The 69,581-nt window shown below is 52.5% G+C and overlaps 1 protein-coding gene across 1 annotated transcript; it reads left to right on the plus strand.

Annotated features, from left to right (window-relative positions):
- Window positions 1-28,481: 28,481 nt before the first annotated feature.
- On the plus strand, window positions 28,482-60,532 carry LOC100618306 (zinc finger protein GLIS1-like). Its single transcript, XM_056814598.1, has 8 exons — window positions 28,482-28,657; window positions 28,922-28,979; window positions 32,801-32,962; window positions 38,874-38,984; window positions 39,772-39,901; window positions 43,091-43,254; window positions 57,886-58,070; window positions 60,394-60,532. The coding sequence occupies exons 1-7, from the start codon at window positions 28,482-28,484 to the stop codon at window positions 58,006-58,008; spliced, it is 924 nt and encodes a 307-aa protein (XP_056670576.1). The 3' UTR covers window positions 58,009-58,070; window positions 60,394-60,532.
- The last annotated feature ends 9,049 nt before the right edge of the window (window positions 60,533-69,581 follow it).

The raw sequence follows: 69,581 nt of genomic DNA on the forward strand, positions 1-69,581 counted from the left end.
TCATTTTTGTTCTTGGATCAGAGGGTTTATCAAGTGCTGGCTTGCTGAGGTCACTCACCCCAAGTCTATTCCACGGATCCTCCTTTCTGTCTCTTAGTCAGCACCATATTGTTTTGATGACCGCTGCTTTATATAGTGTACAATCTGGTACTGCTGGGCTGCCTTCCTTCACACTTTTTTTCATTATTTCCTTTGATATTCTTGATCTTTTGTTCTTCCAAATGAACTTTTTTAAAATTTTTTAGCTTTTTTTAAATTATTTTATTTGATCATTTCCAAGCATTATTCATTAAAGACATAGATCATTTTCTTTTCCTCCCCCCCCCCCATAGCCGACGCATAAATCCACTGGGCATTACATGTTTTCTTGATTTGAACCCATTGCTATGTTGATAATATTTGCATTAGGGTTTCCTTTAGAGTCTCTCCTCTGTCGTGTCCCCTCAACCGCTGTATTCAGGCAGTTGCTTTTCCTCGGTGTTTCCACTCCCACAGTTTATCCTTTGCTTATGAATGGTGTTTTTTTCTCCTAGATCCCTGCAGATTGTTCAGGGACATTACACCGCCACTAATGGAGAAGTCCATTACGTTCAATTATACCACAGTGTATTAGTCTCTGTGTACAATGTTCTCCTGGTTCTGCTCCTCTCGCTCTGCATCACTTCCTGGAGGTCGTTCCAGTTCACATGGAACTCCTCCACTTTATTATTCCTTTGAGCACAATAGTATTCCATCACCAACATACACCACAGTTTGTTCAGCCATTCCCCAATTGATGGGCATCCCCTCGTTTTCCAGTTTTTGGCCATCACAAAGAGAGCAGTTATGAATATTCTTGTACAAGTCTTTTTCCTTATTATCTCTTTGGGGTACAGACCCAGCAGTGCTATGGCTGGATCAAAGGGTAGATATTCTTTTGTTGCCCTTTGGGCCAAATGAACTTTTTAATAATTTTTTATAATTCTATAAAAATTTTTTTGGTAGTTTGATAGGAATGACACTGAATAAGTAGATTAATTTGGGTAAGATTGTCATTTTTATTATGTTAGCTTGTCCTACCCATGAGCAATTCATGTTTTTCAAATTATTTAGATCTCATTTTAATTGTGTGGAAAGTGTTTTGTAGTTGTGTTCAGATAATTCCTGTATTTATCTTGGTAGATAAATTCCTAAATGTTTCATATTGTATTGTTATTTTAAATGAAGTTTCTCTTTCTATTTCCTGCTGCTGAGTTTTGTTGGAAATATGCAGAAATGCTGATGATTTATGTGGGTTTATCTTGCACCCTGCAACTTCACTAACGTTATTTTTTGTGCTCCAACATGCCCTAAGCACTCCACAGTGCTTTGCTGCATCGCCATCTCAGCCGTTGAACCTTCTTATTGGTTTCTTTCTCCTGTTCTGCTGAAACAGTCTTCACATGCTGGGTGAGCAAAGCCCTGGTTCACCAGGGGTGGACGACCTGATGGCTACCCTCACAAGGTTTGGCCAGCCAGTCAAAGCCGTTGCCCAGGGTGTGGCCGCTGCCACATGCTAGCAGCTACTGGGAGCCACAAGTGAGAGCTGGGTGTCAGGTGGGGGTCAGAGGCTGAAGAGCTGCCCTAGGAGGGCACGACAAGCCCTCCATACCAGAGATACTACCCCTCCCTGAACACCCCATACACCCCATCCAATGCAGCTGAGGAAGTCTCCAGGTGTAACGACTTTTCGTGCCACTGGACCCAGGCTTCCAACGCTGAGAGAGTGGGACTGTCTCTGTGCATCGGCTTTTCCACTTAAATCTCTTTCACACATCTATCCTAACCCCGTCCACCCTCTTCAAGACCTGCGGCAATGGGGGAGTGATGATGCAATAGGTGGAGGTGACCACTGGCAGTTGTAGTCACGATCCTGCACATAGGTGGCCCACGGACCAGTGATCGCTCAGCCCTGTGGGCAGCAGGGATGTTCGGCAGCATCCTGGGCAACTGAGCAGCCCTCTCTAGGACAGCAATGCTCACCCTAATCAAGGGAGGGGACTAGAAAAGGTGTCCCAAACATTGCCTGCCCTACAAACACCCGGTCAGCACACCGCGGCTGGTGGGTCATCCCTTTAAGTGGTCGAAGTCAAAGAAAACAAAATACAAAGAAACTCCTACTTGGAGCATGGAACATCAGGACATTACTTGCTAGAGAGAATACTCCAAGACCTGAGAGAAGAACAGCTCTAATTGGTAAAGAACTGGCGCAATATAACATCGACATCGCAGCATTAAGTGAAACACGCTTACCAGAAGAGGGATCACTCAGCGAACCCACCACTGGATACACCTTCTGGAAAGGTAAAGCCACAAATGAAGACAAAATCCATGGTGTTGGCCTGGCTATCAAGACCATTTGCTCAAACAGCTGCCAGACTTACCTGTGGGCATCAGCGAGAGGCTCATGAAGATCCATTTGCCTCTCAGCAAAGACCAGTATGCCACAATCATCAGCACGTATGCCCCTACACTGACCAGCACAGAGGAGACCATCGAGCAGTTCTACTCTGACCTGAGTGCCGTCCTGCACTCAGTGCCTACCAATGACAAACTGATACTACTGGGAGACTTCAACGCCCGTGATGGCCAGGACCATGAAAGATGGAAAGGAGTGCTCGGCAAACACGGTGTGGGCAAAATGAACAACAACGACCTACTGCTACTCAGCAAAAGCTCAGAGTTCGAACTCACCATCATGAACACTGTGTTCAGAATGGCAAACAAATATAAAACAACGTGGATGCACCCACGATCAAAACAGTGGCATCTCATCGACTACATCATTGTATGCCGGCGAGACATCCAGGATGTACAGATCACCAGAGCCATGAGAGGAGCTGAATGCTGGACAGACCACCGATTGGCTAGAGCGACTCTTCAAATGCGCATTGCGTCTCGCCATCCAAAACGCGCCCAGACAGTTTGCACATTTTACAACGCGAGTCATCTTAGAGATCCATCTTATTTGCAAACATTCCAGTCCTGCCTGGATGACAAGCTGTCTGTCAAGGGACCACTCACTGGAAGCCCAACCAAGAAATGGAACCAGTTCAGACACGCGGTGACAGAAACATCAAAGGCAGTCCTAGGCCCCAAACAACATAACCACCAGGACTGGTTCGAGAAGAACAACACTGCTATTGAAGACCTATTGAGCAAAAAGAACAAAGCCTTTATGGAGTGGCAAAATAACCCAAACTCTGCTCCTAAAAAGGACAGATTCAAGTCTCTCCAAACCACGGTGCAGTGTAAGATCCGGAAAATGCAAGACCGATGGTGGGAAAAAAAGGCAGAAGAAATCCAGTGCTTTGCTGATACAAAAAACTACAAACAATTTTTCAGTGCCCTCAAGACTGTCTATGGGCCATTAAAACCCACCACCACTCCCTTGCTATCCTCTGACAGTGACACTCTCATAAAAGATAAAAAAGGCATCAGCAACAGGTGGAAAGAACACTTCAGTCAGCTTCTCAACCGACCTTCAGTCGACCAAAGTGCCCTTGACCAGATCCCCCAAAACCGTACCATTGAATAACTTGACGTCCCTCCTTCAATAGAGGAAGTCCAAAAACCCATTAAACAAATGAGTACAGGCAAGGCACCCAGTAAAGATGGGATCTCAACCAAGGTGTACAAGGCCTTAAAGGGAAAGGCACTTCAGGCATTCCACATAGTGCTGACCAGCATATGGGAAGAGGAAGACATGCCCCCAGAACTCAGAGATGTCTCCATCGTAGCCCTATACAAGAACAAAGGTGCACGAGCAGCCTGTGACAACTACAGAGGCATCTCACTACTCTCCACTGCTGGAAAGATCCTCGCCCATGTTATACTCAACAGACTCCTGTTATCTGTTTCAGAGCAGAACCTGCCTGAATTACAATGTGGCTTCTGACCAGATCGTAGCACCATCAACAGGGTCTTCACGGTGAGGCAAATGCAGGAAAAATGCCTTGAGCAGAACCTGAGTCTCTACGTTGTCTTCATAGACCTGACGAAGGCGTTCGACACAGTGAACAGGGATGCATTGTGGGTTATCCTCAGCAAGCTCGGCTGCCCAGCAAAATTCGTCAAACTGATCCAGCTCTTTCATGTTGACATGACAGGGGAAGTCCTATCTGGTGGAGAGACTTCTGATCGCTTCAACATCTCCAATGGCGTGAAACAAGGCTGTGTCCTTGCTCCGGTGCTATTTAACCTATTTTTCACCCAAGTATTACGACATGCTGTGATGGATCTAAATCTGGGCGTTTACATCAAATACTAACTGGATGGCTCACTATTCGACCTTCGCCGCCTGACTGAAGAAACAAAGACAACAGAGAGACTCATCCTGGAAGCTCTCTTTGCAGATGACTATGCTCTCATGGCCCACCAAGAAAATCATCACCAAACCATTGTGGACAGGTTCTCTACCGCAACAAAACTGTTTGGCCTGACTATCAGCCTCAGCAAAACAGAGGTGCTGTTCCAACCTGCACCAGGGAGGCCAATGAACCAGCCGTGTATTACAATCAACGGCACGCAGCTTTCTAACATCAACACTTTCAAATACCTGGGCAGCACCATCGCCAAAGATGGGTCCCTAGACCACAAGATTAATGCCAGGATCCAAAAGGCCAGCCAGGCATTTGGGCGGCTGCGCTGCAAAGTCCTCCAACACAGTGGTGTAAGCACTGTGACAAAGCTCAAAGTGTACAACGCAGTGGTCCTCAGCTTGCTCCTGTATGGTTGCAAGACATGGACACTGTACCAAAAGCACATGAAACAGCTGGAGCAATTCTGCCAATGCTCTCTCCGGTCAATCATGAAGATCCAATGGCAGGACCGAATCACCAACCAGGAAGTCCTCGACAGAGCCAACTCCACCAGCATCGAAGTCATGGTCCTCAAAACCCAGCTACGATGGTCTGGACACATCATCAGCATGGACCCACAGTGAATACCAAGACAGGTATTCTATGGTGAACTGTCAGCTGAACTCAGGAAACAAGGTTGACCAAAGAAAAGATTCAAGGATCAGCTAAAGTCAAACTTGAAGTGGGCTGGCATGACACCAAAGCAACTAGAACTTGCTGCCTCTGACAGAAGCAGCTGGCGTACCCACATTAACCATGCCACCGCCACCTTTGAAGATGAGTGACATCGACGTCTTGCCACTGCACGTGAACGCCGACGCCAGTCCATAACCACACCTCCTGTAACAACTGGTGTCCCAGGCCCCATGTGCCACAAACTGTGCGCCTCAGCCTTTGGACTCCAAAGCCACATGAGGGTACACCATAGATGAAAACACACAAAGACAATTGTCATTCTCGGTCACCGAGAGACTACTAATAATAATTATTTCCACTAGACTTTTAGTTTATTCTCTGGGATTCTTTAAGTAGACCATCTTATCATCTGCAAAGAGTGACAGTTTAGTCTCCTCATTGCCTACTTAATCCCTTTAATTTCTTTTTCTTCTCTAATTGCTAGCACCAGCATTTCTAGATTAAATTAAACAAGATTAAATAATAGTGGTGATAATAGGCATCCTTGCTTCACTCCTGATCTTATTGGGAAGGCTTCTAACTTGTCTCCATTGCAGATGATACTTGCTGATGGTTTTTAATATATACTGTTTATTAATTTTATGAAAGACCCTTCTATTCCTATACTTTCTAGTGTTTTCAATAGGAATGGGTGTTATATTTTGTCAGGCTGCATCTATTGAGATAATCATGTGATTTCTGTTCCTTTGATTATTGATATGGTCAATTTTGTGGATGGTTTCCCTAATATTAAGCCATCCTTGCATTCCTGATATAAATCCCAACCGGTCATAGTGGTTAATCCTTGTGATAACTTGCTTTAGTCTTTTTACTGGTATTTTATTTAAGATTTTTGCATCTATGTTCATTAAGAAGATTGGTCTGTAGTTTTCTTTCTCTAGTTTTGGTGTGCCTGGCTTTGGAATCAGTACCATGTTTGTGTCATAAAAAGAATTTGGTAAAACTCTTTCTTTGCTTATTTTAATAAATGATTTGTATAATATTGGGATTAATTGTTCTTTAAATATTTGATAGAATTCACTTGTGAATCTATCTGGCCTCGGGGACTTTTTCTTTGGAAGGTACTTGATGGCTTGTTCAATTTCTTTTTCTGAGATGGGATTATTTAAGTATTCTGTTTCCTCTTTTGTTAATCTAGGCAATTCATATTTTCATAAATATCCACTCATTTCACCTAGATTTTCATATTTATTTCCATATAATTATGCAATTAGGCAAAATAGTTCTTAATAATTACCTTAATTTGCTCTTCATTAGAGGTGAGATCACCCTTTTCATCTCTGATACTGTTAATTTGCCTCTCTTCTTTCTTTTTTTCATTAGATTAACCAGTACTTTATTTTATTTGTTTTTTCAAAGTACCAGCTCCTAGTCTTATTTTTTTAGTTCAATAGTTCTTTTACTTTCAATTATATTAATTTCTCCTTTAATTTTTAGGATTTCCAATTTGTTTTTTATCTGGGAATTTCTAATTTGTTCTTTTTCTAATTTTTTAAGTTGCAAGCCCAATTCATTGATTTCCTCTCTCTTGATTTTGTTGCTATAGGCACTCAGAGATACAAATTTTCCCCTGAATACTGCTTTGGCTGTATCCCATAGGTTTTGATATGTTGTCTCCTCATTGTTATTCTCTTTAATGAAATCTGTAATTCTTTCTATGATTTCTTTTTTGACCCACCAGTTTTGAAGAATTAGATTATTGTGAAGATGAATTAAGAGTTGTGACTTAAATTTGGTCCCCAGGGGAAATCCCAAATAAAATACCCAAGTCAGTCTGGAAGTTTATGGTAATTTAATTAATATAGAGGGAAGGAACTAAGGTGAGGGAAGGAAGGGGATATAGGATTTCTCCTGTCTGGCCTGTGCCAGGGGGGGAATTTAAAATCCCTGCCTCTAGGTCTCTGAAGAAGATTAGGACCTTCTAAGAGGATAAAGTTGGAAAGTAAAGGAGGAAAACTCAGCCAGAAATTCACCACAAAACTGGACAATAGCTTGTAGCCACGCTAAGATGCCAAAAGGCTCAGCACGCTCCTCTAAGCTAACTCTCCATTGCCAATAAGGGAAAGAGAGTCCCTTCAATCAAGATCCTCCCGGAGACAGCAAGGGAGCCAAATGTATAGACCTTTCACTCTTGTGTCTCCTCTAAATGCCCATTCCTAGTTCTCATCTTCTTTTGATTAGATTATATCTTTAGAGTTACTTCACACTTCTTTGTTAAGTTCACCTTTTGTTAGTTACTTGACCTTTTTGTGATTAATTTAACCTTTATAGTTACTTAACACCTTTTTGTATAAGGATACTAAAAATAGACCTAGCTTAAAGTTCTAGCTTCACTATAAGGTGAGAACTAAGTACCTTCATTGTTCAATCAGGAGATTACAACTTTATCTTCCCCTAAAGTAAGGTTTAAGTAGGGTGGAGTAATTTAAAGTTTACATTATTTCATTTCCAATTAATTTTAAATTTACCTTTCCATTGACCCTTGTTAATTATAATTTTTATTACATTTTGATCTGGAAAAGTTGCATTTATTATTTCTTCTTTTAAAAGTTGCATTTATTATTTCTGCTTTTCTGCATTTGTTTGCAATATTTCTATACCCTAGTACATGGTTGATCTTTGTATATGTACCATGTACTTCTGAGATGAAGGTATATTTCTTTTTATCCTGGTTCAGTTTTCTCCAGATATCTATTAACTCTAATTTTTCTAGCATTTTATTCAGTTCTATTACTTCTTTCTTATTTACTTTTTGGTTTGATTTATCTAATTCTGAAAAGGGAAGGTTGAGATTCCCCCAATAGTATGGTCTTATTATCTATTTCCTCCCTGAACTCCTTTTAATTTTTCCTTTAGAAATCTAGATCCTATACCATTTGGTGCATAAATGTTTAGTAACTATATTACTTCATTGCTTATAGCATCCTTTAGAAAAATGTCATTTTCTTCCTTATCTCTGTTAATCAAATCTATTTTTACTTCAGCTTTGTCTGGTATCATGATTGCTACTCCTGTTTGTTTGTTTTTTACTTTAGATGATGTATAATAAATTCTGCTCCAGCCTTTTACCTTGAATCTATGTGTGTTACCCTGCCGCAGATGTGTTTCGTGTAAACAACATATAGTAGAATTCTGTTTTTTAATCCAATCTGCTATCTGCTTCCATTTTATGGGTGAGTTCATTCCATTCCCATTCAGCATTATTGATTACTGTGTATTTCCCTCCATCATATTATCCCCTTTAAATCCTGCTATATTCCCTTTCTCTTTATTCCCCGTCACCAGTATTTTGCTTTTTTTCCCACCCCCTCCATTCCCCCTCCCTCCAAATTAAAGACTTGCCTCAGGCTTGGGTGTAAGCTTTTGATCTCACTCTGATGTTGATCAGGAATTGATCCAGTCAGGCATACTCTTGATTGCCCTGTCTTGGAGCTCCACCCTGAGCTTTAGGCAAAAAGATCAGTACTTAGTACTATCAGCAACCCCAAAGTGTGAACTAAGCTTTTACCTCAAGCCCAGACTAGAATGCCTTGGGCTGGGGCTCCAATTTCTCCACAGGTTTGAAATTTCAAAGGGTATAGGTTGGTTTGTACTACTATTTGTCCAGGCAGGATCTTAGGGTCTGGATGTTGGCTTGGTTATAAGCTCCGGAACTTCTGTAAGCAGATGGGGGTGGGCTGACTTGCTCTTGGATTGCTCTTCCCTCCTTGCTACAGCTTCTTGCTGGCTCTGCTCTCCTCTCAACCCTCGACCCTCAGCCCCCCATGCCCCAAGTGTTCTTTGCCTACCTTTTGGGATTTTCTTTTCTTGAAAGTTGTTTTACTCTATCTCCTTATTGGTTCTTTCACTCCTGTATTCATTTTTTGGTGATATTTTAATCTTGTTTGGAGAGAATTCTCATGGTGGCACAGAGCTTCTTTAGTTTACTCCACCATCTTGGGACCCCCTTTTCTCACTTTTCTTCCCATTTTTCTTCTATCTTTCTTACTTGTTTTTTTAAACTCCTTTTTGAGTTTCTTGAGAGCTTGTGACCAATTTCCTTTTTGGGGGGGGGGGGGTTAAATGTGTTTGCTTGCTTTTCACTCTCTGCTGTTGCTTCTGTATTTTGCTCTTTTTCTCCATAGAAATGATCCAGGGTCAAGAGCTTTTTTTGCTGTTGCTTATTCCTGTGGCCACTAGAGGACTGGGATTCCTGCATGTTGGTGGTCATTGCTTTCTTAGCTTCTGTCTCACAGGGCTTTGCCTTGGTAGTATCTTCCCTTCCCAGTCAGAAGCCTGAGCGAGGGCAGGTAAATCTATGATGTTCTTTGGGTAGCGCCCTTTAAAGCATTTTGCCCTGAGACTGTCTTCCCAGCCCCTGCTGCCTGGGTTGTGCCAGCTGTGCTTCTGCCCAAGCTCCGTGCGCTGCTGCTCAGGCTCCTTGTCCTCCACCTCGAGTCTCACTGCCAAGGCCTTGCGCTGCCTCAGGGGTAAGTCTATGGTGCTTTCAGGCAGCTCCCAACAATTCAGAGACTGCCCAGCCCTTGCTCTGACTGGTGTGGAAGGTGCTGGTGTGGACGGGGGATCCACTTGCACTTTGATTCATGTAGTTTCACCTCTCACAGTGTGGGAATCCCCACTCATTGCCTACCTTTAAGGCTGCATCCAGCGGGAGAGCTCTTACATGTGAGGTTTTGATTTCTGTCCTTTTGACACGCTTCGTAATGGTTGGTTGGAAGGAGATTCGGAAGCCCCTACGCTGCCGTCCAGGCTTCACTTCTTCTCCTCCCTTCTTCACGTACTCCTGGATCCAGCGCCCGGGTCTCCTGGCTGGGCCCCCGACGAGGCCCTCGGCTCTGAGCTGGCTCCTGGCATTGGGCTGTCTCTCTGGCTGGTTCTCCCACCTCGTCTCTGCCCCTTGGCTTCCTTCCCGCCTCTGCCAGGCCCTGAAGCAGGCCCTGTGGAGTGCAGAGAGCCCGGTCAGACCAGAAGAAGCCAAGGCCATTCTGGGCCATCCCCTCGGAGCGTGGGTGACTCTGTGCATCTCCACCTCCCTTCAAGCCCATTTGTGCCGCAGCTCCCAGAGGGGAGACCCTGGGCGAGCCGCGTCCCCCGTGGCCGTCGTCACCACTCTTGTGCCATGGAGCCGACACAGTATGGATTCCAAGATGGAAGGTGAGGAATTAAAATAGATGAATAAATAAATCCATTTCGTGCGTACATCAAGCCCCTGGCCCACGGAGGCCCGAGAACAGAATCCCGTCCTCTCCAGGAGGCCTGCTGTGGGGGAGGGGGACGTGGTGCTCCAGGACACCCCCCTCCCCTGCGCATGCACTAACCACTGTACTTTCACGCCCCCTCTGAGGCCGCCCACCTGAGGATGTGGAGCTCCCATTGGTCCATCCAGATGCCTCTGGAAAGTGCCTGCAGGGACGGGTGATGGGAGAAAGCCCCCGCGTGTCCCGGCCTCGTTCACGGAGGATCTCGGGCCACGTCTGTGTGCACACATGACCGTCAGCGACATGCATCACCACCTGCCCCCCCCCCCCCCCCCCCCGCACACGGAGCCTTCTCGTCCACACTCACACATCAGTGATCCCCCGAGAGGCAGCAGGCCGCGATGCTCCTCCTGGAAGTGCCGGTCCGAGCCCAGGACGGGCCCCCACACAGATACGCCGAGGACCGTGGCCGGCGGCTAGATCAGCCTCGGCCTCCTCACGCACAAGCCGGCTCAGGGCCCTTCCGGCTCCCCACGGGGGGCTGCGGCTCTGGGAGTCCCTCTGCAGTCGCCTCACCCACAGCCCCGCGACGGCCGCCCCCTCCCTGCCACGTTCCGCGCTTCCTCTCCTACCACCGTGCTGCTGTTAGACGGCTGCTGAGGCCCCTCCGGCTCTCCGATGCTGCGATTTGTCATCTGTAAAAGGGGACGAAATGCCTTTTTTAAGGTCGCTTCCCATTTGGTAATCCTCTGCGCTAGGGCCGGAAGGAACTTTGGAGAGCCCGCTGGTCTGCGTCTTCATTCCACAGCCAAAGAAACGGAGGCTCACAGGAGTGAAATGACTTATCCAGGGTCACACATTTGTTACATGGCAGAGCCTGGATAGGGATGGAGGGATTCAACATGTCTGTAAATGGACATGCAAACACAGGGACATTCAAACACAAAGAACATTCTTATTCATGCATATACTTCCATGACTTGTTGACATGTACACACATGCATGTATGTGAATTTACACGCATAAAGAGGTTTAGAAAACTATATTATATGGAGAGAAGAAGAGGAAGGGAGGGAGGAAGGGAAGGAAGAAAGGAAGGAAATGGAGAGAAGGAAGGAAAGGATGGAAGGAAGGAAAGGAAAGAAGGAGGAAAGGAAAAAAGAAAAGGATGGAAGGAAAGAAGGAGGAAAGGAAAGAAGGAGGAAAGGAAAGAAGGAGGAAAGGAAGGAAGAAAGGAAAGAAAAGAAGGTTGGGAGGGAGCAAGAAAGGAAGGAAGAGGGGGAAAGTGAGAGAATGGCACAATTACTAAATACCTACACTTTACAAATATAATTTCACTTGATTCTTGTAGCTCCTCTGTGAGGTCGGTGCTCTTATCATTCCCATCTTACAGATGTAGGAAGGGAGACCAATAGAAGTCAGGTGATTTGCCCAGGGCACAGCGGCTAGTAAGTGTCAGAGGATGGATTTGAACTCGGGTCTCTGACTCCAGACGCAGTGCAGTCTTTGCCAGCCGGCTGAGAGGGATGAAGAAGGAAAGCGGGGGGTGGGGGCCTCTTTGGCTGGTGTCCATCTGTGGGTGCTTCCTCTGTCCCTGTTTCCCAGGGATTTAAGATGCTTCAGTGCGTAGTTGAGGAAACGTTACAATTGTGCCGTGGTGGCCACGTGCCCCTCTCCGCTCTGGAAGGGTTTCCCCCTCCTTTCATTGATGATTAAAATACTTTTGAGCCGACCACAAGATGGTTGCCTTTCTTCCCCTCCCCCTTTCTTTTGGGGAGAAAACCCTGTGAGGATGTTCGGAGCCTCCTCTGATTTTCCTTAATGGTAATGGACGGGGACGGCAGCGAGTTCTTGGAAAAGGCGAGCGGATGCTGGTGGGGACGAGCAGAGGGAGGCGCCCCCTCGCTCGCTCTGGGACCAGGACTCCGGGATGGATTTTCCCTGAGAGTCGCACAAGGAGCCGACTTGGGGCCCGGCTTGGAGAAACTCTTCCAAGTGCCCCTCTGGGCGAGGGGATGGGATGCCCTCGATGTCGTCTGGGCCCTCCTCCCCATTTGCTAATTGCCCAGAGTCCCACAGGAAGCAAATAAAAGAATTAGGATTCGAACCCAGATCTCCAGCCCTTCGGAAAGAGTCCATCGGTGGGGTGCCCCTCCCCCTCCAACCCGGCGATCTAGGATGGACATTTTGGGCCTAGTGACGTCTCTGCACCTTGTTGGCATGGGTTTGCACACGTGTATGTCCTGCGATCATGCGTGTCTATTTTGTATGGCTCGTGGGGCACTCTGCGTGCGTACACGGGGTCACGTGTCCGTATTTCTGTTGCTTTGCTTGCTTCGGAGCAGCCTGGCGTTTGTGCTCGTTTATGGGCCCTTGTAGGGCCTTCCGGGGCACGGAAGCCGCCCAGTCTCAGGAAGCCTCTTCTCTGCGTGGGGCATGCTGGGAAGGGGGGGGCGTTAGACGGAGGGCCTGAGTGCCGGGCGAGGGGGCTCCTGGGCCTGCCAGGCGACGGTGGGAAGACCCTGAAGGTTTGGGGGCAGGAATTGTGGGTGCGGAGGAATGAGACGTGGAGAGACTCTGAGAATCCAAAACTGGTGTCATAGCCAGAAGACGGACTACAATGGCAGAGCTGGAGGGACTCCACGTGGAACGTGGGAATAAGGAGCACCGAATGCCAGGACCGCGGTAATCAGGCAGAAGATCACTTCGCCAAACTCCCTGACTTATGATGCAACATTATTATTATTATTATTATTATTATTCATTATTGATACACAAACGCAGGGAGAGAAGCCACGTGTTGTCTTTGGCCTCACGTGGCATCTTCACTGGAGATGACAAAGGCCATCTTGGTTGTGGAGGACCAAAGACCTCCTTTGTGTGGCCTTCGCTGTTCACAGGCCATCCATCCTGTGGGCACACGTGGAATGAATGAGTGGGTGGATGGATGAACACCCTCCAGTGAGGAACACTCCATCTGAGAAGGCGAAATTGCTAATTTGTTAATGGGCTCCAGAGGTTCAGGCTTCTCGGGACTCCTTTGGTTCTTGGCTCGGGGTTTAGCTCCATTTAACATCCTATGCTTTATGGGTTTCAGTGTGTATATTCCTGAATCAGCTGTTAGCTTCTCTCTGTGGGCAGCTGTTTCCTCCTAAGGCCTTCCCAGTTCTGACATTCCCTATTCTAAGGCTCTCCCATGCCTTAGGATGTTGGAACTAGGAGAGGCTTTGCCATCCCAGCCCTGACATTCCCTGTTCTAGGCTCCCTCCCAGCCCTGACACTCCCTGTTCTAGGCCTTTCCCCTCTGACACTCCCTGTTCTAGGCCCCTCCCTCCTCTGACACTCCCTGTTCTAGGCCCCTCCCTCCTCTGACACTCCCTGTTCTAGACCCCTCCCCTCTCTGACATTCTCTGTTCTAGGCCTTTCCCCTCTGACACTCCCTGTTCTAGACCCCTCCCCTCTCTGACATTCTCTGTTCTAGGCCTTTCCCCTCTGACACTCCCTGTTCTAGGCCCCTCCCTCCTCTGACACTCCCTGTTCTAGACTCCTCCCCTCTCTGACATGCTCTGTTCTAGGCCCCTCCCTCCTCTGACACTCCCTGTTCTAGGCCCCTCCCCTCTCAGGCACTCCTGGTTCTATGGCACCTCCCCTCTCTGACACTCCCTGTTCTAGGCCCCTCCCTCCTCTGACACTCCCTGTTCTAGACCCCTCCCCTCTCTGACACTCCCTGTTCTAGGCCCCTCCCTCCTCTGACACTCCCTGTTCTAGACCCCTCCCCTCTCTGACACTCCCTGTTCTAGGCCCCTCCCTCCTCTGACACTCCCTGTTCTAGGCCCCTCCCTCCTCTGACACTCCCTGTTCTAGGCCCCTCCCAGCCCTGATATTCTCTCATTGAGGATAAGACCATCATCTCCGTTTACAAGGCAGGGGCCCAGTGTCCTGAGCTCGGCTCTGAAGCTTTCCTTGTTCTCGAACATGCCAAACACTTGTCACCCAACTGGGTCTTCCACGTGTCCCACGCTATGACATCGGTCTTCCTCCGCCTCTTTTCTGATCTCACGCCTTTGGAGGGGATTGAAACAATCTGCTCTCATTAGGTTAGACAGAGCAGCCTGATCTGCAGCCCACACGTTCCCATCTTCATTTTTTCCTTCTTCTGGATGTGAAATCCTAAGGGCTTGCTTGGCAAGGCTTAAATCAGGCCCAGGCAGCAAGGATTTTCTTCGTTTGTTCATGTGATAAGAGCCTCGGGGTCCTCCTCTGTCATAGGGGCATATTAGCAATATGGGGCAGTGAGGTAGCTCAGTGGATAGAGCACCAGGCCTGGAGATGGAAGGTCCCGGGTTCAGATCTAGCCTCAGCCACTTTCTAGCTGGATAAGTCACATGACCCCAATTGCCTAGCCCTTCCTACCTTAGAACCAATACTTAGTGTAGATCCCAAGACAGAAAGTAAAGATTTAAAAACAAAATCAAAAAGATTGATGAACTTGTAAGGTTTGTAAATTACTTTATTCCCAAAAGCCCTCAAAGCTTTCTCATTTCATTATTCAACTGGAATTGCTTTCCAAAGGCTCTAATCATCTCTTAAAAGCCAAGTCGATGGCCTTTTCTCCGTGCCACCCTGCTTGACTCTGCAGCTTTCGGTGCCCTCATTCTCCTTTCTCCCTTGACCCAGCGGCCTTCTGGTCTTCGTCTCATCTCTGGGATAGCTCCGTTTTCTGGTTCCTTAAGACCCACTAAACATTTCTTCTTACCATCTCTAGGAAGTAGATTGTACAAGACTATTACTATGCCCATTTCACAGTGAGAGAAACTGACTGAGGGCCACATTCCCGGCATTCGGACTGACTCCTGAACTCTGCCTGGGCATCTGCAGGAAGCCTCTTTGCTAGATTTTTGTCTCTGTGAGGCCTCGGAACCTATTGGCCCCTGTGCTGATGAAGGCGGCCCACTCCCACCATTGCCTGATGGATTCCCGGACCTGGAGCCCTTCACCCTACCCGACATTTGTGTTTCTGTTCTTCAAGGAATCGTTGCCCTCCGAGGACCTTGTGGGGCTTAGCTCTGCCCCAATCCCTTCTTTCTCCAGGAATGCTTTCTTCCATTTCACTCACACGTTCATTCCGCGAGCGTATTCTCTGAGCCGTCTGCATTGCAAGTGACCTCATCTGAGGGCCCAGGCCAAGCCCCCCCGGCGACTCTGTTTTCCCAAGGTGGCCCGGAGGCAAACAGGATCTTCCTTTCTTGGGTATTTTCATTTTCGATGCCTGCCCTGCTCCCCTCTCTCATCTTCGCCCCGGGAGCCATCCCTTGTAACAAAGCAGTCGTTTGGCCCATCTTACTGGGCCTCAACCCAGCTCAGCTCCAGTAATTCCCCAGAGGTGTTTCCGTTCTCCTTGGGGTTTTTTGGTGCGTGTTGTTGGGGGCATCATGGGACATGGTTTCCCCAGTTCTCTTCGCCTCACCCTGTGTCCATCCGTGCCCGGGTTGCCATGCTTCTCTGAATTCCTCACATTTGTTGTTCTTCGCCGATCACACTCGCTTTGTCGGGGAAAAATGTCCAGGGAGACACAGAGTCACAGAGAGGGGAGTTTGGCCTCTGCTCCGTCCACCAGCTAGCTGTGTGACCCTGAGGAAGCCGTATGGGCTCTCTTAGGCTCTGTTTTCTCGCCTATAAAGGAGGTGACGATGCCACCTATTTCACAGCTTTGGCGAGGGTTTCGCAAGCCTTCGAATGTCAACTACAACAATAATAAAGGATATACCAAATGATATACACGCTATATATGAAATTAATTCTACATGGACGATTGTTTCCGGTGCACCTGCCTTTCTACAGTCCCTCCAGCACTGACTTTCCTACTTCTGGCTCCTTTTCCAGTCTGCTGGGTCCAAGTTCTCTTGATTTTCATGTCTCTGATGAGTGATTTCAAGCCATCTTCTCTATGATTGTTAATAGCAGTGATTCCACTTTTGAGAACTGCCTGTTCCTCTCTTGTTCCCACTCTGGGGCATGACTTTTAGTTCCCCAAACATGTTGGGTATCTGGCCCTTGCCAGAGAGCTGGACCAACATGGGCATAACCCAAGGCTCCTCCTCTCCTCTCCTGGGAAGTGCAGAGGGGAGACCCTTCTCCCGAGCCTCCAGGGAAGCTACGCTACATCTGGGACATGGACATGAGATGGATTCCCGTCACGTGGAGGACCAGCTCAAGCTCTGTGAAGTGGGCACCATCTGGTGATGCCCTAAGAGGCTCCCCTGCCCTACTCCAAATATGCTCTATCTAAGAGCTTCAGGGCTCCGTGGGGAGCTTGTGGAGGATGGGGAGACTGCCTCAGTGCCACCTACTCTCTCTAGTTTTCCATGATCTACTTCAGTACTCTCAGAAGAAAGGCAGCAGAGGGAACGGAATGATCCCTGCTTGGGATTCTGGACCTGATTGCCAATAATTCACTGTGTATCCTTAGCTAAGTCTCTTTCCTTGGGGGCTCATTGTTTTCTCACCTATAAAATGGTTTGCTCAGACCAAGTGATCTCCAGAGCGGCAGATCGCAGAGTTTCAGAGTTGTAGCAGTCTTAGAGACCGTCCAGCTGTTAGACTGTCTCACCCAAGCCTTCTCCAGGCAGAGTTCCCCTCTATGAAATAATGATAAAAGGGAGGCAAACATTTGCAGAGCCTTTTAGGGGGTGTAAATGATTTTACAAATATTAGTTCGTTTGGTCTTCACAACAACCCTGGGAGGCAGGTATTATGATGATGGATGAGGAAACTGAGGCCAAGGGGGGTTAGGTGACTTGCCTAGAGTCACACACCTAATAAGGATGTACTCAAGGTAAGATCTGAACTCAGGACTTCTGACCCCCAAGTTCAACACTTAAAGAAACCAGTTTATTTATTCATCTAAATGATGAAAGGCTTGGATGAGAAGACCTTGAAGATTCAAATTCTGCCCTTCATCTTTTCCCAGCACCATCATTCTCAATTCTAAGGCCCCTCCCAGCCCTGACCTTCCCTGTTCTAAGGCTCCTCCCCCTCTGACACTCCCTGTCTAAGGCCCCTCCCCTTCTGACTCTCCCTCTCTAAGGCCCCTCCCAGCCCTGACCTCCATTCTAAGCTCCTCCCAGCTCTGACATGCCCTGTTCTAAGGCCCCGCCCCCTTTGAAGCTCCTTGTGCTAAGGCCCCTCCCCTTGACACTCCCTGTTCTAGGCCCCTCCCAGCCTGGACTTCTCCATTCTAAGCTCCTCCCAGCTCTGACACGCCCTGTTCTAAGGCCCCGCCCCCTTTGAAGCTCCTTGTGCTAAGGCCCCTCCCCTTGACACTCCCTATCCTAAGGCCCCTCCCCTTCTGACACTCCCTGTTCTAGGCCCCTCCCAGCCTGGACCTTCTCCATTCTAAGCTCCTCCCAGCTCTGACACGCCCTGTTCTAGGGCCCGCCCCCTCTGGCATCCTTCACCCTAAGCTCCCTCTGAATTTCTGTCCTGCTCCCCAGGGCCCCTCCACCTCAATGACAGGGATTGCCAGTGGCGGTTGCAGTTTGCTCTCTGCTCTGGGATGGTGAAGGGCCCCGAGGTCTCCTCTGCGCCCCTGATGTTCCCCCACCGTTCTCCAGCCCCAGGTGGCAGCTTCTTGCATCTTGCAGGTTTTGCGGGTGCCCCCATTCCACCTGCTGATCCCCCCCAGCTCCGCTGGCCCATGGAGCCCAGGCCAGGCCTCGGGCCCTCCCGGCCCGGCGCTATGGGCCGCCTCTCCTCTTCCCCCATTTCATTATAGAAGCCCCAGCTAAATGTTTTAATTTGACATTATTGGTGACATAATGCTAATCAGTTCCAGGTGGCCGCTCCGCTCTGAAGGCAGCGATTTTGCATCGAAAGCATCTGAGCTGCCCGTTTGACTGCGTTTCATTTTCCTCCCAACGAAGGACTCGCCAACGTGTTTCTCCTTAAGCGGCTCCTTGCTTAATCATGTGGAGATCCTTGTTTTCAATTTACATCCGCGTTCTTTAGTGTGGTGGCCGCGGCGGCCTCTCCTCTCGGCCCCCCAAGATTAAACTCACATGTGCGTGCGGGGCTGCCTGGAGCGCCCGCCGGTGCCAGGGCCCAGGTAGGCCACGGCTCCCCTGACGGTCAGGGACAGGTGAGAGCACGGAGCCCGTCCCCTGGGACCGGACATGGCCGTCCAGGCTGCTTCCTGGGCCCATGTTTGAAAAGGGAAACCCGGAGACACCCGGGATCTGTGCCTGTAGAGTCCTCCTCCAGGAACTCGGGAGGCCTGCAGTGGGCCCACGTGGAGATCTCGCCCGCCTCACCCCAGCCTCTATCCATGGGCCCTTTTCTTATGCACGAAGCCCTCCCCCCCCCCATGGGGTGCTCCTCCCCCAGAATGGGGTGCTCCTCCTCTGGGCTGGGGTGCTCCTCCCCCAGGATGGGGTGCTCCTCCCCCGGGCTGGGGTGCTCCTCCCCCAGGATGGGGTGCTCCTCCTCCAGGATGGGGTGCTCCTCCCCCAGGATGGGGTGCTCCTCCCCCAGGATGGGGTGCTCCTCCCCCAGGATTGGGTGCTCCTCCCCCGGGCTGGGGTGCTCCTCCCCCAGGATGGGGTGCTCCTCCCCCGGGCTGGGGTGCTCCTCCCCCGGGATGGGGTACGCCTCCCCTCCCAAGGTAGGCCTTCTCGCTCCAAGCTATCAGGATAGGCAGGGACTGTCCGGCACACTGGACGGCACGAGGCCCATCACGGCTCCTGGACCTGGCCCAGAGGCCTCCCTGGGAGATGTTCCGGCCGCTTTGCTAGAATCCAAATAAACCGTCCACGGCAGGGATCTCAGACTCTCAGGCTTGAGCCCCAGGAGCCCCCCAAACGAGAGCAGAAACGAGATGGAGATGTCGCTGGGAAGGGCAGCTCGGAGGCCCGGCGGTAGAGAGCCGGGCGGGCCTGGGTTCAAATGGGACCTCGGGTGCTTTGTAGCTGCGTGACCCTGGCCAAGTCACCTGACCCCAGCGGCCCAGGCCTTCCTGCTCTCTGCCGTAGAGGGGTTACTAAGGTAGAAGGGAGGGAAGGTTTTAGAATGTAACGGGGAATGTTTGATGAAATCCGTGAAGGTGCCCGCAGCGTGGATCCTGCTCGTTTGGGGCTTCCTGAGCCAGCCCAAGCAGAAGAGCAGAGGCAGCACCTAAGTGGGGGCTGGGCACCCCGGGGGAGGGCAGGGCCGTCGGTGGGTCAGTCGCTGCTTATTCAGCCCCTGCTGGGCAGGCACAGTTCTGGGCGCCGCCGGGGATGCAGGAAGGCCGAGAGAAGGCCAAGCTCGGTCTGTTCTGGAGGAAGCACGACCTGGGTTCAAGCAGAGTCCGGACGGACAGACAGACACAGCGGAGGCAGGGGCAGAAGCCAGGGGGTGGGAAAGGCTTCCTGGCCCCCTCCTGGGCCTGGCTGGGCAGCCATGACGGCCCAAACCATCTCCTGGAGGCACGACTGCTGGAGGGGAGGGAGGAGAGAGACAGCCGGAAGATGGAGGAGGAAGAGCAAAAGGAGACAGACAGACAGATGGACGCAGGGAGGGAGGATGCTTTGCCCAGAGCAAGCGAGAGGCAGAAAGGGGAGCCCCGGCAGAGAATGAGGGGGCACCTGGCCTTGGGCGCTCTGCAGCCATGCCCGTCTCCAGGCCTGACGCCATCTGGCCGGGGCGCCCCGGAATGTCAGTGGGGGCCCCCAAGCAAGGCCCAGCCCCTCTCTGAACAGCCGGGAAGCGGAGGTGGGGGGGACGGAGGCTCTGGCGCCTCCTGGCGGCGGGGGAGCAGGAGGGGAAGGGGCGCCTCCCTGGGAAAAGCTGACCTCAGGAGGGATGTAAACGTGTTTGCGGCAGGCCGCCCGCTGAGCCTTGTCCTGCCCTGTGGGCAGCCAGGTACCTCCTCCCTCACTGGATCTCTGCGGGGGGGGCTGCCTGGGGACTCGACTCTGCCCCCCCCCCCCGGAGCCCCTCCGAGGGAGGCCGTGTTGTGGATGAGTGGGGGGAGGCGGGCACGTGACTGCGGCGTCCGGGGACCCCCCAAACCACTCACGACCATGAAGCTATCCAGCAGCGTCTGGGAGGCCCCGGCGAGAGCTGGCTGGCACGCCACAGACACCCCGTCGCACACCCGTGAGTCGGGGGGCCCCTACCCAGGAATGGGGAGCCCTCCCTGGGCGGCCTGGGCGGATGGATGAGAGCAGGTTGTTTTGACAGCCGAGAAGGGGGCCAAAGCAGGCGCCACAGGGCGGGAAGCCCCGGCCGTCCCCGGCCGTCCCCGGGCTCCTGCCCTGGGCTTCGGGGCCCGGAAGAGAGACAGAGGCTGGGCTCGGTGCCTCTCGGCCTCTCCCAGATCCAGGCTGCTCTCGAGGCGAGACATCACCCTGGCGTTGTCATTAGTCCTCTTGGAAAGAACAGGTGGTCGGTGAATGGTTTGCCACACTGTGTGCTAAACGCCACGATACAAAGAAAAATAAAATGCAGAGCAAGTTGACGCCCTGCCTGGGGAGACCCTCCCCAACACTTCCTTTCTAGGGCGCCTACCCTGGGCTGGGCACCACGCTGAGCCCTTTACAGAGATCTCGTTTGAGCCTCACAACGACTCTGGGAGCGAGATGCTGTCACATCCCCATTTTACAGACAAAGAAACTGAGGCCAACGGAGGACAGGGGACATCCTCAGGAACACCCAGCTCCTAAGTGTCTCGCGCTGGATTTGAACTCTGTGCTTCCTGGCTGCATCTTAACGCACAGATTCTTCACTTTTTTGAGCCATGAAACTCTTTGTCCGCCTGGTGCAGCGGTGAGAGCTTTGCTGGACACCAGACGTTGTTCTTGTCATTTCTAGTCATGTCCAACTCTTCATGACCCCATTTGGAGTTTCCTTGGAGAAGAGACTGGAGCAGTTTGCCCTCTTCTTCTCCCGCTCATTGGACAGATGAGGAAACTGAGGCAAGCAGGGTGCAGTGACGTATCCAGGGTCACCCAGCTAGCATGTGCCCGAGTCTAAATTTGAACTCAGGACTTCCCATCCCCAGGCCTGACAGGCTCTCCACTGAGCCCCCGCGAGCCCTCTGAGCTGTGTCTTGAAGGGATGGGGCGGGGGAAGGGAACAAAGACTCGGGGTATCTCCTGAGGCCCCGAGACATCGTCGCTGGCTTCTGGAGGGAGACCGTCGGCCGCTTCTCAGAGGCCCGAGATGGATCTGAACGCCCCACACGGGAGCCGGCCTGCAGCAGGGATGGACGGAGCCGCCCCGAGCGCCTCGCGGTAAAGGATGACGGCAGGACCAAAGGGCCAGCTTTCTCCTGGCGGGGCCCATTCGGCTGGTTTTGAGAACATGGTGAAAAGCAGCTCGTTGGTGTCGGCGTCCCGCGATTCTTGTCAAACGAGAGGTTGGTCCCAGAATGGCCTGGCCAGCCTCGAGTGACCCCACGTGTCCTTTGCTAGAAACGTGTGTGTCTGGCGCTGGGCAGGGAAGCCGTCCCGCGGCCTCCTCCCCTTTTCCGGGTTCCTGAACCTTCCCCCGTGGAGCTTTGCCCGTCTCGGTGGGCAGGGATGGCCGCCGGCGCAGAAGGGGTTAATGCCCCCCCCCCCCCAGCCTGCTTCCAGCGAGTCTGAGCGGCCTCCCTCCGGGGAAGAGGGGGAGGGGGGGAGGAGGGGGAAGAGGGGGAGGAGGGGGAGGAGGGGGAGGAGGGGGAGGAGGGGGAGGAATGCTCCCCAGACGTCCGCTGCTCCTCTCCGGCTTTCATCTCCGTCCCTCCGCTCCGGTTAGGCTCCGGCGGACGGTAATGGATGGCAGGGCTTTGATTCTGCCCTGCTTGTTACCATAAAACGCCAGATGTTTTCAGACTTCACGGTTCTCCGCATCCCTTTTTCCCTTTATTCGAATCTTCTTTCGTAACGTGCCACACATGTGGGAATCGGCCCTTCCAAGAAGCGGCCTCGCTCGCTGCGGCAGCCACGACTCTTCCCAGCCCCCTCCCGACACGGACGTCGTCGCTCCAGTTTCTGTCCCGGGTCGGGCCCGGCTCGGCGCCTCGGACGCGCCTCGGTTTCCTCGGCCGCAGGAAGGGGTTGGCGTCGGTCCTTCTCGCCGCTACGACACACTCGCCCTCCATTCACAGAGCAGCTCAGCCGGAGGGCGATCCGAGCACAAAAACGCTTGAAATGTGGGCAGCAAACGACGATCCTCCTCCGAGGAGCCGCCTTGACTTCGTAGGTGTCCCCGAGACGGGTGGGATGAGCCGTGTCTCTAGGGGGCTCCGAGGGACTGTGACCCTGGGCAAGTCACTTCCTCCCTTTTTGCCTCAGTTGCCTTGTCTATCAAATGGGGACAGCATAGCCACTTCTCCCTTGGAGTCTGTGCTAGAGGAAATGCAGGCACAGTCTGACATGCACCCTAGATTTGGGGAAAGCAGGCGTTGGGAGGAAAGGTAGAGAAAATGTGCCCTCAGACCGGGACCTGGAGGCAGCACTGAGCACCCATTGCCTGAGAGAAAACGCTTCCAGGGGGAGTAACCCAGGAACAGGAATACAATTCTGACGGTGAACAAAGCAACAATTACAATGAAGAGAGAAAATGGGATTTGTTTGACTAGACTAATGTGGATGCACAGGGAGCTCCCCAACCAACTTTGACTTAAAAAATGCATAAAGGACAGAAGGAAGAGTGAGTAATAGCAAATAAATGCAAGGATGCGCCCAGTGTCAGGCAGGATAAGGCACAAGAGGGAGCTGAGGTGGGTGGAAGAAACAACCACAAAATGTTTTGTTTTGGTTTTTTGGTCAGAAAAAGGAGGATCAAAGGGCGGGCGGGCCCCTTGCTTGGGGTAGATGAGACTGTGATGCCAAGATGAGAAACACAATAGAGCGGCTCAGATTCTTCCCTTCTGTTTTTCAGAGAAGAGTAGCTCTTCCCTTGGAAGCGGTAGGCAGAGATGGCCCACCAGAGGCTGCTCCCCAAGTGTAGGGTCCTGGAGGAATTCGGGCCTCGGGGCCTGGAAGGAACGGCCGATGTGGTTGCTGAGCTCCTGGTCAGGGGTGCTGGGAAGGCTCTGGAGACCTCCTTGTAGCAAAGCTTTGATAACGTGACTCACGCTGCCGTGCTGGCGATGACGGAGGGTGGTTTGGGCAAGAACACAGTCAGATGGATTTAGAGTTGGTTGGACGGCCAGATTGATGCGCAGAATAGCTGCTAGTGGTCCACCGTCAGCCCGTAGGAGGTCTCCAGGGGGGAGTCAGCATTTCCCCAGTGACTTGGATAAAGAGACACATGGAATGTGTGGCTTCCCTTGCTGGTGGCCTAAACTTTGCCAGTGCTTCAAGGCAAGGACTGTCTTTTGTCTCCTTTTGTATCTCTGGGGCTTAGCACAGCCCTTGGCACGTAGGTGACGTTTAATAAATGTTTAGTGGTTGGTAGAGGGGTGACTATCAACATTGTAAAAAAAAATAAGCTGCTGTGATTTTAGACTTTAGATTTTAGATATTGGACTTCCACAGGGGCATCCTTTCCAGAAAAAGAACATGAGTGATCCGACCAGTATCCTCCCCAGTCTGATTTTACCCAGAGTGTTGGGTTCCGTTCCTGGTTAAGGACACTGATCCGCTAGACTGCGTGCCGAAGAGGGCAGCAGAGGGCCTGGAGCTCAAGGATCCGTTGAAGGAACAGGACAAGTTAGCCTTGAGAAGTAACAACAATCATACAATAGATGCAGAAAAAACACGAAAAAATACAACAGTTGTTCCTATTAAAAGTTCCTGAAAGCCCTGGTGGGTTTTTCCTGAGAATGAGAAGAAGCATTTACCTAAAACCATCAGCAGACATTAGCAGGGATGTTAGAAGCTTTCCCTCCAAGATCAGGAATGCAACAAGGATTCCCATCATCACCAATATTACTTTATGGTGTATTAGAAATGCTAGCAAAACAATAAGAAAAAAAAAGTTGAAGAAATCAGAATGGGCAAAGAGACAATAAAACTATCTCTTTCACAGATGATATGATGGCATATGTGGAAAATTCTAGAGATTCATCTAAAAAGTTACTTGAAACTAGCAATGATTTTAGTAGAATAGCAGGAAATAAAGTAAACCCACATAAATGATCCGTGTTTCCATATATCATTAACAAAGTCCTTCACAAAGAAATAATAAGAGGCAGCAGCTACATGACTCAGTGGATAGAGAGCCAGCCTGAAGATGAGAGGTCCTGGGTTCAAATGTGGTCTCAGATACCTCCTAGCTGTGTGACCCTGGGCAAGTCACTTTGCCTGAGAATCAATTAAGATGGAAGGGATGGTATTTTTAAAAAGAGGGAGAAATAGTAAAAGATAGGCAAAATAATATACTTGAGAATATACCTGCCAAAACAAACCCAGGAACTACATGAACATAATTATAAAATACTTTTTATACGAATAAATTTAGATTTAAATAATTGGAGAAATAGTGTTCATGGGTAGGCAGAGCTAATATAATAAAAATAACAAACTTAACTAAACTAATGAAATTGCCAAAAATATTTTATTAGCCAGAAAAAAATTATAATAAAATTTATTTGGAGGATCAAAAGGTCAAGAATATCAAAGAAATGAAGGGGGTCGGGGGGGAGAGTAAAGGAAGGAGATCTAGCAGTATCACATTTCAAAGTGTATTCTAAAGCAGTCATTATTAAAACTATGTGGTGCTGGCTAAGAAATAGAAAAATAGATCAGTAGAACAGACAGGCACACAACAGATAGTTGGGAAAAAAAACTGGAAAGTAGTCTGCAGAAAGTAGGTATAGAACAATATCCTATAGCATTTACCAAAATTAAATAAAAATGGATACACAACCTAGACAAAGAGGGAGATATAAGCAAATTAGAAGAACAGGGAATATATTATCTATCAGATTTATGAATAGGAGAAGAATTTATGAATAAACAATAGAAAGAATGCATTGTGAGATATAAAGTGAATAATTTTGATTATATTAAATTTAAAAGGTCTAATACAAACAAAGGTAGCTAAGATGAGAAGAAAAGCAGAAAATTACAGGAAAAAAATTTTTGACAGTTTCTTGGATAAAGGTTTCCTATCTAAAATATATACATTTATCAGATTTATAAGAATATGAATCATTCCCCAATTGATAAATGGTCAAAAGATCTGAATAGACAGTTTTTGGAGAAAGAAATCAAATCGATATAGTCAGATGAAAAATACTCTAAATCCCTGATGAGAGAAATGCAAAGCAAAACAACTCTGAGATATCTCACACCTATCTGATTGGCTAAAATGATAGGAGGGCAAAATAACAACTGTCAAAGGGGATGTGGAAAAATGGGGACACTCATGAGAACTGACCCAGCCATTATAGAGAGTAATCTGGAATTGTAACCAAAGAGTAACAAAACTGTGTATCCCCTTTGAACCAGCAGCCTCACTATTAGATTTGTTTCCTAAGGTGTTCTGGGGGAAAAGGAAAAGAACTTAAATGTTCTCAGATATTCATAGCTGATCTCTGTGGTGGCAAAGACCCGGAACTTTGAGGGGTGCCCAAATGTTGGGGAAGGCTGAACAGATTGTGGTATAGGATGGTGAGGGATTGCCTCTGCCCTGTCAGAAATGGGAACTTAAAAAAAACCCTGGGAAGACCTCCATGAAATTATGGAGAGAGAAATGAGCAGGCCCAAGAGGACAGTTGATCCAGCTATAGAAATATCATTCGAAGAATGATTCATATGAGTCCACCTCCGGAGGAGGGACTGAGAAGCAGAAACAAACAGGATGCATTTTATATCCACAACGAGGAGGACTCTTGTCCAGTATTTGAGGGGTTTCATGTGGAATAAGGACGACGCTACTGCTTTTTGGATCTGAGGAGGCAGGACCAGAGGCAGTGGGGGAAGGTGCAAAGATTCTGATTTGGACCAGGGAGGGGCTCTCCTGAGAGGCTGGTAGATCCTTGTTGAGGGGGTTCTAGCAGGGACCCCTACGTGAATGGGTTGGATCAGGATCAGATGGCCACCGAGGCCCCTTCTGAGTTCTCTGAACTTGCCAGGAAGAAGGGATTCCTGGGGGGGGGGGACCTTGGATGTCCAGAGGTCTGGCTCTCCTTATTTTCTGTGGGAGCCTCCTGAGGACAAAGGAGAGAAGCTGAACTTTCTATGGACACAACTAGTTGCCCTCCTCCCACGGTGCCTTACCAAAGAGGTGGCAGGCCCGGCCATGGTCATGACACGCCACGTGGTATGTCAAATTTTCATCAATATTTTGGCTACTTTGAGAGAAAATTTTCCTTCCTTCCTCTTATTCTTTATTATAAGGAATGGTTATAGGGGAATGGGGGAACAGTAGGGATACCCTGGGAAAAGAGAGCAATATAAATTTTTTAAAGAACAGAACCCAATCCAGGCCTCGATTCTATGAGGCCCTCCTGCCGACGTTTCACACCTTCACGTAATTATGGAATTTCAGGACTGGGATGAACGAAGAACCGATAGATGGAGAGGGGCCAAGAGTTACAGGGATGATTCGTGGCCCAGTTGGGGCTCGAGGCCCGCGTCCGGCTTCCTAGGCAATCGATCACGGCATAACGCAGTGCCTGGAACATAGTAGCTGTTATTCTTGTTAATTATATTATTATGCTTGTTATTATATAAGTATACACTATATCGTTATAACATCATATATTATAGTGTTATATATGATACGTAATGTAATAGATTTATCGTAAACGTCTTCTTTGTTATTATACACCATGTTATAATGCTGTTCTATATCATAGGTATTATATACTGTTGTAGTCTATGATTACAGCCCGTCATACGATACTTATTCTCCCCCCCTCCCCTCCCCCCACAGACGCGCTTTCAGTGCCTGTTCCTTGCAGGCCCCGTGCCGGGCGCTCGGCCCAGAAGGACAAAGAATGAAGCGATTCCTCGTCCCGGGGAGGCCGGGAGGGTCTCTCACAGAGCGCCCGGATGCGGATGCTTCTCAGACTGGGCAACAGAGCCTGGGGGGAAGGGACAGGATTTGGCGGCTGATTGGGTACGGGGTGCGGCTCGTGCTGGGATCGGAAGCCTGGAGGCGGGAGGGGCGCCTTGGACAGAGCCGGGCGGGAGGTGGGGGAGGATAACGAGTTCCGTGGGGACGCGCAGAGTTGGAGATGTCTCGGATGCCTCCGGGATGGCATGTCCAATAGGCGGCAGGCAGGGCGAGGGCCGGCCGGGGAGGAACCTTGGCGAGCGAAGGAGTCATCATGGGAGAGGAGAGGGGAGAGTTCGGGGCTCAGGACGGGACGTGGCCGCCCCCCAAGCAGCAGCCTTCCTCTCTAGTCCTCCTTTGCTACCATAAAAAGGCTGCTGGACATCTCGGGGTGCCCGGACCCTTTCTTCCAGGCCGGACCTCCACGGGGTCTAGTTCTTCCTTCTGATTCTCGAAGACAGCCCCATGCCTTGTCGCAGACTTCTCCCCTCTGGGGTAAACACCCCTGGACAGGCAGCCTCATTCCGGGGCACTTACCCATGAGGAATGTAGTGAAAATATTGTCCCCATTTTCCAGGTGGGGAAACTGAGGCTCAAAGGTAGACTAGTCTGTCCAAGGGCGACAGCTCTCTTAGGCAGGAGACATCTCATTGGGGATGCACCGACCAACCCCACTTTGTATCTTTCTTTGTGGATAAGTTTGTACAGCTTAGGCTTTCTTTTTAGCCCTCACCTTCCGCCTTAGGATCCGTACTGGGTATTGGTTCCAAGGCAGAAGAGCAGTAAGGGCTAGACAATGGCGCTAAGTGACTTGCCTAGGGTCACACTGCTAGGAAGTGTCTAATCCAGATTTGAACCCAGGACCTCCCATCTCTAGGCTTCCTTTTCTAAGCTCACAGTGGTGTCCCATCACCCATTCATCCATTCGATGGCAGCTTCCCATGCAGATGACACTGGGAACTCACCTGGACAAGTCCTTTAACAGCTCTGAGACTCCCTTTCCTCATCTACAAAATGGCGGTGATAACAGGGGCTACTCGATGGTGCCGTGGATGGAGCGCAAGGCCTGGTGTCCAGAAGGCCTGAATTCCAGTCCTTACTAGCGATGTGGCTCTAGGCTGCCACGTAACCCTGTTTGCCTCAGTTTCCTTGTCCATAAAGTGGGCTGGAGAAGGCAATGACAAACCCCTCTATATCTGGGTCAAGAAAACCCTTCAAGGGGTCATGAGAGTCAGAAATGACCAAACGACTGAACAGCAGCAACCCGACAGGTCGTGTGTGCGGATCCAATGAGAGCCGTACGGTGCCTGGCAAGCCTCCAAGTGACGGAATGCTTTTGCTGCTCGGGTCCATCACCGGCTCCTCTCCTGCCCCAGGGCATCCCAGTGATAGCCGAGCCTTGGGAGAGCCCCGGTGGCTTTCCCAGGAGCAGAGGAATTCCTCCAGGATTCCAGGCTTGAGGGAGGGAAAAATATTCCCAGAGGAGAGAAAGCAGTGACCTGAGGAGACAGATTTGGGAGGGGCTGGCCCAGGCCGCGAGGGCGAGGGGCCCCACTGCTCCCCAAAGCCCGGGCCAGTGCTCAGGAGTCGCTGCCTTTTCTGGGTCCCCAAAGGGCAGCTGTAGCGCAGGGAGACCCCCAGACTGTCCGGTCCCTTGGGCCGATGGCCCTGCTCCAGCTGTCACCGTAATCACCTCGTATTTGTCATGGTGCGAGCTTATTTTGGGGGCCTTTTGGTAAAGAAGCCAAACCCAACAGACATCTCGTGAAATCTCGTTCCCCGGCCAGGCACCCGCTCACACTTGTCATCACCCATCTCAGAGCAAAGATTAGCACCCGGACGAGAACCTGATAATAGAAACCGTTCCGGAGCACTTAACCGTTCCAGGGCACGAGGCCGGGACGTGTCAGCTTAATCCTGAGCAAGCCTGTGGGTGCCTTTTACCAGGAGCCACGTGTGCCTGAGCGTGGAGAGACGGGCCGCCATGTGCGGGAAGGAGAGGCCGAAGAGGGGAGAAGCTACAGGACGCGGCTAAAGCCTTCTGTCAGAGTCAGGACATGCACAATGGGATTAAAGGGGCATAGATTAGGTCCACTTCCTTCCTCTGAGAGCCCATGTTCTAGATGGGAAAACTAAGGCTAAGAGGTTAAGTGACTTGTCCAACTAGTAAATATTTAACGCAGAATTTGGCCCCTGGACATAGTATCAGAGCAAAATAGACCTAGGCCTGAAAGGTACCTCAGGGACAACCCAGCCTAATCCCTGCATTTTACAGATGAGGAAACTGAGGGTCAGGAAAGTTAATATGTGTCAAAGATATATCTTAAGGTTCTATATGTGTGTGTGTGTGTGTTCAGTGGTGTCTGACTCTCCTCTTAATAACTCCATTTGGGGTTTTCTTGGCAAAGATCCTAAAAGAGTGGTTTGCCATTTCCTTCTCCAGCTCATTTTACAGATTAGGAAACTGAGGCAGACAGGGTGGAGTGACTTGACCAGGGTCACACAGCTAAGATACTGGAGTGATTTGCCATTTCCTTCTCCAGCTCATTGGACAGATGAGGAAACTGAGACTAGCAGGGTAAAGTGACTTGCCTAGAGTCACACAGCTGGTAATTGTCTGAAACCAAAGTTGAATTCAAGAGAGAAATCTTCCTATCTTCAGACCCAGGACTCTATCCACTGTGCCACCTAACTGCCCATCAGTTGTTAAAATTTTTGTAATAAAAATAAGTAACAGATGGTTTCATATATGTCAGTTATTATTTCTAAAATGAGAATAAAATCCCTCCTCCCCTTACCTCCCTGAGTTGTTTAGGAAAATCAGAAGGGACAGCAGAAAGGAAAGTGATGAGTAATCTGTGAAATACTCAACACCGCTCAGCCATTTGTTATCGGTGGTGCACAGAAACAGACACTTAATGGTCCATCCATCGCTCCGAAAAGCCTGGCCATGAACTCCCCCCGATAGAGGGTTGGGCTGCGTATAAGTGCTTAAATAGGGGATTCCCAGGCCATTTCCAAAGACAAGGGCCTAAAAGAGAGGAGTCCCACTGTTGGATTGGAGCCCTTTGCAATCCTGTGATGCCAGCATCGTGGATTCTAGAATGTCATTTCCAGAACTCTAGAACATGGAATTCTAGAATCATGGGATGTGTCAGTCCTTGGAGTCCCTAAATGTGAAGATGTTAGCTAGCCAGTCTTAGAATTCCAGGATGTTAGATCTGGAAGGGAGTCCCACTTGCCTTGTTTTACAGAAGAGGACAGTGGCAAGCAGAGATGTGAAGTGAATTGCCCAGGGTCAGTCAGTTGGCCCGTGATAGAAGGGCCATGAGTGGATCCTGGGTCTCTAAACTGTTGCTTTTCCCCCTTCCTGGATTGAAGGGGTTCAAGTTTCCTGGAGAAGGAGACAATCATTTATTAAGTTCCTCTCTGGGCTGGCCCACTAATAGAAATACATAATTTCAGAATTAGAAGGATGATTGCCAAACAAAGAGTCTCCCTCCATGCACATGTGGGCTCCACTCACTCACAGGTTGCTCTAGCACTGGCGAGGAAGGAAACACATCCAGAGATCGCTTATGGCCAAGAAGAATGGAAGATACCCATGTGGGATCCAGTGTCACCAGGACAAGTCATCCCCCTGGTTCTGGAGAACATCCGCCTGCTCCAATGTGTCCCAAGCATGCTCTTGCCTCTGCAGTGTCTGATCTCCTCTCAACCCTGGGCAGCTCCTTTTTGGGGGGGTGCTGCTCATCTTCTGGTCACTGCTCTCTGCCAACACCTGCTGAGCTTCAGCTCTCCAGAGACATCCACTGGACTCTCTTACTCCTTTCTTCCTGTCATCAGAGATTCAATGGATAAGAAAGATTCCCTAGCAAGGATAATCTGGGAGCAGGTGTGGCTTGGTGGATAGAGAGCTGGGTTCAAATTTGCCCTCAGTTGTGTGACCCTGGCTGAGTCACTGAAGCCCTACTGCTTAGCCCTTACTGCTCTTCTGCCTTGGAACTGAAATTTGGTATCATTTCCAAGCCAGAAGCTAAGGGTTAAAAAAAAAAAAAGGAAACCAGGCTGACATTTTTAATTCATTGCTGAGCCTGTGAGAGGAGTGCCCACCCAGCCAACAGAAGCCTAACCTAGGCTGAGTATCACTTGTTATTGCCTCTGTCCAGTGCTGATTCAGGCTCCAGGATCAGGGAAAGTGTCTACGATAGGATTTGAATATTCCTTGTAACTCTTGTTGAATCCCTGGCCATAAGTTTGTGCCTGCAGAACCCAGGTTGGGGAACAGGAGCTGTGGAAATGGCTTGGAGCCTCATTCCCAAGATCCTCTTTGATTGGCATGTAATCAGGCCTAGGGAAGCAGAGTCCCTATTCCTGTTTCTGCTTTAAGGAACTATTTCCTAATTAAGTGACTCAGCCTCTCAAACAGTACAATTCTGAAGCCTGGTTGGATCTAGTGGGTGAGAAAAGTCTTAGGAGCAGGGTGGGCCCTTTTATCCAACCAAACTCCCCACTGCTACCAACTTTAGCCTCTGATTTGGAACAGGAGACCAGAGTTCAAATTCAGCTCTGCTGCTTCCCCCAGTTTGGCCACCACTCTACCTGGGCCTCATATAAAATGAGGACTGGACAAGATGGTCCCCGCGATCCCTCTCTGCACTTCCTCCATGATCTTGAAGAGACATCCGATTCCTTTTTTCCCTTGGGGTGACTCTTGGTCCAGTCTGGGACTTGGGCTGGCAACATGCCTGGGGAGACTTTGCCAGCGATCGATCATATGTTTTTCCAGAAGGAAATTCTAATGCAGATCGTGGCAGAGGGTTCCAAATGGTGGTGGGAGCCCTGGGTTTGGATCCCAGAGGCCAGAGAGAAGGGGAAAGGACCTCCCGGTACCAACATCTTCTTAGCAGCTCTTCTTATAGTGACAAAGAATTGGAAATTGAGGGGTGTCCGTCCCTTGGGGAATGGCAGAACAAGTTGTACTAAGACAAGAGGAGCAGGATGGCTTCAGAAAACCTGTGAAGACTTCTGTGAACGGATACAAAGTAAAGTGAGCAGAACCAGGAGAATACCGTGTGCAGTCCCAGAAAGGTGATCCGATGCTCAGTGGTAGCAGATGTGCCATAATCAGCAGAGCACGTCTCCAAGGTAACCACGAGGGACTCAGGAGGAAGATGCTCTCCACAGCCAAAGGAGGATGGATGGAGTCTGGCACGGATCAAAGCAGGCCACCTTGCGCTGAATTTCCTTCATGAGATCTCTGTTGTGTATGCGATAGGCGTGTTCTGTCATGACTTGGGCAATAAGGAAATAGTTAATTCGCAAAAGGACCGGCGTAACCTCTAGCAGACTATTCACCGCCTGGGGTGGGAGGAGAGGGAGAATCCTGCAACGTGAGAAACAGTGGCCAGAAATGGTTTTTCCATATAACCGAAAGAAAAATCCGTGTTTCAGAATAGTGGTGGGAGGCCATCCTTTGGTTAGGGACACTTCCACCTCGGCTTCCTGGGCCCTTTCCTCATTCTCCCTTTCTTTTTCTCTCTGATTACATCCTAGTTTGAAGGGTGCAACAAGGCCTTCTCTCGACTGGAGAACCTGAAGATTCACCTGCGGAGCCACACCGGGGAGAAGCCCTACCTGTGCCAGCATCCCGGCTGCCAGAAAGCTTTCAGTAACTCCAGCGACCGGGCCAAGCACCAGCGCACTCACCTGGACACGGTAATGGCCCCCGCCGCAGCCTTTAGAAGGGCCCCAGAGGAGAGGGAGGGAGGAAGACAAGCAGGAAGAGGAAGGAGGATGGGATGTTAGAGTTGGCGGGAGAATGGTATCACAGGGATGCCGTCCCACTTCCTTTCAGAAGATTCTAAAAGATTCACCCCCAAAACTGAGTCTCTATGTAAGCCATCCCACTTCCTTATTATGCCCAGTCATCATCTTTCTTTGTTCCTCCCATCGAAGTAATGTTCGAACCATCCCATTTCCCTGATTTCTCCCACCAAAGCGGCCTACAAATGAAGCCATTTCCTCATCTCTCTAGCGCTAAGCACTCGCCTTGCCGTTTCCCTCTTTCTTTTTCCTGCATCCCTTTCGGACAGGTGAAAGGGAGGGAGTTGGCACAAAGGGTCCTGTGCCCTCCGGCGCTGGGATTGCGGACCAGTTCCCTGGCAAGCTGCCTCTTCCAGAGCTTCCCCCCGCTCTTGCCTTGCTCCCACTCTTCCTTCCTCTCCTCTCAGGGAATGAGTTTGGTCAGGGCGGGCAGTGGCCAGCCCCACGCGGCCCGAGCTCAACCTCCCGGCGTGGACGGGCCGTGGGGAAGGAGGGCCGAGATTTTGTCCCTGCAAGTCCTTCCCCCCTTGCTAGCGAGGTCCTAGAGCAGCCTCAGGCCCTTCCCCCGCCTGGACGCCCCTCCATAAGTCCTCATGGCGGGGTTGGGCCCCCGAGGGAGATTCCATGAAGCTTGCCCGGGGCATGAGTGAAGGGCACCCAGCCCGAGAGATCGGACGTCCATCCCCCAACCTGCGTTCCTTCACCAGCTGTTTCCCAGATTCTCCTGACAGGCAGGCAGTTCAGGAGCTTTTGCAGAGCACCTCGTCCTGCCCCCCCCCCCCCCGAGGGATTGTCCTTCTGGGAGGTGGAAGAGGGGCTCCGAGATGGAGGGGGTCCTGGAAGGCTCCCAGGAGAGAGTAAAAAGTCAGCCGGCCAGTCCTGGACGAGGAGGGGCCTGGTGGGGAGGGCAGTTCTGAGGAAGATGACCCGGGGGCCTTGGAGGCCTTCAGGGCCGGGGGACTTAGCGGAGGCGCTGAGGCTGCCTTGAGAGGCCTCCAGGGCCGGGGGGACTTAGCGGAGGCACTGAGGCTGCCTTGAGAGGCCTCCAGGGCCGGGGGGACTTAGCGGAGGCGCGGAGGCTGCCTTGAGAGGCCTCCAGGGCCGGGGGGACTTAGCGGAGGCACTGAGGCTGCCTTGAGAGGCCTCCAGGGCCGGGGGGACTTAGCGGAGGCACTGAGGCTGCCTTGGAGGCCTTCAGGGCCGGGGGGACTTAGCGGAGGCGCTGAGGCTGCCTTGAGAGCCCTCCAGGGCCAGGGGGACTTAGCGGAGGCGCAGAGGCTGCCTTGAGAGCCCTCCAGGGCCGGGGGGACTTAGCGGAGGCACTGAGGCTGCCTTGGAGGCCTTCAGGGCCGGGGGGACTTAGCGGAGGCGCTGAGGCTGCCTTGAGAGCCCTCCAGGGCCGGGGGGGCTTAGCGGAGGCACTGAGGCTGCCTTGAGAGGCCTCCAGGGCCGGGGGACTTAGCGGAGGCGCTGAGGCTGCCTTGAGAGGCCTCCAGGGCCGGGGGGACTTAGCGGAGGCGCGGAGGCTGCCTTGGAGGCCTTCAGGGCCGGGGGGACTTAGCGGAGGCACTGAGGCTGCCTTGGAGGCCTTCAGGGCCGGGGGGACTTAGCGGAGGCGCTGAGGCTGCCTTGAGAGGCCTCCAGGGCCGGGGGGGCTTAGCGGAGGCACTGAGGCTGCCTTGAGAGGCCTCCAGGGCCGGGGGACTTAGCGGAGGCGCTGAGGCTGCCTTGAGAGCCCTCCAGGGCCGGGGGGACTTAGCGGAGGCACTGAGGCTGCCTTGGAGGCCTTCAGGGCCGGGGGGACTTAGCGGAGGCACTGAGGCTGCCTTGGAGGCCTTCAGGGCCGGGGGGACTTAGCGGAGGCGCTGAGGCTGCCTTGAGAGGCCTCCAGGGCCGGGGGACTTAGCGGAGGCGCTGAGGCTGCCTTGAGAGGCCTCCAGGGCCGGGGGGGCTTAGCGGAGGCGCTGAGGCTGCCTTGAGAGGCCTCCAGGGCCGGGGGGACTTAGCGGAGGCGCGGAGGCTGCCTTGAGAGGCCTCCAGGGCCGCTCTCTGGGCCAGCGCCCATCCTCAGCCCTGGCCGGACTACATTGGGAAGGGCGAGCTCCCCTCAGGATCCCAACATGTAGGAAGGACGCCCTTGAATAAAGAATGCCCCGAGGGCCACCGCTGTGGGCAGGAGGCCCCCCAAGGAGGCTGGAGCTCCTCGTAGGGAAGAGGGATCAGAGGGGTTTGGGCGGCCAGGACCATGGAGCGGAAGGCGAAATTGCAAAGATTTAGGCCCTCAGAGCCCCAGAGAACGCTCTGATCATGGGTGCTCTCCAGAGCGAAACGATTGCCTCGAGAAGTAGTGAGTTCCCCGTGGCTCGCTGTCTTCAGGAGAAAGCTGGGCGGCCATTCGTTCCACGGGCCACAGCGGGCATTGGCCGGCCCCACACGCATTCCCAGGAGTCTCTGAACAGGTCCAGCCCTTCGTTGGACGGAAATCAGGCTTCGAATGTGTCTCGGTAAAAGCGAAGTGCTTATCCCGGCAGCCTCCACGGCCAGACGGGCTCATGGGGAGCCTCTAGGAGCAGGGCCGGGCGGGAGGGATGGGCCGGGGGAGGGCCAGGCTCTGCAGGACTCCTTCTCGGCCTTGTTCCCCTGAGCCTCCTCCTTCTCCCCTTGCCTCCGTCATCTCTGCCCTCACTCCTCTCTTCTCTCCTTTCTTCCTAAATGCAGCCATGAGCCTCTCCAGCGCCAAGGTACAGTACAAGTCCATCCTTCCCTTTGACCCTCCATCAGCCCATTCTACAGGCAGCAACGTGGAGGCCGGGGTCATTAGCCAGGAGAGGGGCGGCTAGTCAGAGAGGCAGGTTCGCGGCCGTCTACACGCGTAATCACCACCGCTAGGCAGGGCTGCGACAGCCACGAGTCACCTCCTCCTTCATGCTGCCTTCGGGGGGTTCAATTTGACCCTCGAGATCAGTGGAATCGTGGGATCAAGGTGGCAGCTGGAGCGTGGGGGGGGGGGAATGAGCTTGCCAGAGGCAGAGAGGAGAGGAGAGGGGTGAGGGCAGAGCCTTGGGGTGCCCTGGAGAGCCCCTGAAGGAGGACAAAAGAAGACACTGTTATGGAGGTGGGAAGGGAGGGATGAGTAGTCACCAGGGAGAAGGAACCATTATGGAGGAGGGGGCAGCCGGGGGTTCCGGGGATGGAGAGCCAGACCCAGAGACGGGAGGTCCTGGGTTCAAATTTGACCCTTCCTAGCTGGGGGACCCTGGGCAAGTCACTGAACCCCCATTGCCCAGCACCTGGGACTGAGTCTTGGGCGGAAGCCGAGGGCTCTAAAAAGGGTCCAGAGGGGCCTGTTTCCTTTTTTTTCCATTTCCACGAATTTCCTGAAGTTTCTGCCCTCTGCGTTGTCTGTGCTGGGGACCAGCCTATGGAGACCAAAGCCCTCCCAGCTGGAGATACCGTTGTTGGGCTCAGGGGGTACATTGTCCGGGGGGGGGGAACAGAGACTCCAACCCATCCCTGCTTCTGGGGAGGGGGCCACAGGCCAGGGAGAGAGCCCGGCCCCCTGCCACGGGTGGGGGCTCATGTCTTACTTTTTGTTGTTCCGCCATTTCTACCGTATCTGACTTTTGGGGGCCCCATCTGAGGTTTACTGGATAAAGATACATACCAAAGGGGTTTGCCATTTCCTCCTCCAGAGTCTCATTTTACAGATGAGGAAACTGAGGCCCCGGGAGAGGAAAGAATTTGCCCAGAGTCAAGTGAGTGATTGGAAATGGCCAAGCTGGAGATTTGAACCCAGGCCCTCAGCCTCCAGGGGTTCTGTACTTTGTCCACTGTGCTCTGACGGGGCCTGGATTTCAGGGCGCCCAGGCCCTCCCCTATTCCAGGCTTCTGCCATCTGATAAAAGTGAGGTGAGGCCAGGGCCTGGAGGCAGCCCGTGGAGGGGCAGGCAGGAAGCTGGCGGGGGTTCTCCAACATTTCTGTGGGCCCCAGGCCTGGGGTCTGGCCGGTCTGCTGCCATGGGACAGCGAGGCGTCGGGTCGGCCGGCCTGACTCTCCTGAGAGGAGGAGGACAAGGCACCTCAGGGGGCTAACGAGAGAGCGGGCAGGGGGCAGGAGAGGATGGAGCTGCCAGGCTGGGCAAGGGGGCAGAGAGGTCCCAAGCGGCCCAACCTGGGCCCAGACGGGTCTCAAGAGCCAGCCGGCTCCCAGGATTCCTGGCATTGGCTCTCCAGGGCCTGGGTGGGGTCAACTTCCTGCAGGAGCCCTGATGGGCAGGCCTCACTCTGAATGAGGGGGAGGGGAGTGTCCACAGTGAGGACCCTGGCCTGGTGGGGAGGACCTGGTGGGGAGGGCCTAGTGGGGAGGGTCTGGAGAGGATGGGAGAGGAGGGCCTAACTGGGAGGGGAGGGCCTAGCTGGGAGGGGAGGGCCTGGAGAGGATGGGAGAGGAGGGCCTAGCTGGGAGAGGAGGGCCTGGTGGGGAGGGCCTGGTAGGGAGGGGAAGGCCTGGTAGGGAGGGGAAGGCCTGGTGGGGAGGGCCTGGAGAGGATGGGAGAGGAGGGCCTAGCTGGGAGAGGAGGGCCTGGAGAGGATGGGAGAGGAGGGCCTAGCTGGGAGAGGAGGGCCTGGTGGGGAGGGGAGGGCCTGGTGGGGAGGGTCTGGAGAGGATGGGAGAGGAGGGCCTAACTGGGAGGGGAGGGCCTAGCTGGGAGGGGAGGGCCTGGAGAGGATGGGAGAGGAGGGCCTAGCTGGGAGAGGAGGGCCTGGTGGGGAGGGTCTGGAGAGGATGGGAGAGGAGGGCCTAACTGGGAGGGGAGGGCCTAGCTGGGAGGGGAGGGCCTGGTGGGGAGGGCCTGGAGAGGATGGGAGAGGAGGGCCTAGCTGGGAGAGGAGGGCCTGGTGCAGCTGGGTGGGGAGGGCCTAACTGGGAGGGGAGGGCCTGGTGGGGAGGGCCTAACTGGGAGGGGAGGGCCTGGTAGGGAGGGGAAGGCCTGGTGGGGAGGGCCTGGAGAGGATGGGAGAGGAGGGCCTAGCTGGGAGGGGAGGGCCTGGTAGGGAGGGGAAGGCCTGGTGGGGAGGGCCTGGAGAGGATGGGAGAGGTGGGCCTAGCTGGGAGGGGAGGGCCTGGTAGGGAGGGGAAGGCCTGGTGGGGAGGGCCTGGAGAGGATGGGAGAGGTGGGCCTAGCTGGGAGGGGAGGGCCTGGTGGGGAGGGCCTAGCTGGGAGGGGAGGGCCTGGTGGGGAGGGCCTAGCTGGGAGGGGAAGGCCTGGTGGGGAGGGCCTGGAGAGGATGGGAGAGGTGGGCCTAGCTGGGAGGGGAGGGCCTGGTGGGGACAGGAGGGCTTGGTGGAGAGGGCCTGGCCCAGGGGGCCTGGCTCAGAAGGAGCCTGCGGTGGCCCCAGTGTGGAGAGGTGGAGCAGCCTGTGAGAACAGAGATGGAGGGCCTGAAATCTGGCCTTGGGCCCAGTGCCGGGCCTGCCCTTCTCTGTAGGCCTCAGTTTCCACTCCCACAAAGGCGGTGAGTTTGGGCTCTGAGTTGTCCAGCCTCCCCGGACTGACTCTCCATGCTAGGCCTCGGGCCCCGGAGGAGGAAGGCCAGGTTGTCTGAGCCGGAAGGGACGGCCTCGAGGCCAGACCCCTTCGGGTCCTGGCGCCATCCCTGTGGTCAGTCAGGTAGTCTGTCATGTTGCAGGGAGCCGCCGCCCTGCTTGTTCCTGCGCCCTGCCGGCTCGGATGCGCCTCTGGGGGGGGCCTGGCGGGTCCTGGGCCCTGCGGGCTCTCTGACGGCCTCCCCTCCGTTCCAGAAGCCCTACGCCTGCCAGATCCCCGGCTGCGCCAAGCGCTACACGGACCCGAGCTCCCTCCGCAAGCACGTGAAAGCGCACTCGGCCAAGGAGCAGCAGGTCCGGAAGAAGGTAGGCCGAGGCGCATTCGGACCCTGCGGGGCGGCATCCCGTCCTCCCAGCCGTCTGGGGGAGGGCGACGGAGGCACTTGTGCCCCCACGTTACGGACGGGGAAACCGAGGCCCCGGAGGAGCCGCGGCCAGGATCCGCCAGCGGGGAGCAGAGAAGGGATTGGCACGTCCCAGCCCTCGAGGAGGCCGCCTGAGCCCCGGGCGGCGGTGGGTCTGCAGGGCCAGCCCAGAACCGTCCTTCAAGGCCGGGGCGAGGAGGGATGTTTCTGGGTACCCCGAGCCGCTGTCATGGCTTCCCGAGACTTAGCGATGCTTTTCTCTGCTCATTCTGCTCTCCGGCGGCTTCTCCTTCGGATGCTGCGGCGAGCAAGGATGTTCCTTTACTTGGAGAACAGCTGGGGCGGGGGGGGGCAGGAGGAGGCCTCGGTCACTCCTCGGACTCCCGGCCTTGCTGGGCCCCTTCATTCCCCCAGCTGTGTCCTCTGTCCTTCCCGCCTCCCCACCGGCTCCTGGAAGCCCTCCCTGATCTACCGTCGCTCTTCCTTCCACTGAACTCTTAAAAATGCTTTTTTGAACCTTCCCGTCTGCCTCAGAGCAGCTGTGAGGGCCTGCCAGGGGGTCCCGCTGCGGGCCGGCTCTCCGTCCGATGGGCCTCCCCTGAGGGTGCGCTTGGGTCGGGAGGGGGCCGCGGCCCTACCGGGCTGCTCTCGGGGGTCCCCGAGCTTCCCTGTCTGGGACAGGCCTCGGTTTCCCCATGTGCTAATCCGGCCCATGTGCTCATCTCCAGCTGCACGTGTGTGCCGAGGTCCAGCAGGACGTCTTGAACGAGTGCCTGGCGCTCCCGCAGGTCCACGCGTCCTCCCAGCACAGCCTGGATGGCAAATGTGCGCGGCCGGCGGGCCACGAGCTGCTCCCAGGTAAGGCGGCCCCTCGGGCCCGGGCCCCTGCGTCGGGGTTCGAGGGATCCTCAGGAAGGGCTCAATCCGTCCCTTAGTGAGCATCCGTTGGGCTCCCACTCGGTGCCGAGGCAGGAGCCCGCCGGCCTCGGGGGGCACCCAGCGACGGGGGTCGTGCAGCAGAGCGAGGTGGGGCAGAGCGAGGGGGCGCAGGGCCTCGAGTGCCGAGGCCAGCACTCTGTATCTGCTTCTGGCGGCCGTCGGGTGCCTGCTGGACGGGGGAGACGCCACGGGCGGGGAGCGCTCTGGGAGCCCCTTTGGGGGGCAAATGGTGGACGGAATGGAGCAGGCGGACCCCACCGCGGGAGGGACCCGAGAACGCCCACTTGGGCCTCCGGGACTCCTGGGCGTCGCTCCAGAGGCGGCCAAGGGGAAGGGGCTGCCTGGGGCAGACGGGAGGGGGAGAGGCTCCCGGGGAGCGCAGAGCAGGGCAGCCCTGAGGGGCGCCGAGGACAGGATGGGCCGGGGGCGGCCGGGAGGTCCCGGGTCCAAATCTGGCCTCAGACACTCCCTCGCTGGGTGACCCTGGGCAAGTCCTTCGCCCCATGGCCCGGCCCTCACCGCGCTCTGAACCCATCCTGGGTCAGTTCTAAGTCAGGTCAGGGGTTTGCTAGGGAAATGGGACGGACGGACGGACGGACGGACGGACGGACGGGAGGCGGAGGAGGGCTCGGCAGCCACTTCCCTCCAGGCTTCTGGGGCGAAGCCTCCGACTGCTCCCACTGGGCTTCGCCCGATTCTGCCCAGAACTGCTGGGGGACAAGCACTGACCCTCCAGCCTCCCCAGCTGTACAGTCCTCCTCCCTGGCATGAACCAGGCCTAGCCCTGGAGCCTCCGAGAGCCCAAGGGGCAGCCCAGCCAGCCCTGCTCCCCCTGTTCTAGGCCCTGCCCAGCCCTGATACCCCCTGTTCTTGCCCCCCAGCCCTGACACCCCCTGTTCTTGCCCCCCAGCCCTGACACCCCCTGTTCTCGCCCCCCCAGCCCTGACACCCCCTGTTCTTGCCCCCCAGCCCTGACATCCCCTGTTCTCAGCCCCCCCCCGGCCCCAACACCCCCTGTTCTTGCCCCCCAGCCCTGACACCCCCTGTTCTCAGCCCCCTGTTCTCGGCACCCACCCGGCCCTGACACCCCCTGTTCTCGCCCCCCCCAGCCCTGACACCCCCTGTTTTCAGCCCCCTGTTCTCAGCCCCCCCGGCCCCGACACTCCCTGTTCTTGCCCCCCAGCCCTGACACCCCCTGTTCTCGGCCCCCCCAGCCCTGACACCCCCTGTTCTCAGCCCCCCTGGCCTGACACCCCCTGTTCTCAGCCCCCCCGGCCCTGACACCCCCTGTTCTCAGCACCCCCCAAGCCCTGACCATCTTGGTCCCTGGGACGGCTCCCCCAGATAGCAGAGCTGAGCAAAGGTTTCAGGACAAATGGGGGGACGGCCTTCCCCGGGGCCCTGCGTGGGAAGTGAGAGCAGATAATGGCCTTTTTATTCCAGTTGAAAACACTCATTTGGGGGCTTGTTTTTCTGTTTTTTCAAAGAAACCGCAATCCGTGCGCAGAGCCTCGGCCTGCTGGGATTTCTCCGATGACTCCAACCTTTTTTTTCATGTTTTAACTTGATGTTTTCTCCCTCCGCGTTGGAGCAGCGTCAGGGCTCCGTGAGGGCCGGCAGCCAGGCCGGCCGAGGAGCCCCGAGTCACCATTGGGGAGCCCGGCTTCAGGGCAGCTTTGGCTCTGCTCTGGGAATGCCCCCTCTCCTGCCCACTCTCCCCATTGGACAGAGGAGGAAACTGAGGCCCCGGGGGAAGAAGGAACGTGCCAGAGAGCTCAGGGAGTCAGGAAGGGCCCGTGCGTGGGCTCCGCCCCGTCTGCAGAGGCCCTGCGCTAGCGGGGCGCCCTAACACCACGGGTCTTAACCTGACGTCGGTGGCCTCTGTGCCTCAGTTTCCTTCTCTGTAAAATGAGGACAACAAGAGCCCCTCCTTCCCGAGGCCGTCATGGCAGGGCCCAAGGACGGGCTGGAGGTCTTCATCCCATACGGGACCCCCTCAATCCCACACCAGTGACCCCACTTTCCGGAGAGACAGAGGTGATTCCCGGCAGGGGAGAGGGGGGCAGGCCGGGGATCTCCAAGCCCTTCGGAGGGGTCTCTGACTGGGCCAGGGCAGAGATGGGGGAGGGGTCAGCATGATGGATCGCACCCCTTTCACGGGACTCCTCCCCACAGGAAAGGGCCCGCCACAGGCCGGGAGAGCCCCGAGTTCCAGGTTCTGACACTAGTTGGAGGGGGAGCCGGGCCGGCAGCGCCTGCCCCCTTCCTTGTTGGTTGCCGGCAGCAAACCTTTAGAAGAACCAGCTCAAGGGGAGCCCCCTCACCCAGCCCCTTGGTTTACAGATGGGGAAACTGAGGCCCTGAGCGTGGCGGCCTGTGGCGCCCCAGGCTCCTTCTGCCGGGCCCTCCCCACGTGCGGCTGTCCGCGGCGGCCCTGTTGGGGACCAGATGTGCGGGCCAAAGGTTAAACGGCCGTGATTGTGATGGATGACGCGCAGTTACACACTGAAGTGGTTCTAGGACGGCCGCTCGGGGGGCTGCGGGCCCGGCCAGGTGTGGGGGGGGCTGTGCCGAAGAGAAGCTCCCCAGCCAGAGCCGAGCAGCCTGACAGGAGAGAAGGCGAGGCCGCCCCCCTCTCGCAGGCCCACTCGCAGCCTCCTCCCCTTTAACTCCTTCAGAGATGGGCAGCTCACTCCCTCGGGGGCAGCGTCATCCGTCTCCCCCCTTCCTGACACGGCCGCGGCGTTCAGGCCCGTCTCCCTGTGGTCCCCTGGCTTTGGAGCCTAGGCCGGCACACAGTAGGAGCTTCCTGAGCGCTCGCGGGGGGCTGGTCCTGCGGCTCTCGGCCCCGGAGAGAGGGCTGGCGGGGCCCGGAAGGGGCACCGGCTGGCACCGTCGGCCTTGGCCGCCTGGGCGCGGTGCCAGGGCCCCTGGGCATCCTGGGCGTTAGCCGCCTGAGGGATGCTTTCCTGACCCCGCCAGGAGGCCGGGCTCGCCGAGCAGGGGGGAGCCAGCAGGGCGGGCGCTGCCAGGGCTCCTCGCGGCCCCTCTCGGGTGTCAGGGGCTGGAATGGGGGAGGGTGACGCTCGGTGCTTCCTGTCCCCGCAGGCATGTTCCCCGGCTCCGCTCACTCTCAGAACGGACTCCCAGCCGGCATCCTGCCCGCCTCTCAGGACGGCTCCTCCAGGCACCACCCGCTGGACTCCTCGGCCCTGGCCGGCCCCCCCCCCCCACCTGTCCCCGCTGCCTGCAGCCGAGAGCACCAGGGAAGGGTAGGTGACGGACGGACAAAAGCCCCCACCAGGATCGGCTTTCCTTTCAGGCTGCTGACTCGTGCTTTCTGGGTCTCCTTTGGGGAGGGGGCAGGAAACGTCAGGCAGGGCAGCAGCGCACTCGGCCGGCAGGCCTCCCTCCACGCCCCGGTGCCAGCAGTTCTTCGTTTGCTGGACAAATCGCTCGCCCGCAAACGCGCTCCATAAACGCGGCCTCGTCGTCCCCAGAACGTGGCCGGGCCACCAGCCTCAAGCCCCGAGTAATTGCAGGCGAGCGCAGGCGTCCAAAGAGGCCCCAATTGGGCCTGCACAAATGTGCTTCCCGTTACAGCCGGCCAATTGGAGCGAAGTAGTTCATGTGCTCGTTGGAGGACCCTGAAGAAAATGAGTTTTCCTTGCAAATAAACAGCCTCGGTCTGTTGGGCCTGCCTTGTTCCCAGCCCCCACCCCTCGGCCCCCCGGAGGCCCCTGCAGCCCTCTGTCCCAGCCGATCCCTGGCCGGAACAAGGGAATTTAGCAGTGGGAGGGGCCGGCTAGCACCAGAAGGACCCTTAGTGGCCTTTCTTCTCATTTAACAGAAGAGGAAACTGAGGCCCAGAGAGAGGAAGGGACTCACTCAACTATCTGTAGCTAATAAGTAACCAAACCCAAGTCCAGTGTCCTCTCCATTGTACAAACTGTATTCAGGGTCATCCCTACCTCCATCAAAACATCCCCTTAGCATCCCCAGTGAGCGATGGTCTAGTCTGTTTTCATTCTTCCACTGACAGGGAACTCACTCCCTTGCATTCCATTATTAAGAAATCCCCCTTTCCATCCAGCTAAATTCCGTCTCTCACCTAGATGTCTACCCAGTGACCCTAGTTCTGCCCCCTGGGGCCAAAAAAGAGTCATTCTAATCCTTCTTCCAGGTCCTTCTGATACTCAAAGACAGTTGTAATGCTCCTCCCTGCCTCAGGATTTTCTTCTAAATTCACCAGGCATTAAGTACCTACTATGTACCAAGGATTGTGCTGGGTGTTAGGGACGTGGAGAAAAAACAAGTGTGCCTGTCCTCGAGGAATTTAGATTTTAGTTGAAAAGATCAGTAAAGGTAAACTTTAGATAAAATAAAGAGGAAACAGCACTAACAACAGGGGTAATCATAGCAGGCTTCTTGTAGAAGTTGGCGCTTGTACCTGACCTTTAAAGTATTCCATGAGTCAAAAGTGGGAAAGGAGAGCTTCCTCGAGAGGAAAACAGCCTGCAAAAGCTTGGAAATTGGAGATGAAATAGTATTACAGAAAGCAGACCATAAACTGCTTAGCCTTGGCTGCAGAAGGGGACAGACATGGTACTGATGCCTAAACCAGGAAGAGATAAAACAGAAAAGGAAAATGATAGACCGATCTCCCTAATAAATATTGATGCCGAAAATTTAAGTGAAATCCTAGCAAGGAGATTTCAGCAACGTATGACAAGGATCATACACTACGACCAGGCGGCATTCCTGCCAGGAAGGCAGGGACAATTCAACACTAGGAGAACCATCAGCCTGATTGACTGCATCAATGACAAACCATCTCCGGAGATGCAGAAAAAGCCTCCGACAAAATACAGCTCCCATTCCTGATCAGAACCCTGAGAGAGCACAGGAATCCGTGGGGCTTTCCTTCACATGATGAGTGGTCTGTGTAAAGCCATCCTCGGGCACCTGTGATGGGCATAATCTTTCCCGTCAAATCCAGGGTGAAGCAGGGATGCCCATTATCACCTCCCCGGGTCAATGTTCTACTCAAACGTTAGCTGTAGGAGAAGAAAGAGAAATCAAAGAAATGAGGGTAGGTGGTGAAGAGCCTGGAGGGGGTGGCAGCGAGAAGAGTCTTGAGGGGCCCCCAGAGATGGGCAGGAGCCAGGTGACAAGCAGCGTTAAAGCTTGTGTTTGATCGCAGAGGCTTCTCCCACCTTTCAGTTAGTTTCCTTCTCTTGCCATCTTGAGCGAGCTTGTGATGTGCGCAGACCGGGGCTCCCCGCGAAACGCCACCGATTTCTTCCACGAGTCTCTGTAGGCCCCTGACTCGAGGCCCTTCACCATTGTGATTGCCCTCCTCTGGGTCTCATCCTCCTTCAACGGGGAGGCTCACAACTGAAAGCAGAGCCTTCCGGATGAGGTCTGAGGAGTTCAGGGAACAGGAGGAGGGCCGTCCCCTTCCGGCGCCTGCACGCCGAGCCTCAGAACAGCAGCTTTCTTCTTAGAATCATACTGATGATGGTTTTCTAATTATTAAATTGATCAAATAACTCAAATTAGGAAAAAATTAAAATGAATCCATTGAAATGTCTTTTATTTCCCCCAATTACATGTAAAAACAGTTTCCAGCATTTTAGGTAGGATTCTGAGTCTCAGATTCTCTTCCTCTCCTCCTCCCGCTGAGGCTGATGGGTATTACAGTTGACTGTCCTCTCCAGGAAGTTCCGGAATCTTGTAGTTGAAAGAGACCTCAGGAGAACTAGAATCCCACTCGGACCCCTCCAGCAAATGGGGGTCTGGCTCGTTCTTGCAGCCGGTCAGGAAGGAGGAGTCCACTTTGGAGTGGCCCTCGTGGCTGCCACGCCGAGCAAGGCCGGCCCTGCTTCCCCGTGATGGTAATGCAGCACAAGGGGAGCAGCCCGCACCGAAACCCCACCTCGGGGCTGGCCGCGCGTCTGCTGGGTCATCCTTTGTAAGGCTGACATCCGGGCCCATGGCCCATCTTCCAGGCCCGGATCTGCCCACCCGGTAATCCCGCCTCTTGTCCCCAGTTCTCTCTCCTCCAGGGCTCTGCAGAAGGTGCTGCCCTCTCAGGAGCCACCTTCACAGATTCTTTCCACATTGCCAGATGTCCTTTGTCCCACCTCGTGACTTAATGGCACCCTAATGGTTTGGCTTGGTTTTTTAAATCCTTCCTTCCATCTTAGATAATTAGGCAGAAGAGTGGTCAAGACTAGCCAGTGGAGGTGAAGTGACTTGGCCAGGGTCACACAGCTGGGAAGTGTCTGAGGCCAGATTTGTCTCCCATCTCTAGGCCCGGCTCTCAATCTGCCCCTACCACAATGTTGACTAGAAAAGTAGATCATTTCATAATCTCTCCCGAACCCCTGGAAATGGTTTTCTGACCTGAAAATCAGCATTCATTTTGTTGTTCAATCTTTTTCAGTCATGTCTGACTCTTTATAACCCCATTTAGGGTTTTCTTGGCCAAGACTGTGGAGTGGTTTCCCATTTCCTTCTTCAGCTCATTTTGCACAGGAGTAAACTGAGGCCAACAGAATTTAAGGGACTTGCCCAGGGTCATAGAGCTAGCAGGGATCTGAGGCTGGATTTGAACGTGGGTCTTCCTGATTCTAGACCTAGCGGGCTATCCACTTAGCTGCCCCATGATTACTTTGACCATCCTGAAAATTGTGGGCTCCCTGAAAACAGACCAGCCTGTCTCATCAGGCAACAAGATCCCCACCACAGTTGATATTCAAAGTGGTTGGCATTGATTTGGGCTTTAAACACGGAACAGGATTTTATATTTGATCCTGGAGGGATAGGGAGCCAGAGGGGCTGATTGGGGATGGCAGGGTGACAGGGTCAGACCTGGGCTTGAAGATCACTTTAGTGTCTGAATAGAGATTGGATTGGAGGAGGGAGAGACTTGAGCAGGACTGACCCCCACCCCCAGCAGTGATTGCAATAGTCCAGGTGTGTGTGGAGTTGGGGCCTGAGCTATGGTGGAGACTGTATGAGTGGAGGCTTGGCCCTGTGAGCTCCGGGGTCCCCCACACCCCTAACTCTCCATGGCCTCCTCTTCCTCCAGTCCAGACCATTTTCTTTTGCCATTAGCAACCTTCTGAAACTCTCACCCAAGCCATGAGGAGACTGAGTCAGAAAGTGGGCCTACATTGACAAAGTTACAAGTTATTGCAGTGTGAGGATGACGAGGAAATAAGAAGGCCACTCATAGGTTGACTGACCACAGTTTTTCAGACATTCCAAAACCGTCAGTTATTTACAATTTTGTGTAATTAGCCATAGTGAAGGTAGAAATAGTTCACCTACAAATATCCTTATATGACTGGGACTTTTTTTTCTTTTTAACAACATCCTTAGAATATGTTTCTAGTAACAAAATCACTGAATTAAAGGTGTATGATCCATTGTAGACATTTCACTGAGTAATGCCAAAAATATTGTTCTAGTTTGCAATAACACCAGCAATGTATAAGCACATATGTTTATCCAAGTGATGGAACGTTGTCATTTTTTTTTCTTATTTCTTATTTTTTTATTCCTATTTTCTTATTTTAACCAATTGGATGGATTGAGGTGGTGCCTTAGAATTCATTTCATTTGGTTATTAATAAGATTTAATGTATTAGATGTTATTAGGTACAATTTATATTTTCTTTTCTGCTTATCTACTTGGAACATTTCACCTTTTCAAGTCTCCTGATTGACTCATTTACATTTTAATTCAGTAAATAATTTGTTAAGCAACTCCCAGGTTCGAGGCACTGGACATACAAGGCCCAAAATGAAGCAATCTCTGCCCTCAAGGCACTTGCCTTCTACCAATGGGAGATATAAATCAGCCTGCATATAGAGAAATTAATGATGGATGGGGAGAAAGCTAAAAGGTTGGAACGGTCTAAGGAGACTTCACAAAGAAGAGGACCTCTCAGCAGAGCCTGGAAGGAAGATAAGGGTTCTCAGAGAAAGAATTGGCAAGAGACAAGATATGACAAACATGGCACAGGATTTCTACAAATGCTTGGAGACGAAGAATGGAAGTTCAGGAAACAACTAGGAGTTTGGGCTGGTTTTGGAGGGAGAATTTTGTGCACTGCTAAGAGCCTTCATTGTCAGCCTGAGGAACTGATCTTTTATCAGAGGCCGCAGGGAAGCACCAAGGATCCGAACAGTAACTTAGAGCTATACAGCTCTAAATATTTATGTATGAGCCTCTCCCCCACCATCTTAGTGACTGGTCTAGAGGCACGTTCGTAGTGAGAGTCACAAGGTCAAAGGATATGAACACTGTCATGATGCATTCATTGTGTCCTTCCCAAACACTTAGAAAACATTGAACTAATTTGCAATAATACCAGCAATGTATGTAGGGGCCTGTTGCTTTACCAGCATGGATTTTATCTTTTTTTATTACGTATTTTTCTTTTTATCGTTTGGGGTTTTTTTAGAATTAGAATTTTAGAATTTAGAATGAGAAAGTCGTGAGATGATGCCTCCGAACTGTTTTCATTTGAATTCCTTTGACTATTATTAGCGAGGATAAACGTTTTTAGGTCGTTATGTATCATTTTTGCTTCTTCTTTCACGAGTTGTCTGTCCGTATCGCCGTGTGTCCTTTGGAGACTCGTCCTTTGAAATGAGTGTCGGTTCCTCGTGAAGCCTGGGTCACCTCACCCAGTCTGACCCGCGCTTCTCAGTGCCATTGGGAGTACGTTAGCATTCCGGCCTGCGCGTCCAGGCGATGGGCGAGAGCGCTGAGAGAGGAGGGGAGGCCAGAGCGGGACTAGCCTGACCCGTCCCCGCGGGGCAGAATCTACCCTGGGCTTCGGCCTGCCCTGCGAGCCGCTCCTCCGGTGGCCCGTCCCTGCTGCTGCTTCACAAACCCCGCGGCGGTAAAGACAACAAACAGCCGCCTTCGCCGGTGCCCAGCACCGCCTCCTCCATCCCCGGGGCCTGCATTCCTGGGTAAGTGCACGTAAAGAACGCTGACGGCTGTGCGCCGGGTGACGACAAGCCGGGATGCCTCCGCTCGGGCCCCTCGTGCCGGCCCCCAGTGTGAATCATGAGCGGCCAAGACCTCCCCCAGCGGGGGACAAAAGGACTCCTCAGGCCCGGGCCGGCCCCTCTTGCCAAAGCCGATGTCCAGTCCAGCGCTGCGCTCCCGAGGGCTCCTCCCGAGGGCTCCCGAGACGCTAGAATCCTCTCGTCGGCTCCCCGCGCTCTGAGGCTCGGACGGCATCACAGAACAGATTTGTCCCGGCGCTCGGGCCTCGGTCCAGGGTTGCTTGGGTGTCTGTGAGGGGGGAGGGCCGGGCCCGCCGTGGGCCAGCACGCGTCACTTTCTGTTAATTTATGTGTGTTTAGCTTGGGCCTGGCTGGGCCTCCCCGGCGGACCTGCTCCGCGCTGTTCCCTCTCATTCTTAGGACTTCAGGTCGCACCGCGCGCTTTCAACACACGGGAAGGCGTCTGCTGTGAACAAGGGCAGGTTCTGTTTAACCGCAGCCGCTTGTGAAGGCGCTAAATCTTCATCGGAGGGGCTGAGGATGGGAAAACAAGCCGAGGGCTCCCGGGAGGCTCGGCGGCCCCCGGGGGTCAACTGTCAGAGCAGGAAGCGCCGGGACGCATCGGGATCTCAGGTTCATCCTGAGTCCCTGCCCCCAGACAGAGGCGGAGGTGGGGGGGGGGGGGCGGGCTCGGGGCCCCTGGCCGCTGCTAGGAACTCAAGTGTCATGATCCACCTTCCCCTACAACGAGCAAAGACCACAAAGGAGTCAATAGACATTTAGACCAACCGACCCACAGGGACACAAGATGCCAGAAGCCCCGTCTCCCCCCTGGAAGGCCTTCACTTTGGGGAAGGAAAAGTTCAAAAAAGCCAACGGGAGGTCTGCGCATCCTTCGGTATTCCAGCTCAGCCTGGGCTCAGTCCTTCTGCTTTAGAAGCCAGCTGGTTAGAATTCCAGCAGGCTTCTCCCTCCAAATCCAGTGCTCTTTCCAGCCTGCGAGTTAGAGCAACAGTTATTCTACCTTTTACACCAATGTGAAACTAGATCTGAGAAAAACAAAGTGACTTCCTGGCGCCGCCCAGCTAAAGGAGCAGAGGCAGACCTCGCATGCCCACTAATCCTCTTGAACGGAGTCTACCATCTTAATAGCTAGCATTTTTATGGTGCTTTATGATTTGTAGAGCACTTAATACATATTATCCTTTGCAAATTTACAAATATTTGATCCTTTTTACAGCCCAGTAAGATTGGCGCCAGATTATGCCCACTTTATAGATGAGGAAATGGAGGCCAGGAAGGCTTAAATGGTTTGCCCAGTGGTGACACCGCTTGTAAGTGTCTAAGGCAGAATTCTAATTCAGACTTTCCTGGCTCCAAGTCCCACCCCCTGCCCTCTACACCCAGAGAGTAGGTCTGTGATTGCCTTGATGTGGCCTATGTAATGAAAAGCTTCATGGGCCATTCTCCGGTCCCTCATGGCCACCCTCCTGTGAACGACCCACTTTGCCCTTAGAATATGAGTGAGCTTGGGGGAACATTCCGGACAAACCAAGGAACAGAAAGAAAAACAAAGGATAAATTAGATCCTGATGACCACATAAAATTGAACTGCTTTTGCACAAACAAAATCAGTGCAGCCAGAATTAGAAGGGAAACTGTGCTTGGGGGGAAAACTCTTTTCCTCAAATATCTTTGATAAGTGCCTGATAACCCAAGACCAAGAACTTTCCCAAAGGATAGAAATAACAAGTGATCAGAAGAATTCCAGACTATAAATAGCCATGTGGAAGACTGCCCCCAAAGTCATGCAAGGGAAAACAATGCTGAGGTTTCACCCCATACCCAACAAACTGGGAAAAGATGGCTAAAGACAGAAATAGTGTAGGATGCGCCGACAGAAGACGGGTCCAGCAGAGCCATGAATTGGTCCAAATATTCCGGGTGTGATGCTGAAAAAGCAAATAAAACACCCCTAGCCTTTGAGCTAGAGATCCCTCACTAGGCACACGCCTTCGAGGAAGTCAGATGGGAAAAGGATTGGGCACAATGTATGCAGAAATACTTTAGGAGAAGCAGCCATCGCTTAACCAAGACTGGGCGTGCTGTTGCCTTTCCCTGAGTTAATGCATCAGAGAGGGGGCAAACAGCAGGAAGTGAGGACCAAGCAAACCCAGACACGGACACTACATAGCTAAAACTCAACCATCCCCTTCCATACGTGTAAAATGACTTTTTGTACCCAAGTGGAAGATTCTGTTTGCTCTCATTGTCTCATCTCCCTCCCTTTGTCACAATCTTTGCCAGCGTCTCTGTGTTTCCCCACAGGGGCTGGGGACCTGTCTTTCCTCTCTTTTGTGGCCCCAGAGCCTTGCACACAGTAGGTGTCTCATAAATGCTGATAGAGCTGACTTACAGCCTGTGCTCTAGAGAACGACCTCCCTTCTGTTTGCACCTTTGGGAGGGAGGCCTTAGGAGCACACACTAATTTCAAATTTTTAACACCTTGAAAAGGGAGAGGGACAAAGCGGCTGTAAGACGCTCAACTCTCCTGTTCGTGCCTCCTTCCCAGTTTACATGAGTACAGAGAAGAAATGGGTCTCTCTGCAGTAAGAGCTCATTTGTTTTGTTAATGATTTAGGTTTGTAGAATGTCTTTACTGACTTCACCTTGGCACAGAATCTCAGAGCTTGGAGAGCCCTCAGAATACTGGATTCCAGAGTTGGACAGGAGCCTAGAACATTGGATTCCAGAGCTGGGAGGGAGCTTAGAACAGGGAGTGTCAGGGGTGGGAGGAGCTTAGAACAGGGAGTGTCAGGCCTGGGAGGAGCTTAGAACAGGGAGTGTCAGGCCTGGGAGGAGCTTAGAATAGGGAGTGTCAGGCCTGGGAGGAGCTTAGAACAGGGAGTGTCAGGGCTGGGAGGATCTTAGAACAGGGAGTGTCAAGCCTGGGAGGAGCTTTGAACAGGGAGTGTCAGGCCTGGGAGGAGCTTAGAACAGGGAGTGTCAGGCCTGGGAGGAGCTTAGAACAGGGAGTGTCAGGCCTGGGAGGAGCTTAGAATAGGGAGTGTCAGGCCTGGGAAGAGTTTAGAATAGTGTCATAGGGGGAGGGGCCTCAGAACTGGGAATGTCAAGGCTGGGAGGGATCTAGAAGGAGGGGTCAGGGCTGGGAGGGCACTGAGAACAAAGTCATTTGAGTTGAGAATTTTAGAACATAGAATATTCTTAAATAATTTATCCACAGTCACATGGCTAGTAAGTGTCAGAGGCAGGATTAGAATTCAGGACTCTTGACTCCAGTGATCTATCCCTCTACTAAACTGATAGCTTCCTATGGAATAGCCAAGCTGGAGAAGGCCCTGAAAGAATAGAAGCTCCTTGAGGGCAGGGACCATTTCATTTTGGCCTTTATATCCATCCCCAGCACCTAGCACAGTGCCTGGCAGATGGTAGGCACTATTAATACATGTTTGTTGATTGACTGGGTGACCTTAAATATCCTGATTTAAGGGTTCCTAACCTTTTATAATGTCATGGAGGGAGCCCATGTAGTAAAGCACATACTGTCCTGTGTCCAGAATCAAAAAGGCTTGAGTGGTGCAGTTAGGTGGCTCCATGGATACCAGTGGCACCGACTCGGGTCTAACCAAGAGGACGCTGGCACAGAATGTACATGAAATGGAAGGCCTGGAATCCTAGAGGATCAGGGACACACTGAATGGGAAGATCTTCAAGGCCTGGGTCTGAAGCCAGATCGAGCTTGACCCAAAGAATCCTAACTGGATGGTGCAGGGGACAGACGGCTGGACCCGCAGTCAGCCCCATTTCTCCGCTCTGTCTCCTTCCATCCCTCTTGTCGGTCCTTCGGTCAGTCGCTCGATTAGCAAAGTCACTGAGAGCCTCTCACATGCCAGGTGCTGCTTGTACAAGCACCCCAAAACAGACAGAGAGCCGCGAGACACTTCCGAGAACTCGGGGCTGAGCTGTGGGGCAGAGACCCCGAGAAAGAGGAGCAGAGCCATTGGCACCAGGAATGGCGCCATTCCTCTCAGTCGCCTCCCACTCCAGTTCCTTCAGAATCATAACTCCCATTCCTCAGGGAGGAAAAGGAACGCACTGGAGATTCCATGGAGAGTCCCTGGTAGAGAGGAGGGAGAGCACTCCAGGCCTGGAGCGACAGACAGCTGGTACAAAGGCAGGGAGGCTGGAGATGGAGGATCATGTGGAGGAAGAGCAGATGGGCCCATATGGCTAGACTCGTTTGTGAAGAAGAGCAGGCGGGAGCCAAGTTGGGAAGAACTTGAAATTGTAAATCTTGAAATCTCTCAGACTTGTGAATGTTAAAAATTTTCCCATCAGGGAATTCTTAATTGGAACAAATTCCCTACTGAGAAACATTCCCCATTTTGATGTGAGAACTCGCCAGGATCAGAAATGGGAGGACCTCTACTCCAACTGTACTTAAGACTGCTTTAGGGGAGAAAACTCCTTGCTATTGGAGGACTCCTACTCTACCCGTACTTAAGACTGCTTTAGGAGAGAAAACTCCTGGCTAAACAATAAAAGTACTTGGACCCATGCTTATAATAAGGCAAGGAGTTCTTTGAGCCAGGCCTGTTTTTAGAATTGATACAATGGGATGCTAGGTACCTATAAAGGTTGGGCAGGTTTTCTCTTGATGAGATTAGTTGACACAGAAGCATTTTTTCTGATTCAGACTTACTGAGGAGATTGGTCGACTTAGCAGGAATTTAGATGGGCAGTCCTTTGGAAAGCATCTACAGTGATTGGTAGATGTAGGGACTTAGGGGAGGTTACATGAGAGAAAACCCCCTATATAATAAAAAGCAGAATCTCTTGAGGATAGATATCCTTTTGGAGAATTCCTTTTGGAGGATCTTGATGAGGATTGCTTGGGAAGAATCTCTTGAGAGAGGCTCTGGAGAAGGGAATTTCTTGGAGGACAATCTCTAAGGAGGTCTCCCTGGAGCTCCTCTAAGGGGACTCTGTCCCTCTGGAGGCTCTGGAGAGAGGCCTTTTGGAACAGTCTCTGGCTGAAAGGCTCTCTGGTGAAGTTAGCTGAGATGGAGCTGGCCTGGTGTCACTAGAATCCTTGTTTAGGCAGACCTTGTGGTGAGTGATAAAAGACTGACTGACTGATTCTCTCTCTTAAGACTCAGGTCTAGGCCATATTGGCTTGAGGCCCTTCATAATTATTCCTTTCCTACTCTTTCTCTCTTTCTCTAATTCCTCATTATATTATTAATTAAAAATCTCTATAAAACCGAGTTGACTTGGGTATTTGAATAATTGGGAATATTTCCCTGGCGACCACCTTATATTTGATTTAAAAACCAAGACACTGTAGTGAAACATATTTCTGTGGTCAAATTTACTCACCCTCTCTTATATCTATCACAATTTATATCTTCCACCATTTTAACTCACTACAGTTTAAGACCTCAACCATTTTAAATCTCACAAAATGCCGACAAGAGGAATTCAGTGTTTGATCCTGGAGGTCATGGAGAGGAAGGATTTCCTAAGCATCTCTGCTCTCCAGCAGCTGATAAGTAGCATCTCCTCGTCCCAAGATGCGGGCTGGATGCCCCTGCCTGGGGCAGGAGATAAGGCTAGACTCTGACTCACAGGCTCGCACTGCCCCTCCACTCACCAGCCTGCAATCCGGAGGGATCACTGCTGTGCATCCCTGTCTCAGCACTCCAGCCTTGAGAAAGTCTCTTGTGAAGCTCTTGCCCTGTATCCCTCCTCCTTTCAGGGCCACATTCCCAGGAAGAGTGTCTACACCGCTTACCTCTCCCTGCCTAGGAAGGTGGCTGCCAGCCCCATGACTTGGCTAGAAACACTCCCCACTTAACCATTCATTCATTTATCTCAGAGAAAGAGCCTCTAATTTTCTCCTGCCATTTAATGAAGGGACAGCCTGTCTCCTCTTGAGGGGAAGAGGAGGGCTTGGCTTTGCTTGAAGGCCTCTAGCAAGGGGGATCCATTCCCCATCAAGAGGTGAGTTGGGGCAACACGTGGAGGAGAACCGGGACTGCCTTCCTCTGCTCTGACTGCCAGGCTGAGGGATGAGAGAGAAAGTCACTGATGCCAGATCGGTTATTCTGAGCTGCCTCCATGTCAGTGCACAGACCGGCTCTTGGCTAACAATGACCAGCCTCATAGAGCGTCCGTCGCGGAAAAAGTAGAGAAACATTTCTTGTGTGTCAACGCGTCAAGTCAGCCAGCAGAGATTAAGTACCTCCTGGGTGCCAAGCACTGTGCTAAGTGCTGGGGGCATAAAGAAAGACAGAAACTGTTAAAAAAAGAATTTTTTTCTTGTACTTTTCCCGTGACTGTCTATGGGAAACAGTGACTCTCCGTAGGGCATGCATAACTCAGCAGCGGCACCGTTTTTATAGGCCTTCAGAGGACCCAAAGAATCTCCCCTTCATTGTGTCTCAGCTTCATGGGGGGAGCCAGCCCTGGCTCTAATCTATTACACAAACGAACACTGCATCGTTTGCTTTACAAAGCTCTGAAGCCCGTAACCAGAACCAGACCTCCCCAACAGCTGAAACCACGTACTGGAGGGGGAGCCAAGAACTCATTGTCATTTATCTCACGACTGACTACGAGAGTTCCCAAAGCAACCGCCATCTCCTTCCTCCTCTTCCTCCTCTTTTTATTCCTCTTCCTCTTCTTCCTCCTTCTCTTCTTCCTTCTCCTTCCTCCTCTTCTTCCTCTTCCTCCTCCTCCTCTTCTCTTCTACCTCCAAGAGGTAGCCTTTGAAATCTCCCCTCATTGATTTCTTTCATAGACTTAGAGAATGGTGAACCTGAATGACTAGAGTAAAGGGAAGGCAACCATGGGGTTCTTGAGCCAGCTGCAGGAGTGTGGACCCCAAGAATATCTTAAAACTGATATAGCCATTGCCTAAGGAACTCGACGTGAATGTCAGCGTTATGGAAATAGCCCAGAGAGGTCCCAACACAGTTCACAGTAAATGATACTTTTCCATCCATCCATCCATCCATCCATCCATCCATCCATCCATCCATCCATCCATCCATGCATTCCTCCATCCATCCATCCATCCATCCATGCATTCCTCCATCCATCCATCCATCCATCCATCCATCCATCCATGCAATCATCCATCCATCCATTCATTCATTCTTCCATCCATCCATCCATCCATCCATCCATCCATCCATCTATTCATTCTTCTATCTATCCACCCATCCATCCATCCATCCATCCTTCCATCCATCCATTCTTCCATCCATCCATGCATTCATTCAGGGCTATGCTGGTTCCCATCTGAGACGTCTGTGTCACCAATGATCACCAACACTGTTCCGTGTCAGAGTTGGACAGAACCTCAGTTATGTGAGTTTGAGTCAGTCATAGACACGGAGACAGAAAATACCTGAGAGGACAGACTTAGCTTTTCATCTACCCAAACCTGATGCTCCAGAGGCTGCACGAGCAAACTCTTACTAGTATGGAGGGTCAGCGTATACAATGCCAGGGCTCGATGGGACTCTAGAACACAGAACATTGAGTCTCGAGCCTCCTTAGAGCCTTGAATGTTGGAGGTGGGAAGGTTCTTGGGCCACAGAATATCAGAGTTGGGAGGAGTCATAGAAATCATTTAGTCAAACATTGATTTTACATATATGGAGACTGAGGACCAGGAAAGGAAATGACTTGCCCAAGATCAAATTGCTAGTAAGTAGCAGAACCCCAATTCTTGCCCAGCTCCCAAAATCTCAGTCCAGAGCCCCTTGGCCTCCCTCCTTTCCCTCCCCGTTCCCATTCACTCTGGTGACTTCAGAGTTTCCTCTGGCAGCTGGCTCAGGGGAGAACAGTTCATGGCAAACTGTGACAGCTCCTTGAGGCCGGGGCAGCTGACGTGGAGGCCTGCGGGGATTCAGGCCTCGCCTCCAGCCTCCAGGCCGAGGAGCCCTCTGTTGGCCTTCTCACTGGCAGAGAGGGAAATACTCACTTGATTGAAACAAATTGAAACCCGAAACTTCGTATCTGAGCCCAGTCATTAGTGCTAATGAGTTTGCCGCTTGTGCAGCCAGACAGTGATTAGACATTTTTAGTCTTATTACCCAGAGTGATGAAGACAAGCTGGGCTGGGAAGAAGAGGGTTCGCTCATGCCTGGGGATCAGCCAGTCCCTCCAGGATTATTGCTCTTTGAAAAGGGAGGGCTTCGGAAAGAACCCAGCAGCTTAGGAGAGGCCTTCATTAAGACTCCTAGGAGTTATGGGACAGCCAAGAGGAAGGGGCATTTTTGAGACTAAATCCTGGTAATGCAGGTTCATAAAATGGGACAAGAGATGGGGCGAGGAGAGCCTAGAACAATGTCAGAACTAGAAGAGATCCTAGAACAAAAAATAGTGAATCAGAACATAAAAGATTACTTAGAGGAGGTTGGAACTGGGAGAGGCTTTAGCAAATATAATGTGAGAACCCAGAGATTCCAGAACATAAATTGTCAGAGGTAAAGGGGTTCTAGAAAATAGGACATTGAATCCAGATCATCGAATGTCAAACTAAAAGGGACTTTAGAACGAAGAATGTCAGAGGCAGCAGTCCTCATACATTCCTTTGGGCATCATGTGCCACCCAGAAGCCCTCTCCGAGCCTTCAGACCACTCCAGCATTCATTGTATTGGCTCTTCTAACTTCTGCTCCTTCTTTCTTTCTCCTAATGGCTTTTACAAATCTGCAACTTGACATCGGCAGAAATCGAGGTTTCTTCTAGCCAAAGATCTTGAAAGAAACTCCGACATGGACACCTCTGAGCCTTCCTTCCCGTCGGTCAGTTCACCAATTTCTGTTTCCTCCCCAGACTCACTCCAAACATCCTCACTCCTCTGAAAGCATTCATCCCGCCTGCCCTGCTGCAGAAACACCCCCTGCCACCTGCACAGACCCATCCCCCTGGGGGGCAGCCCTTCCCCACACTTTCTAGCAAGCCGTACCAAGCGTTCCAGAACCCAGCAGCAGCAGCAGCACCTCCTCTGGCCCCGCAAGGTAAGAGTAATGCCTGACTGCTCCCTGAGCATGCCCCGATGGGGGCTCATCACCATCCGAAACCTGGGGCCATACTGAGTTTACTGGCGATCCCAAACCCTAACACCCTCTGTGCTCTTGCCCTATTCTAAGGACCCCTCAAGCTCTGGCATTCCTTGTTCTAAGGCTTCTTCCTCTTCAAACACTCCCTGTGCTAAGCCCCTCCCCTGCTGACACTCCCTTTTCTAAGACCCCTCCCCCTCTGAAACTCCCAGTTCTGAGGCCCTTCCCTCTCTGACATCCCCTCTTCTAAGCCCCTCCCATCCTAGAAACTCCCTGTTCTAAGACTCCTCCCCCTCTGACACTCTCCGTGCTAAGCCCCTCCCCCTCTGGCAACCCCCGTTCTAAGGCCCCTCCCCCTGACAACCCCTGTTCTAAGGTCCCTCCCTCTGACACTCCCTGTTCTAAGACCCCTCCCAGCCGTGACACTCCTGTTCTAAGCCTCTCCCCCTCAGACAACCCCTGTTCTAAGACCCCTCCCCCTCTGACACGCCCTGTTATAAGCCCCTCCCCCTCTGGCAACCCCTGTTATAAGGCTCCTCCCCCTGACAACCCCTGTTCTAAGGCCCCTCCCCCTCTGACAGTCCCTGTTCTAAGGCCCCTCCCAGCCTGACACCCCCTGTTCTAAGGACCCAGAGAATTCTCTTTCCCTATTGGAAGGCCCCTCCCAGCCCTGATATTTTATTTTAACTGAGCTTGACGGCCCATCATGGCCTCAATTGGAGAGGCTTAGCTCTGCCTGGATTTATGATATCCCCAAATGATGGCTGATTATGTTCCTCTAACAAGTGAAATCACCCTCAAACCACAGGGGGATGGATGCGAGGAGCCCTGCCAGCAGCAGGAACGAGCCTGCAGGCCGACCTGGGGTTGGAAACGGTTACAGGCAGACTTTACAGCTCTGGGATCTCGGGGAGGAAAGCCACACTTCCTTGTGGGGCCAGGCCTCGCCTGCTCATTGCCTTCCCCGCTGCCTGCAGGGGCTGGTGGCCGTGATGGAGGGAGCCTCCCCCTCCAGAGCCCACACTGGCCTCTGCGCTTGTTCCGCTGAGCCCTTCCCGGATGGATTGGTCCCATCATGCACCTCCAGGCACGAGGCTCTGGCCGCTTCCTGGCCACTCTGAGGAATGCTTGCGGGGCTGGACGGAGGTTAGGGAGGTGTGAACCCAGAGGAAGAAAGCTGAGCCAGTTTGCCACAGGGTTGATATTTTAGAGGGGAACATGATCGGGCCCCTGAAACGTTCTCCCTGGTGGCTCTCTTGAAGCCTAACGGCCTCGTGATGGCCCTGAACAAGGCGGGCTGGGGACTGCTTGGGACAGGCCTTAGAGGCCCAGAGGTCCAACTACACGTTTTTACAAATAAGGAGACTGAGGCCCAGCTGGGTTAAGGGTCTTTCCCAGGATCACAAAGGCCAGAAATCTAAATGGACACCTTCTGAGAATAGAGACGACTGGCGTGTCCAGTATCTGTAGTGGGAAAGGGCTGGACTCGTAGCCGAAAAGACACGACCACATCCTGCCTGCTTTGGGCAAAAGTGACTTACCTTTCTGGTACCCTGGCTACAGAGCGGTTCTTGGTCTTCATTAGTAGGGAGACCTGGAATTCTGTGTTTGGATTCACGTGTTAAACCCAAAAAAGCATTAGGGAGATGGGTTTGATGTCTTCAGGAAATGAACCTGAGGTATGAACCGGCTGGTGAGAAAAGAGCCCCCACCGGTGGTGGTTATGGAGACTGGAATCCTCTGAACAGAGAGTGAGGACATTCGGGCCTGGAGAATAAACTTTGAAAATGGGAGTTCAGGGGGCTGAGAGAGATAAGCAAGAGAAGAGAGGAAATCAGAAGAGTAGCTGGCATTGGCATTGTTTTTTCTTTTTTAAAACCTCACCTTTCATCAATACCAAGTATTGGTCCAAAGGCAGAAGAGCGGGAATGGTTAGGCAGTTAAGTGACTTATCCAGGGTCACCCGGAACTCAGGACCTCCCATCTCTAACCCCAGCTCTCAATCCATAAAGCCACCCAAAGGCCCTCTTGGTTGCCTCCCCCCGCCCCCCAGTCCTTTATAGAATTGATATTAAATACCAGTTCCAAGGCAGAAAAGCAGTTAGGGTGAAGTCATGGTTCAAGCCACAAAATGTGACCTTGTTACTCGCACCAAGTGAGGCCTCAGCCCATCCCCCTGGGCTCCCCAAGGCAGCTCCCCGCACCAGCCCCCAGGAGTGGGGGGAGTTACCCGGCAGAGCCTGCTCACCCCACCCTGGTCCCTCCTTGTGCTCCTCCCCAGGCTACCAAGGCAGCTTCCATTCCATCCAGAACTGTTTCCACTACGGCGACTGCTACAGGGCCGTGGGGCCGGCCGGCAGCGGCGGGGACGGCCTGGCGGGAGAGCCCCACGGCTTTAATCCTCTGCGGTCCAACGGCTACCACCCCCTCGGCGCCCCCTTACCGGCCCAAGGTAACGCCGCCGCCCCCGAAGTGCCCGCCCGGTGCCAGGCTCTGCGGCCTGAAGCCGCCTCCCTGTGACCTCTCCTGGGCGGTCTGGCTTCCCCGAGTCTAAGAATGACGTGTGTCACCCACTCGTAGCCATCACAACAAATGTAATAGGGGAGGCAGTGCCATCACCAGGATGGTTCGCTCCCGGCCCCAGAGGATGCGGGAACGCTGCGAGCCGCAGACAACGCGGGGGGCAGTGCCAGCTCTAGGCCCCGGGGGGTGAAAGACGGGGCCGAGAAGAGTTCAGATCCAGCCTCAGACACGTCCTCGCTGGGTGCCGCTGGGCCACCTCAGTTTACCCATCTGTAAAATGGGGATCACAGAGATCCTCCCGCCACGCGAGAGCCTTTTAGAAATCACTGGGCGCCCCTCAGAGCCCTCTCGGAATGCGTCTCCCCGTCCACGTTGGCTCCCGGCGGCAGGAATCGTCCCCTCTGGGGCTCGCCCGACTGACCTCCCGCTCTTTTCCCTTCTCTCCGGGCAGGCTACGACACCCTGTCGGACGCCCCGTGCGGCCCCCAGGAAGCGGCCTCCGGCAGCCCCGACGACAGCGGCTTCTTCCCCGGCGGCCCCTACGAGCCCTGCTTGAACTCCCTCCCCTCCATCTACGCCGACACCTAAGGGCCGGCCGGCCGTCTCCCCCCCATTGTATCCAAGCTTGTCCCCAGCCTGGCCTTCCAGGCCCGCACATGTAGCCGGGCCGGGAGCCCGTATGAGCTCCAGCAAGCCCCGTCCACACGGACCGACTTCCCGCCCCAACACTAAGTCCCGCCGGGGAGCCGCGGCCCAAGGGGCGCCCGCAGCGCCCGGGCCGAGCCTCCCCGCGATGCCCGACAGGGCCGGGAGCCTCCTCGGAACTCTCCGGACTTGTTTTTAATTTGAAGATCGCAGACCTCATGTATATAAATTGTACAGAACGACGTCCTTCCTCACCGGGTTTTATAGGTTCCGTTTTACAAGAAAGCATTAAAAACTGGAAACGTGCCGCTGCCCCTCTTTGTGTCGGACGGAGCCTGCCCGGAGCTCCTCCCCTCCTTCGGGGGGGCTCCTCTCCCGGCCCCCCAATCGCCGTCAGGAGCGCCTCTGAGGCCGCGGGAGAAAGGAAGCGGAGAACAGAAAGTGTTCTCAGAAGGGTAGACACGCGGCACATCGCGTGCGTGTGTGCCTGTGGTCCTACCATGCTTGTGTCTGTGCACACGGACCTCCCCGTCTGGAGGGTGTCCCCAAATCTCAGTGCAATCTCGAGGCTCCATCCCCGGGGCAACCCGCCTCCATCCCACCATCCTCTTCTCGTGTCCCTTCCAGCTTAGAATCAATACTGTGCGTTGAGGGCTAGGCAGTGGGGGCCAAGTGACTTGTCCAGGGTCACACAGCGAAGAAGTCTCCGCTGAGCCACCTAGCTTCCCCCGCCCCCCCTTTTCAGTATCAACAACAGGAAAAACATAGTCCTCATTTATGCACTTTACGCTTATCTGTTCCCTGAAACAACAGCGTGAGGCAGGGGCTATTAGTATCCCCGTTTCACAGGTGAGGAATCTGAGGCTGGGAAAGTGTACACGGCTTGCCCTTGGACACAAAACCAGTACACAACAGGCAGCATTTGAACTGGGGTCTTCCTATTGCCAAGGCCATCGCTTTATTCGCCTGTTGTGGTTGGGTTCCTTCATTTGTGCTCAACTCTTCCTGGTCCCATGGGGGTATCTCGGCAGAGATGCTGGAGTGGTTGGCCATTTCCTTCTCCAGCTCATTTTACAGAGGAGGAAACTGAGGCAAGCAGAGCATGGTGACTTGACCAGAGTCACTCGGCTAGTCATTTTCTAAAGCCAGATTTGAACTCGGGAAGATGAGTCTTCCTGACTGCATGCCTGGCACTATCCATTGTGCCGCCCAGCTGCCGTCAGTGACTAAGACTCTTTAGATGTATTCTTTCACCAACTCCAGATCTACTGACCTGTACTCCTCCCTCTTGACCAGAAGGACTGTGTGAGAGATGGTGGTCCAGCCTACGACGTCCGCCATTTTTCGGTCTATTCATGGTTCCTTCAATGGGCTTCATCCGTGTCAGGACCCCCTTTCCTGGAGCATATTGCAATCAGCCCACATCACTTCATCTGATGTCATTCTTGTCCCTATTACTTCCATTAATCCTCCAAAGAGCATGCCCCGAAGGCCTTCCCTGGGTTCCCAGACCATCCCTGTCCCTCCCTGACTGCCCTTCCCCGCTTCCAGTCCTCCAGGCCCTTCCTGACATCTTTCCACTATGTCTCTCTTGCCAATCATGCTGGGTAAAACATGGCGGCCCACTCGCAGCACCTGGGCCCTCCCAGTGTCCTTTGCATCACAGGCAATCTGTTTCCTCCAGGGTTGAGCAATCGCTAGCCTTTGAGATGGATGTTAAAAAGGGGGGTTTGCGGTGGGAGCAGCTCAGGCTCTTTGGAAGAGCAGAGACAGTGACCAAAGGCCTCCTGGACTGCTGACCCTCTAATAGCGTTCTCAATAGTCCATCTAGAGTGCCTGCCCTCCATTTAGGCCCCGAAGGACAAATCTCTCTCCTAACGTGCCCATCTCATCCTGTGTGTGTTTCCTGTGTGAATGCTCAGACTCGCTTCTCTTAACTACTGTTCCGGGACTGGGTACCATCTTGTGGCCCTCAAGGGCCCTCCCATCCGTAAGGAATCCCCCTCCAGCACTAGACTAACCAATCAAGAAATCTCATGAAGCAATGATGCAGAGTCCAGAGGGAAGAGAGAAATGCCCCGAGTTACCGCCCATCCCCGCGTTCCAGGCCTCGTGTAGTCTTCGTACTCTGAGGGTTAGTGTGGTTTTTCCCATCAGAGAATCTTGTTTGCCCACAGGATACCCCTTGCTAGAGGAAGGAGCCTTCCCAGACACTGTTCTTGGCTCGCCAACATCAAATACTTATTCTCCGCCAACAAATCATAATCCAAACAGATTCTGTATTTTCTACAACTTTTACTCAGTTGTGTGACCACAAATATGTATTCTGATGGAGGAAATCCTTAGCAAAAAAACTCACTTTGTTCAAGTGTTCATCAAGGATGCAAGTTAGGTGTGCATAGACCATTCCCATCCAGATCCTCCCGGAGATGCCCAATCGCTTTTTTCAGTCATGCCACTTATAATCTTTTCCCTAATTTTGACCCTTTCCCCTGAGATCTATTGAAAATCAATGCCGAGGGCCTCCGAACGGTCACCGGCAGGATGGGTTTCTCCCATATGTATTTCCTGGGGGCCTGGAAAACCACCACATTTGAATTCTTGTACCCTTTGGTTTGGAAAGAGGGAGCTTGGGGAGGTGAATGGGGAGGGAGCGTTGCAGTTAGGCGTGTATTGGGATGAAGAACCCCCAAGTGAGGAAATCGGTAGATCAGTGGCTATCCCGCAACTTAGCCGTGGAAGAATGACTGAGGAGTGAAGCAGCTTGTTCAGGTCCCACAGCCGGCGTCTATACGGGACACCATGTTGGTCCCTGTGAACAACCACTAAAAAATAATGATAATTCACATTTATATAAAGCTTTAAGGTTTGGGGAATAGGAAATGGCAGAGAGGAAATGAGCTTGATTAAACAGAAACAGAAGAAATTCATGCTAGAGATGAGGGTTTGGCAAGCACTGACTTATTCTTAAGATCTCAAAGAGGGGAAAAGTCTTTAAAAAGTGGAAAATATCACAGATCATGGTGTTTGCTTTGTTTTCAGGACTTACCTCTGTCTTAGAACTGTGTATTGGTTCTAAGGTAGAAGAGCAATAAGGGCTGGGCAATGGAGTTGAGTGACTTGCCCAGGATCACACAGCCCAGAAGTATCTGAAGTCAAATTTGAACCCAAGACCTCCCATCTTTAAGCCTGGCTCTCAATTCACTGAGCCACCTAGCGGTCCCTCATGGATCATATTGTTACCAATTCAGAGTGCCCAGAAAAATAGCAATAAATACCAACTCAGATACCCATTTTCTGATCTCTAAAATCTTTTTTTTAATCCTTCACCTTCTGTCTTAGAATCAATACTGTGTATTGGTTCTAAGGCAGCAGACCACTAAGGGCTAGGCAATGGGAGTTAAGTGACTTGCCCAGGGTCACACAGCTAGGAACTATCTAAGGTCACATTTGAACCCAGGACCTCCTGTCTCTAGACCTTGCTCTCCACCCACTGAGCTACCCAGCTGCCTCTCATAGATCATATTATTACCAAAACAAGGTGCCCAAAAAGATAGCTGCAAATACCAACTCAGATACCTATTTTCCCGTTTCTAAAATATTTATCAAAATGGTACCTACACATCTCAAGGACATTCTTTTTTTTTTAAGCCCTCACTTTCCATCTTGGAATCAATACTGTGTATTAGTTCCAAGGCAGAAGAATGGTAAGGGTTAGGCAATGGGGGTCAAGTGACTTGCCCAGGGTCACACAGCTAGGAAGTGTCTGAGGTCAGATTGGAACCCAGGACCTCCCGTCTCTAGGCCTGGCTCTCAATCCACTGAGCTACTCAGCTTCCCCCTCAAAGATACTCTTGATGAAAACAAGAAGGGAATCGGAGGGCAGAGGCAATTTTCTATGGCAGACCACATCTTCCCTATAGACTATATCCTGACTTTTTTTGTCAACTCTGAAAGAGTAAGTAAGATATAGCCCTCGAGCAACAAGAAGGACCTCCTGGCCATATGTTAAGATCACTTAAAATTCCTTGAGAGTGGTGACCACACAGATAACTTTGCCCAACCATCCTCTGATCATGGATCCCGAGGCATAAAAAAAGGGAAGCCTGGAGTCTCCCCTAACTGGTGTAGAGGACACCCTGTACACCATCTAAGTGGAAGAAGCATTCCCTGTAGGTGGGAAAAGCATCCAGATGCTCCTGTGGATGGAAGAGATGGTACTGATCCCATTAAACCCTCGAATACAAGCCTTTGCTCTAAGACCCACCATTGCTCCAACGACACCAGCCTAACCATCCACACAAGGAAACTAAAGTGAATGAAGATTGTCCATCATATGAAAGGATGATAGATTTATACATTATAGAGGGGATTTCCTCTGACAATTGAGGGCAAGTTGCTAGATGTGTGACCCTGGGCAAGTCACTTCAGAAGCTGGTTGCCTCTTTGCTCATCTGTCAAACGAGGATAATAATCATATCTACCACCTAAGGCTGTAAGACTCCAATGAGATAGTTCTTGTAAAGATTTTAGCAGTGTTTGACACATAGAAGCCACTATATAGATGAGTTATGATTGTTGTTGTTATCCCAAGGAATAAGAATCGCACATATTTCCAAAGTATTTGAAGATTTATCAAACACTTTGCATCATCATCTTATTTGAACTGCACAAGGGTCGTTGCTATTATCATACACTTGAAGAAACTAAAGTTGGAAGAACCTGGATCATTGAACCCAGACGTCCAATTCTGTCTGGCAGGACCAAAAGAGGGTTGGAAAGAGGGTTCCGTGGTCCACATGGTTGCTCAGAGGGCCATGTGGTTGAAGATAGTTATCCTGTAACCATCTGCTTTGGTCCCCCACGTCCCAAAGGCATTCTGGGAAATTCCCTAAGGAATCAGGTGGAGAAAGATAGGAAGAGAGAGGCCCAAAGAAGTCCTTCTCCCAGGGTGTCAGAGCTCTACTGTGGGAGGGGGATGGCCTGACTCCAGAGCTCTCTCCCAGTTATTAATTATCTGGGAGCAATTAGGCACCAACCGGGTGACGTCCTTTTAAACGGGATTGTTCAAGAATCAATATTAAATCTTCTTGTTCCTCCCTTAATACAATCCAGATAAGTCATATTAACTTATACAATGAGAACATATTTCTATTAATAATTAAAAAGAACAGGCAGAGGAGAGAACACCCAGGGAGCTGGCGAGGTTTCCATCTAATTTCAGGATTAGAACAAGACGAAAGAGGGAGAGCAGAGAGAAAGAAAGAGGAAGGGAGGAAGGAATGAAGGAAGGCATTAGAACAAGAAGAAAGAGGGAGGGCAGAGAGAAAGAAAGAAGAAGAGGAAGGGAGGGAGGGAGGGAGGAATGAAGGAAGGCATTAGAACAAGAAGAAAGAGGGAGGGCAGGGAAAGAAGAAGGAAAGGAAGGGAGAAAAGGAGGGAAGAAAGAAGAGAGGGAGGGAGGGGAAGAGGGAAGAAAGAAAGAAGAGAAAGAAGGAAGGAGGAAAATAAGGGATCTGAAGAAAGAGAAAAAATTAAAATATACCCACCTCTCAAGCCTTGTTTGAATTACCCCATCAAATAGCCCTCTGTGACAAGGTTTTTCTCCCAAGCCCGGGAAGGCCTGCCTGCTTGGCCAGAGGGGCCATTCTACCCAGAGAAGGAGGCCAGAGAGAGAAGGGGTTAAATGAAGAGTGGCAGCTGGCAGAGAGAAGGGGGGCCCAAGGAGTTCAGCCAGCTGGGCATCATTAGCAGGAGTTGGGGGCCAGGCAAAAAGCTGGTTTTTCCCTCCCCTTACAGGCATCTGGTGGGTGAGGCCAACTTTATGTGTCTGCTGGGATTCACTACAAAGGGCCTCTTTTGTTTGACTTTGGATTTTGTTTTGCTTTTCAAATCAACAACAACATGGAACCTCTTGAAGACCCACACTGGACTGAGGTATGTGCCCGCTTCCTCCTGAAGCCCTCCCAGACTTCTCCAGCCCTCAGTGATACCTCTTTCCCCTCTGAGCTACTTAGAAACACGTAGAAACGGAAGATCCATTCAATCACTGGACTCGCCCAGACTGGGAAGTCCTCGGTGGGATCAGAGTTCTGGCCCCAACTCTGCCCTGACCTTAGCTCACTTTTCCTGTCTGGGCCTCAGTTTCCTGCTCTGCAAAATAAAGGAGCAGGCCTTGATGGGCCCTCAGCTCCCTTCCAACGCCGACTTCCTTTGGTTTTCTGGCCGTTCCTTTGTCCTGGTGGGGTGCGGCAAATGTGCAGACCCATCCGTTGGCTCGGCTGATGCAATGGGGAGGCTTCCAGGAGAATCGTGATGATGTGTAAGGGCAGGGCCTTGGAGGGACTGTGGGGCCTGCGTCAGCATTCTCTCACTGCTTCCAGTTGGCGAGCCTTTCCATCGGGAGGAGCCCTTTTCAATAGGCCTCGGGAGGAGCCGGCGCTGTTGTCATCTCCCCAACCCGATCAGCTCTGCCCACCTGGCCCCCTCCTTTGTCCTCTGCATTTGAGGGAGCCAGTGACGACGTCAGTGAGAGACGATGTTGTCCTCGGTCTGTGCCCCAATAGCGATGCCCCAAACATCAAGGAAGGGCCTTCAAGGGCCTTTGGGGCCCTCAAGCCAATGGAATCAAACTTCTCTGGCCCATATTTGGGCACCAACCTCGTGGAATCGTTGTTACAGAATAACGAGGCGAGTTGGGGGCTACACCCGAGAGAATAAAGCCGGTGTGGGAGAAAATGGGCATTTGTTTCTGCTGTATCTTTAAGGTAAAAGCTCCTTGTAAAAGGCAATCCATGCCAGATAGACCTGAGCTGTGCCTCTCTGGCCTCTAACATTGAGAGAACACACCTGGTGGGGGCTTAAGCCTGTGGCAGAAAGAACCCTCAGGGCTCGGAGGGCGGATGAGTGGTACGCCTGGTCCTGAGAGAGTGGGACCAGAGCACGCAGGTTACATCTTCAATATCTACTGTGGGCCAAGTCCTGAGTAGTCACATTCGTTGTCATTTTCCAGGCCTCCCCAGATCGAACAGTGAACTCCTGGAGGGTGCAGACACCATCTTCTTCACCTTGTACCTCTTCTCCCAACCTGAGGCCTGGGCCTAATCCAGATCCTGAACAAAATTAATAATTCCACCCATCAAGCATTTATTTAACTCCCTTCTTTGTTCCAGGCACTATGCTAAATGGAAAGAGGGAGGGAAGGAAGAAGAAAGGAAGAGAAGAAGGAAGGGAGGGAGGGAAGAAGGGGGAAGGAGGAATAGAGGAAGGAAGGAAGAGGGAGGGAGGGAAAAATGAAGGGAGGGAAGAAGGAAGGAGGGAAAAGAAGGGAGGGAAGAAGAAAGGAGGGAGGGAGAGAAGAAAGAGGGAAGGAAGGGAAGGAGGAAGAGAGGAAGGAAGGAAGAGGGAGGGAGGGAAAATGAAAGGAGGGAGGGAGGGAGGGAGGAGGAAAAGAAGGAAGGAAGGGAGGGAGGAAGAGAAGAAGGAAGAGAGGGAGGGAGGAAGAAAGGAGAGAGGGAGAGGAGGGAAGGAAGGAAGAGGGAGGGAGGGAAAAATGAAGGGAAGGAAGAGAGGGAGGGAAGAAGGAGAGAAGGAAGGAAGGAAGGAGAAAAGGAAGGAAGGGTACAGGGACCGCCGAAGCACCAGGGAATCTACCTGCTTGTTCTCGGTCCTCATCTTCCTCTATTTCTGCACAGTATTTCACACCTCCTGCCTGCCTGCCTGGCTCAGGAGCATCCTCGGGTTCCTCGGATGGGTCTTCATCAGGGACGGGTGTCCCCAAGGCTCTGTCCTGGGTCCCTTCCATTTTCCTCTCTATAATCATTCTTGATGATGCGATTCACTCCTCTATCCAGGCAGTAATAATGTGGGCTAATGTTAACCCGCCACCTACTGTGTGCCAAGCACTGATCACGCCCCCATAACAGCCCTAGGAGGTAGGGGCTACCGTAATCGCCACTTTACATTCGAGGAAATGGAGGCAAACAGAAGTTAAGTAATTTGCCCCATGACTCTCAGATCTCTGTTTCTAGCCCAAATCTCTGTTTCCACTTCCTGTCCCGCATCAGCCGCTGCTCTGTGGACCTCTGAAACGGAATGTCAATGGATCCAAACCAGAATTCATTCGCTTTTCCCCCAAGCTTACCAGCCTCCAAACTTCAGCTTTACCTTTTTTATGACTTAAAAAAATTGAATATTACTGATCTATTCTTTTGACGTTACTCAGCTCCCCCCCAAGCCCCTTCGAAAGAGCAAACGATTAACTGTTAGAAAGGGCATTTGCTTAAAAGGCAAAGCAAGAAT

Source organism: Monodelphis domestica, chromosome 2, assembly GCF_027887165.1.
Source record: "Monodelphis domestica isolate mMonDom1 chromosome 2, mMonDom1.pri, whole genome shotgun sequence".
Classification (NCBI taxonomy): Eukaryota; Metazoa; Chordata; class Mammalia; order Didelphimorphia; family Didelphidae; genus Monodelphis; species Monodelphis domestica.

Coding starts and splice junctions, on each gene's coding strand:
- LOC100618306 (XM_056814598.1), top strand. CDS start 28,482: ATGACCAAACGACTGAACAGCAGCAACCCGACAGGTCGTGTGTGCGGA. Junction 39,902..43,090: donor GGGCCACGAGCTGCTCCCAG/GTAAGGCGGCCC, acceptor CTGTCCCCGCAG/GCATGTTCCCCGGCTCCGCT. Junction 43,255..57,885: donor GCCGAGAGCACCAGGGAAGG/GTAGGTGACGGA, acceptor TTTCCTCCCCAG/ACTCACTCCAAACATCCTCA.